Genomic DNA, 60,948 nt, shown 5'->3' on the forward strand with positions numbered 1-60,948 from the left:
TTCCAGCCTCCCCTGGAGAACAATCCACTCCTCATCTGTTTGTCTGGATGTGTGGTGTGCACCAGGCATGTTTATGTCCCCCTGTTAGCTGTTTACATGTGGCAGACCGGGCTGCTCACTTATGTTTATTCAAAAATGTGATTTGTGAAAATCTAAGAAGCAGGTTTGTATTTTGATCTGAAAGAAGCATGTGCAGAAACATCGGGTTGTTGTGGAGCTGCAGTGAGGAGTTCATCCACTCTGGCATGTGTTTGACCTCCGTCTGCTCACCTCCTGCTGGGGTGACCGTGCAGCTCTGAGCGCACATTCCTCCGTGTTAGTCAGTGTCTTTATTGTCACGCTGTGATCCAAAGTGACAACGCCATCACTGTCGATGATTTTCTCCGAACGCTGAGCCCAGAGGACAACTTCTCCGGACTTAAGCAGAGGGGCAGCAGGGAGGTGAATGCTTCTGTCTCCTCAGATTTCCCTCTGGGATCAGACTGTTGTGTCACATCGGAGTAACGATGATCAGAAACTAAAATAAATCAAGCGGCAACCACCAGTGACGTGCCAAAACTGCACGGCTGTACCTCTAACGTCCACCAGAGGCTCCCACACAGTCTGAGGATGCAGCTCGATCTCCAGGCTCGCCACCATTAGCTCTCATCCAAATATTGTCACTTCTGGCTCCAAAGGTTCAGAAATGTGCGGTCGAGAACAACACTGGATGACGTTGCTATTGCTACAGTCAGTCTTTCTGAATACCTCGTGCACCTGAGGCCAGGAGGTAGAACAGGTGGAGACACTGAACCCTGGGTTACATTTAGGCACAGAAATGAAAGCGCCTATGACTGTGTGTGACTGTAATAAAACACAATAGAAAAGTGCTATGTTAGGACTGCCTGACTGACCAAAACTTCTGACACGTGTGCTGGTTTGTGTGTCTCAGTGAGGAATGTGAAGCGGGGGCCTGAGAGTTCTGATAACATTTATAGTTCTCTGTTGTGACTAATTAAGATGAGATATATGTGCAGATAAAATGCTTTCGCTTTCATTTTGAGCTCCTGCATTCTTTCTGGTTAAATGTGCTCACCAAGTGACTTATTAAGGACTTCGAGGGCCACCGTTCGAGCTGAGGTTTACTCGAATAGTGAAAGTAGCAGTTGTTGATTCAGTTGCGACTCGTGGATGATGCGCCGCTGGTATAACGCTGGCACGGAGTGATAACCGCAGCATGTCAGGCACGACGCCAGCCAGGTGAGAGGGGAGGGAGCTGCTGACTAACCAGTTTGTGTTACTTGCATAAACAGAGGAGCTGCGATTACAACACTCAGGCTGAGGTCAGCTGTTCTCTGCAGGCTTGAGAAATGTTCATATTAAAACATTTGCATCACAGATGGCTTTCTTCCAGCTGTGTTATTTTACACTAAACTCAGCGTTTACACCAGACTGGCGTCATTTGTCATGTTATCAGATCCCCAAACACAAACCAGCACTGAATGCACAGAAACAAACTCTGATTCATCCTCTTCATCCTCCAAAAGCTCTTAACCGTTCGCATCCCCAGAGTCTGGTCCTGATATCCTAGCTGGTTCACTCTGAGTTGGGAAACTCTGGGGTTTTTTCCACAACAGTTGATCAGAATGGGTTCAGCGTGTCTGTTGGCGCTCTGACATGAACCCTGAGGCGTTTTCTATCACTTCCTGTTGTCTGTCAATGAGCTGCTTCTCACTTAACCAACACCTTTCTACATAGCAGCAAGTTTCACCCTTTTAAAGCTTTATCTCGGTTAATTCGCTGCCTATGCGGTCTTCAGGAGTGACTTGAAGGTTGCCGGTTTGAGCCCCAGTTCGGATACTGATATCGCTGAGATCAGATGGTGACTTCACTTACAGGTGTAAGGCGTCGCAAGCAGGAAGGGGAAAAAACACATCGGACTTTCACGTAATTGTGCAAATTACGCAAATCCGAGGGACCGGCCGGGAGCGCTCAACTCTCCTTGAACTCTGCCTTACATAAATAAAAACCTCAGCTTGTTGTTTTCTAACCTGTCAATCACGCCATGTCATTAAAATCTCTGATATAAAACCTGGAATTACCCGGCGTTCCTACAGAGGGGCGCATCCACTCAGGAAGCAGAGTGATTAAACATAATGACAGAAAACTATGTGAGTTTATTTCTTGGGTTTGTTTACCACACTGAGCATGACTGGAAACAACCTGATCTGAATACCAAAGCCTTTTGGGAAATGAAAACATGAAACATACAAGTCCACAAAAAAGCGCCCATAAAACCAAATATAAAACTTCCTCTTAAACCTGTGACTGTAACTGGTTTAAGAGGTTTAAACCAACTGTTTTCTGATTGGCTGTCCCTCACTAACAGCTTTCCTTCAGGTCTCTTAACAGGAAGAAACTTCCCTTGTTGGAGGTTTCTTCCTGTTAAAAGGGAGTTTTTCTTTCCTACCATTGCCAAGTGCTGCTCATAGGTTGTTACCGGGTTGTTGGGCTTTTCTCCGGAGGACTGCAGGGTCTTCACCTGGCAGTGTAAAGCACCTTTAGCTGACCTTTGATGTGATTTGGTGCTATAAGGAAAGAAAAACTGAATTGAACTGAATAAACAGATGGTTTCGGCAGAAGATGGGCGGTGCTTCGCCACCTGAGATAACCATATTACGAAGATCCCCTGTAAATGACCGGAGCAGGGAAACCAACTAAGCACCGCCCACTCTTTATTCCCAGTTTCTTCTGATTGGCCCGTTCCTGGAAGCATGCTGAGAAGTTGCCCCGAGTGCTTGTGAGCTGCTCCGTATGCTGGATGGAGATTACAGCAGTCCTGATCTTTGGCTCGCAGAGATTAATGTTGCCCCATCTTCACTTTCCCTCACTGACAGCTCACCCACATCAGTTAATGAAGGTCAGCTGGGCCATCAGGCTGTAAAAGCGAGCCCAGATGAACTTCCTTCCACTCCACCGTGACGTACTTTAGTCTTGGTTCTCAGTTTGGGTCATAATTGCCTCAGATAAACTGAGTCTGGCTGTTTTTCAGGAACACTTCAGATGGTTTTGGTATTCAGCACTGTAGCCAAGATTTTTTTGGGAGTGTCCAGCAGGCTGACAGAAATTTCACAGTCTCACTTTTTTCAAATTAAAGACTCCAGTTATTTAATGGATGTTATTACACTCTGTTCATTCTGTGAGACTTGGAAAATAAAAGCCCCTACTTACTTTAAAAAATGATCAAGATGCTCACGATGTCACTGACTGCCTCTTTGCTCATCGTTACACCATCATCACCCTTGTCTAAGAAGCTTGGAAAGAAAAGCTTCTGGACTTCTTTGAGTTTCTTGAGTTTCAGCTCTCATCTCAGAAGCTTCAGTTCTAAGAGTAACAGGCGAAGAGTCCCAGATTTTTTTAAGCCCTATTGGGAGTGTCCCCATTAGGGTCCTGGACAGGACAAGACTCGTCCATCTGCATCTAAGGGACAAAGGTCACTCTTTCAAGGATGTTCACATTTTGGACAGAGAAGACAGAAGGATTGAAAGAGAAGTGAAAGAAGCATCTATGTCCACTGTGAATGGCCATCTTTGATCAGAGGGCGGGGCTTATGACACCAACTGTCTGCCATCTATAATCCAGTTTTCAGAAGCTTTCCCAGCCTTAACGCCCACTCACATCCTGGGCCATCTGACCTCAGGAAATCACATGATAGGGTGGGGGCAGGTTTCACAATGAGCTCACCTGAAACCCTGGCTGATTGTCTCCAAACGTTGATTCTGTTCATCTGGACGTAGCTTTCCCTTTTCACGTAAATGGCCTCCTTGACTCCGCCCTCAAACCAGCGTTCCTCCCCGTCCAGGATGTGAACATCCTCATCACCTGGATGATTGAGCATGCATCAAGACCTTGGCTGATTGTGACCTACACCCGTTTTCACACCGGTTTCACGCTCATGTGATTAGGTTGAGGATCAATGGGGGTAGTGTTGGGGAGTAACGGAGTACATGTACCACCGTTACGTATTTAAAATACAAAATATGAGTAACTGTATTCCGTTACAGTTACCGTTTAAAAAGGTGGTATTCAGAATACAGTTACTTTGTTGAAATAAATGGATTACACTGCGGTACTTTCCTGTTTCATTTTGTCGCGGGTCAGGACTGTTTGGGTTTTGTTTGACAGCTACGTTCTGTTGTTCCAGGCGGCAGCGTTACGGTTGCCATGGTTACAGGGCGACGCTCTCTCTCTCTCTGCGACTGTGTGTTTCCTGGGTGAGAGAGCACCTTTTGTTGTTGTTGTTGTGCTAAGCTAACAGGCAGAATGCTACAAGCATAGCTCTAAAGAATGTAGCATCATGGGCAGTGTAGTCCGTGCTGCAGGGAGAATGGACTGCCATACACGTTATGGGTCTGTGAGCGAGGAGGGAGAAAAAGGGGAGTGGAAAGGTACGAGTTGTCATCGAGGAAAAACGGGAGCTGGAAGCATGTAAATATAATAATAACCACTGCAGCCAAGAAGAGTGCCTGACGAGCCCAGTTGTAAGTAAGCTATTAAGACTCGACTGTACACCGTGTTCGTGTTTTCCTCCGAAAACAATAAGTTCCGTTGGAGCAGCCTTTCAACGCCTCTCTCTGTCTCAAAGTTGACCCAGACAACAAAGTAAAGCTATTTTTCGGCTACGAGCCGACAGGGACCCCGCCGTATTAGTCAGAGGTCCCTTTACTACAGTTCGGAGTCGCGGACCTTCAGTAATAGTAATAAATCACACAGCAATAGTACATTCACGTTGTTGTAAAAAGCATGATAATATATTAAGTAATCCAAAGTATTCAGAATACGTTACTCTCATTGAGTAACGTAACGGAATACGTTACAGAATACATTTTGGGGCATGTATTCTGTATTCTGTAATGGAATACATTTTAAAAGTAACCTTCCCAACACTGATGGGGGGTCCATGACCCTCTTGGGGACACTCCCAGTTGGATTTAAAGTCTGAGACTCTCCACCAGTTACTCTTAGAACTGAAGAAGCTTCCAAATGGTTTCCTTTCCCAGCTCCTCAGACTACGATGACGGGGATGACTGAGAACTGTCACAGTCATGTCACCGCCCTTTAACCCTAAGTCTTACCTCTGAAACAACCATCTCATGTGGAGGTAACAGGAGTTCTTTTATAGGTGCTGATTTAGCTCAGCAGGCAAACACAATTGCACCAAAGACAGCAGCCCGGGTTGATTTGACTCAGCCCCTTTGCTGCGTGTCTTCTCCCGCTCTGCTTCACATGTTCCCTTCCCTTCTTCACTGACTTATTTAGTAAAGACAAGAAAAGAAATAATAAAATTATAAATGAAAGGTCATAAAATATGATCACTTCAATTGTCTGAAACTGAAACTAGTGTCCCCAAAACCACCTGAGAAGATCATTGGAGCCTCTCTTCCCTCCATCACAGACACCCATCGCACCCGCTGCATCCGGAAAGCCACCAGCATCGTGGAGGACCCCACACAACCCTCACACACACTCTTCACCCTGCTGCCTTCTGGAAAGACACCCGAGCATCCGGGCCCTCACCGCCAGACTGTGGAACAGTTTCTTCCCCCCCATCAGGCTCCTGAACACTCAGTGACTGGACTGACACACACACACACACACACACACACACACACACACACACACACACACACACACACACACACACACACATCTTCATACACCAAGTTACTTTTTGCACAATGCTCAGTCTTTCGTTTTGTTCTGTCTGGTGTTGCACTGTTTTTGCACACTTGCACTGTAGTCCTGTGTTTGTCTGTCATCTGTAGCACCGTGGTCTTGGAGGAACGTTGCCTCGTTTCACAGAGTACTGTACCGCTGCACGTGGTTGAAATGACAACCTGAACATTTTATTTTGTTTGATGTGCACGCTGACTTCAAATATCATCAGATTGTGGCCTCACAGTGGGACACAGAGATGCTGCAGGTGGGTATGAGAGATCATTTACAATAGAAACTTTTTAATATTGCTTATAATATATTTAAATACATCATTTTTAGAGTGGTGCATTCTGAACTTTTTTAATCCTACAGGATAAAGTTACAGGACGAGAGGCACCCGTAGACTGAAACTGATATGATAATCCTGAAAGTAAAAAAGGAGCTCTATAGGAAGAACTTTCAGACTTTCAGGTTTTGTAATTTAGTCTCATGAACTATATTATAAAAATAAGTTGAACTAATTGTTCCTATCGCCTCGTTAGTTGTAGAAATGTAATCTGGGAAGCAAGCAGTTGATGGAGATTTGCTTTCTATCAGTGAATCATCAGGATGTTAGTGGCAGGCTGAAAGCAAGAAGCAAAAACTGAACCATCTTCTTGTGTGATGATCAGAACTGTGATTAAAGCTTTTCTGAGCAGGCTGCAGAAAATTCAAACTGAGCCAGAAGGCCTGCAGTTTCCTTTAAACAATCACACGAGAAAACACAGTCAGTCACAAATCTGTGACATCTGTGAAGTATTACAGGCGTTATAAATAACTGACCACAGGGAGAAGTATACAGGACGGCCAAGCACAACAAAAGGCGGGAAATGAGGGGTGTGTGGAGGGGTTGTGGCTGCACGGTTGTTGCGTTTAAACCGTTCGCCCTGCAGAGGTGAGCGATGCTGCTGGTGCACCTGCTCCTCCCTCGTCACCTTGTTCTCTCGCAGGTGTGTAATGCACTCTCGCCACACGCTCTGAGCCAGTTTTCCTTTCACGCTGCTCTTCTTCTTTAGTTGTTTATGTTCATGTTTCCAGCTTATGCCGCCGCACCTGCCGGTCTGCAGGTCGACACGCAGATGGAAGAAAAAACTCGCCGGCTCTGATCAAACGACTCTCTCTATTTATTTCTCTGCTGTCCTCACGTCTGAGAACAAAGCACTTATGTGGCACGTTTGGGTTTTCGATATTCCCAGTGCCATGGGTGTTTTTTAAAGAACTTAATGTGCTCGGTCCCGTTTGTGTGTGTGTTTCAGAACACATGTGCACAAAACATTCGCGGTCTACGTGCTGCCAACCACCTGCTTCCTGAGCTCGCTTCTCTGCGTAATCAGTGCAGAAATCACGTTAAATCCCAAGAGGACACAAAGTTTTTCTTTCTTTCGTTTTCTTGATCACAGAAATGTTCATGAACACTTTCATCTTAAAACACTTTGATTAAATCAAACGTTTCCACAGTTAATAACGACCACATCGGTACAGTTCTCAGTATTTGTAACTTTAAAAGGCAGCTGAGATTTATTTGTTGCTTTGATGACGGACAGTTTATCTGATATCTGAGTGATGTTTTGACTTGTGACATCAGTACATTTGAATTTGTACCTTCATTTTCTTGCTCTTTTGAAAGAAACTCCCTTCAAAACAACAAACCCGGTTGTGTTTGTAATTATTTACAGGCAAACATGAGAATAATGGTTTAATTTGAATTCTGACTCATGGTACGTTATCGTTGTCGGTACGATTTGTGCTTGTGATTCAGTCCACTGGAGTCGCGCTCGCTCAGCTCTCTGTTTACTTTGGCAGCTGATCTAGTAATGCATCAGAGACGTGTTTGGGTTTTACCAAACTTTCTGTCACACGTTACGCAGTGAAGGATGACTCTGCTGTTTCACATCGGTGGCATTCACCTGGAGGCCTCCAGGACTCAAACAGGGCCTTTGTGTTCTTTGGTCGCAGGTTTGAAGTCACACGTCTGTCCTTCTTGTTGGATTTCCCCAGCTCGGAGAGTGATACAACCTCAGGAAGTGACTGCACTCGAATCTAAACACACATACTCGCTGTTACTCAACTTATCAGTGTGTAATCCGTGATCGGATAAACACCCTGAATCCCAGAGGAGCGTGCAGCATGCCTGACAGGAAGTCAACAGTCGATTTATTCCCCGATTGGTTCACCCACGACCCGACCAATCGAGCCGAGGGGAAAAGTGCAGTCAGTCCAATGTGATGTTGGATAAAGAGGTTTGACAGGGAAAACAGGCTTTACCAAAAATTATAAATGCCTTTCTGGGTCAGTGTGTGTGTGTGTGTGTGTGTGTGTGTGTGTGTGTGTGTGTGTGTGTGTGTGTGTGTGTGTGTGTGTGTGTGTGTGTGTGTGTGTTGGACAGAAGGTGTGTAAATATACTGCTCTAAGCTGTACTTGGACTTTTGACAAGTGACCTTTTAAAAATGAAGTCAACATTGGACTCCTTTGTTTTATTGATTTATATTCATTCGTGTTATTTTATGTGTAGTTGTTTTTTCCTGTGTAATAATGTTCAACATTGATCTCAATACATTTTTCAAAAAATGCTTTTCTGTGCAAAATGGGTTTAAAAACATAAACAACTGTGGGATACTGTTTGGCATTATTTGGAGAGCCCAGCGCTGCTCCCGACGCAGGGAAAACCAACCCTGCAGGGAGACCTACCTCGGCGCCTGTGCAGGTGAAGCCAAAGGGAAGACATGCTTCACCATATTTTCTAGTCTTTGGATCAGAATGAAGTTGGTTTGGAAACATGTTCAGCGATGCTTCTTCTCCTGCTTTGCATTTGAGTGGGCGCCCCGTCAAAAAACCTGTCCATGATGCTAGCAGTGTCCAAGCACTTTTTTTCATACGCCCCACCTAAGGGGCGGGCCCCACACTTTGGGAACCTCTGCTCTAAACCAATCACGGCTTCATCCACATCACTTACATCCACAGGGACACATTAGCTTCAGTGTTTTTATGGGTGAAGCTGGAGAGTCAGTGTGTGCTGGAGTAGTACACCCCAGTCTTAGACTGTAACCACAAATCCGCTTCAACCTTCAAACATTTAACTACATAACTGTGTTACACTGAATTTCAAACTGTTCCAGTTTAAGACATTTTGCTCTGCTCTGTTCAAAGTCTTCAACTTTCAGCGGTTTTCTTGTAACTGGAACATTTTTTCTGATGATGACGTCTGTTAATATCATAAAACTGTGTAAGGTAAGGCAAAAGGCACCCATCCACATTAAGGGGACGGCTGTGGAGCGTGTGAGCAGCTTCAAGTTCCTGGGAGTCCACATCTCCGAGGATCTCACCTGGACGACCAACTGCTCCAAGCTGGTCAAGAAGGCTCACCAGCGCCTCTTCTTCTTGAGGACTCTGAGGAAGAACCACCTGTCCTCAGACATCCTGGTGAACTTCTATCGCTGCACCATCGAGAGCATCCTGACCAACTGTATAACAGTCTGGTACGGGAACTGCTCTGCCTCGGACCGGAAGGCGTTGCAGAGGGTCGTGAAAACTGCCCAGCGCATCGCCGGAGCAGCACTTCCTGCCATGAAAGACATCTACAGGAAGCGGTGTCTGAAAAGGGCTGGGAAAATCATCAAAGACCCCAGTCACCCATCACATGGACTCTTCACCCTCCTGCCCTCTGGGAGGCGCCACAGGAGCCTCCGGACTAAGACCACCAGGTACCGGAACAGCTTCTTCCCCACAGCTGTCAGACTCCTGAACTCTGCCTCCTGACATCTGACCCACGTTAAACTCATGGACTGAACATACACACACACACACAATGGACAACTGTACCCTCAAACACAATAATAACATGGACTGAACCACCACTCACAACCACCAGCACTTTATATAGCCTCTGTAGAAACTATCTACACCCTCACTTATCTTAACTGCACTACTGTATAGCTCTGTGTAAATAATCATTCTGTACATACGATAATCTTTAATCCTACAACTGTTTACAACTTGCATAGTTCCCATTTCTGTATAGCTGTATATCCCAGATTCTGTAAAGTTATTTATTTCATATTCTGTATAGTTTTTCATATTTATATCCTGTACATAGCTTGTACTCACTACAGCCTGTACATACTTATAGTTATAGAATATTCACAACATACTTCATACCGTGTACATTATAACATACCATAATAGACCCATTTCTGTAATATACTCACATATCTATATTATTGCTAATATATATTGTAATATATCTATATCACTAAAGCACTTCTGGATGGATGCAAACTGCATTTCGTTGCCCTGTACCTGTGCATGTGCAATGACAATAAAGTTGAATTCTATTCTATTCTATTCTATTCTATTCTATTCTATTCTATTCTAAAAGAAATATTTTTAAATCTCTCTTTTTTTAAGTATCATCAAAAGAAATAGAATGAGCTGCTTGGTTAGTTAGAAATATTCTCTATTAATTCATAAGCTGAAGTTATTCGTGTCCAGTTATTTACAAATCAACAAGAGAAGATAATCTGCATTAGTCCCACACGTGGTAAATTTGTTGGGTCACAGCAGAAAATGGACAGTACAAAGTTAAGAGCAGCAAAAATTAAGAAAAACACCGGAATAGAATAAGATAAACTAGAATAACAAACTGTATACAGTAAAATAAAATACTATGTTGCATCAGAAAATTACACTTGTATTGTATTGCACATAAGGGAGAATCGGCGAAGGCTACCATGGTGTATTAGATGTATGTGTGGTCATCTGTAAAGTCCTTTTTGTGGAGTCTGACAGCAGTGGGGAGGAAAGACCTGCAAAATCTCTCCGTCCCACACCGTGGGTGCTGCAGCCACTGAAGGAGCTGCTCAGTGCTGTCAGAGTCTCCTGCATGAGGTGGGAGATGTTGTCCAACAGGGATGACAGCTGAGCCACCGTTCTCCTGTCACTCACCACCTCCACTGGGTCCAGAGGGCAGAACAGAGCTGGGCCTGTGGATCAGCCTGTTCAGTCTCTTCCTGTCCCCGGCAGAGATGCTGTCGCCCCAGCAGACCAGTGTTTGCCTTTATCTGATTTTGCATTAAAAACTGAATTTATCCAAAATACAATACTACGCAATTAAAAGTGAATCAAGCCCAGAGAGCAAGCTGCTTTTTGAGTGCTAATTCCTATGATTATAACACTGCTTTGTTACATTAATCCTGCTCAGATTTAGCTTTACTGTCACAAAGTGAGAAGTGGGTAACAACGTTTTGTTGCAGAGCTCCAGAGTAGCCGATCATAATAAAAAAGAAACATATTTTAGACATGAGCAAGCTAAAAACACAAAGGACTGCTACTAATTATTAGTATTGTTGGTGGTGTTATTGTTAGTATTAAAGTATTAATACATGGTATTGAATATTGACCACTTCTCTATAGAAAACCACAAACCACAAAAGAGGATCCAGCTCTACAAACTCATTCCTTCTACAGAGACTGACCTTCACCCGAAAACTCAGTTTATTTTTGTCATTATTCTCAGAGCCGTCTTCCATGCACGTGTCACCGATTTCTCTTGTCTAATAGATTTTTTTCTTTTGTTTTTCATCAGCAGATGTCAGAGCTCGCCACAACAGACGAGTTAATCTCCCCGTGTGCATGTTTGCTGTGAGAGCCGAAACCCACAGGAAAACTCCAGAGACCCTCTGCAGTCCACTTCCCCGTGGGCCCGAGGGGTTTCCCTCAATTCACTGTTTCTTTAAACACTGATTACACCGACGTCCAGCTGGCACATGGCTCACCGAGCACCGTCAAACCTCAGCAGAGACTGAGGAAGGAAGAAGAGAAAACCAGGAAGTTCCAGGTAGCTGCTGAATCGAAGCAGCAGCGTTTATTTTGAAGTAACCGTTTTCTAGTCGATGAAAACTTAGAGCACAAGCTTCATCAGAAAAACAGTGAAAAGCACCTTTTCCGTTAACAGCCAAAGAGGAAATGGTTGTACGGAGCCAAGAGTGCACAGCAGTAGATTACTACACTGATACTGACTTCCTTCTTCCTGACAGCAACCTTGATAGTTCCCTAAAGTTCTGTTCACACATAAATTTAGCCATCAGATAAGGAGTGGTTGGTGTTTGTTTTAAGGAACTCTGAAGTTTTTTGCTTCTGCTGATGGGAAACAACCTGGTGCTGTTGTAGAGGGCCAGCGTGCAGCTGAGACACTGATTCACGTAGCCTAATTTAATATGGGTAGCGCCACTGTGTGGTGAGACACTAGCAAAGAAACAATGTAAAATATTAGACGTATCATTAGTTAGTGACCCTGAACATTGCTGACATGTTTGATCGGAGATGCCTGTGTGTGTGCAGATCTGTGCAAACCGCTTTAACTCTTGGACGTTTCATTTATGCGCCATCTTTATCGTCCAATTTGGTTGCAATTCAAACGTGAATGGTGTTCAGGCAGCTGTGCCACCATAAGCTACGAAGTCTAAACAGTGTGTACCTGCGTGGTACACGCGGGTTTTTTTCCAGCCTACCCCAGCTGTCAGGGCCAACACGGCGAGACCCACAGAGTCACCAGCCCAGGACCTTGGTGTGGTGAGGCAGCAGTGCTAACCATTGCTCCATCATACAGCGTTCCAGGCTGCGAGGCCACAGTCCCTGAGAGCTGGACCGAGTTGACCCTGCAGAAGAAGATCTGGAGCTTAAACTTTTAAGTGACAGGAAACAAGATGTGAAGCTGGGTGTCCATTCCTCATCATGCTTGGACATTGCTTGTGGTGTTCCACAAGGCTCTGTATTGGGTCCAAAAATTATTTATTATTTATATAAATGATATTTGTAAGGCATCTGATATATTAAAATTAGTATTATTTGCAGATGACACAAATATTTTTTGTTCTGGGGGGGAAATAAGGAGCTGCTGGATACAATTACTTCAGAAATGTGCAAAATTAAAAAATGGTTTAACAGGAACAAACTATCGCTAAATCTAAGTAAAACTAAAATTATCTTATTTGGGAATTCCCTTAGAAATGCACAAGTGCAGATTCATGTAGATGGTGTGGAAATTGAAAGAGTACTTGAACATAAGTTTCTTGGTGTGATTATAGATGATAAATTAAACTGGAAGTCTCATATAAATCATATACATAACAAAATTTCAAGAAGTGTCTCAATCTTGAGTAAAACACATTCTGGACCACAAACACTCCACATTCTCTATTGTTCCCTGATTGCACCGTATTTGAATTACTGTGCAGAGGTTTGGGGCAATACTTACAAATGTTCGCTATCATCAATCTTTATATTACAAAAAAGGGCCATAAGGATAATCCATAAAACTGGTTACAGAGATCATACAAATCCACTATTCTTAAAATCAAAAATTCTAAAATTCACAGATCTGGTTCATTTTCTCACAGCACAAATTATATATAAAGCAATAAATAACCTGCTTCCTGACAATATTCTAAAAATGTTTTCTAAAAGGGAACGGGGATACAATTTGAGGGGGTAATTAAATTTAAAACATCCTCGTATCCGTACAACATTAAAAAGTTTTTGCATCTCTGTGTGTGGAGTGAAGCTGTGGAACAGACTAAGTAAAGATATGAAGCAATGTCCAAGCATGGCGCAGTTTAAAAAGCGGTTTAAGGATATGGTTTTTACAGGGTACAGGGAAAAGGTAGAGATTTGATAGGGTGTTCTTGTCTAATATTTTCATGTGTGTGCGCATGCACGGGTATGTTGGTGTGGGTATGTATGTATGTATATATTTGTAGGTTGTTTATCCTTGAGGTGTTAATGGGGTTATTGTAAATGTGTATATGTGCGTATGTGTGTATATACGTATGTATGGATAGATAGAAACATATACGTATAGACATAAAAAAAATACACATGACATATAATGTAATTGCAAGGAGGTATTTCTGTAGTCTATTGATACTAGATAGTGGGAAAGGGGTGGGATTAAATAAGCTTATGCTTCTTCCTGCTCCTTTTTGAACATGGACGTTATTTGGAGTTGTGGTTGCTCGTTTTCCTTTTGTTTTGCTTTGTTCATTTGTCTCTTTTAATTCTATTTTGTTGTACATTTTCAACATGTTCAAAATAAAGATTCAATCAATCAATCAATCAAAAAACTTCAGCATCATGTCCAACTGCTGGAAGGGATTTTCTCTTCGTTAAAGGTTATCTGCTTTTCCGTGCTTTCTGTAATGCGTTAGGCTTCAGGCTGAGACTGATGTCTCATAACTTTCTTCATTACAAAGACAAACAGACTCAATAGAAGTTTCTACCCACAGGCTGTGAAACACTCCCTACATTACACTTTATTTATAAACTGGATTTTTATTTATACCTCTTTAAGCTGTATTTATTATAGTAGCAACAACCACCATCACCCCACACACACACACTCAATGTGCAATATCACTGATCACACTGCACCTCACACTGCACCTGCTCCTCAGATGGCATGTATGTGTATGTATATATATGTAAGCGTTTACGTGGAAATATGTGTGTGTATGTATGCAGGTGTATGTATAACGTGTACATATCTTTGTTGTGTAAATGTAAATTTGTCTGTGTTATTGTGTAAATACTTACACTATTGTGTATTTCACACACATGGAGAGATGCCAAACAGCCTTTCACTGTTCTTGTAACAGTGCCAATAAAGAGCTATTCTATTCTATTCTATTCTATTCTATCAGTCAGGGAAAACTGAGCTTTTAACAATTTAAAAACAAAATATTCTGTTTTGGGTCTGAGAGGCGCTGCTGGAGGTCCAAATTAAAACTGGTTTGACTGAGCAGGGTCGCTGCAGGTCTGCTGTGGTCACGCCTTTCTAAATAACAAAGTGAAAGTGAATGCATCACATGGATTTCTGATTAAATCATTCATAATACAGGACAAAAAAAGGAGACTGACCTCAGCCCTGACATTATATTGAAACTGATTAACTCTGAAAGAATAACATAGATCACTTCCTGTTAGACTCTATTGTTTCTGTTATTTTGAATGAACACATTTGGTTGTGCAGAGTATCAGAGCTCTGTACTTCATGCTTGAACGGGTCCAGTCGTTGAATGCACATGTGTGCGTGTTTTGTGCAGATTCTGGTTTTATTCCTGCTTTTCAGTGTTTCCTGTCATGTCTTGTGTTCCTGTGGTGGATGTTCATGGTAAACATGGCCACAGTTATCCCAGTGATCCAAACTGCTCTAAACACGCCGTTTATCACAAGGTTTTTTTCACTTTTGGATCTGTATGATGTCATCTGTTTATGGTGTTCTCAGGGCCTCCACACACCTGCCGTTCAGATTATCTCATGCTTACAACGGAGCAGCGGGGTCTCATTTCTCATCCATTTCTATCCGGTCTTTAAGTCTGACGTCATTAGTCTGGGCCCAAACTCCGCTGCAGGTCCATAAGTCAAGCGATCACTGAGGCATCAATGAGAGTTGAAAAACTGTCTAAATTCTTTCATCTGTAATAAAATGATCAGCGTTGCTGCTTTACCAGGTGTAACAATTAAGTTTAACATCCAGACATCCATGAAAACAGAAATTATTACATTTAACAGAGTTAGAAGTTAGCAGGAAGTTAGCTCGCTAGCTTCCACCTAAACATGATATAGCATGTTTCTGAAATTCAAACGTACAGCTCTGCTATCACTTCCAACATAAATGAAGAAAGGAAACTAAACAGCAGTGACGTTTTTAGAGTTACTGAAGTTGGGCTAGCTGCTATATAATGATGTGCTACGTGATTGATCGCTAGCTACACAGCTATGTTAGCATAGCATAAACACAGTGAAGCTGGAGGATGAACACTAACTTTTTTCCACTCGATAAAAGTTAACGTGAGGGTTCCTGATGGTTAGGGACAAATGCAATCGCATGGCAGGATGCTGTAAAAGGACCAAACTTCAGTCGGGAGAACAACTGAGATAATCCATCCACAATACGAGGTTAGTCATTCATATACTGCTGCATGGGCTGGGCTGTAGCTACATCCTAAGGTTTAAAAACTGAGCTTTAAAATGAACAGAGAGGCCGACAGTGATCACTGACTGTTTTAGGGGCTTTTTGAGATTAAATAGAAAAAGATACAAAGCATTAAAACATGTTAAAAACACATCTCTGTAGAAATTTTCTCTGTTTACATGAGAACATGTAAGCTTTGGATTTCTCTTTTTCCTAAATCTTTTTCCACCTGAGGTTGTCTCCTGTGCTGGGAATTACAACACCTGAACTTTTAGCTAGCTGACATTTGTTGAGCTGATAGAAACATGACATTTGAAATTGCATGCCACGTCAGAAATGTTACTCCATTTGTGTTCGCTCCTCTTCTGCAGCTCTGTACACAATTACAACTGACTTATATCTGCACCAGAAACATCCGGATCATTCCCAGTGGTTCTGGTCCCCTTCAGCTCCTGAGTGTAGCCGCATAAACGATGCAGTGTTTAAAAAAGGGCCCCTCTTATCTGACTGTGCAAAAAGTGTTGGCTGTGCCGACAGAACTGTTTCATGGAATGTTGTTCCTGGTTTAATCCAGCTTATCTGAAGTGAGGCTTTGAAAACCGTTTGAAGGCGTGCAGTGATGTGACTCTTATGTCGTAAACGTAAATTAATGAACCTGTTTTGAAAATGTGACAAATGAAAATGTAGGAAGCAAAAGTGGTCAGAAAACTACAGATACATGAAGATTTTACTGAAGAACACTTTTCCACCTCTTCATCTACGCTCCGAGATTCAAAAGTTGTATTTAGTCAGGGTTATTTTGAATTCAAGATCAGTAAGCAACAAAAACTGAAAACTGTTTTCAAATAGAAAGTAAACGAGTTGGAGTGTTTAACTGAAACATTTCTGAATGACAGGAGCTGGCACTCGCCCTCCTTTGTAACTGCTTTTGTGCATTCTTAGCATTTTGTTGTGGGTGAAATCTTGAAACTCTGATCGCTTCACTGAAAACAAAACATCGATCGAGCATAAAAGCAAACAAACTTTCATTTTGATGCCGAGCTGATCTTTGCCATCTCCAGCTCCTCGGGGAGCAGTTTACAGTTTTATCTGAAGTGGGGCTGAGTGCTTTGAAAATGCGTCACGTTTTCGTGTAAACGCAGAGATATACAGAAAGCTGGGGACAAGAGATTTCCTGAACATTTCCTAATAAGCATCATTGTGTCTGCTGGAAAAAACTCAGTATGTTGATCTTCCGGCACATTCACTTGATTTAATGCCAGAGGGGCTTTTTTGCTGTCAGTTCAAGGCTAGCAGGAAATTTTCAGAAACAGTAGAGCATGTACGTAAAAATCACTCCAACAAAAACATTTCATGAAATGTTTCAGATGTTGGTTTATAGCCTGACTGAATTGAAACACAGACATTACCTGTCTGGAAAGTCCATGTTGCCGACTGGGACAGGATAGATCTAATTCCTGGCACACATAATCATGCACCGACATCTTTTTGAGCCATTCTTTCCTCCAAATGTCCACAATAGTGGTAACGAGTGTTCAGTTACAATGGGGCACAACAGCCACGTTCACGAAGAAAAGGCTTGTCTGAGATGAACAGGAAGCTAAAATTCTTTTAGTTATTTTTGTCCAAAACCTTGAAAACACAATTTTCAAACCCCAAATCTACATATTCTGTTGTTGTGGATCAGAAAGCAGGGTTGTCGATGACGGGGTTGACGTGGGTGAAATTGGGCTTTACAGAGTTACTGTATTTTTGGACCATAAGGCGCACTGTCTATGTTTGAGAAAATTTTAAGTGAAAATACGGTATTAAATAACGCAGTCAAAATGAAAACACGGGAATCAAGTGAAACAACACAAAAGCAGTGTTGGTCAAGTTACTTGAAAATAGTAATTAGTTACTAATTACTGAAAGTAATCCCGTTATTTTACTGATTACTTATTTTCAAAAGTAATTAGTTACTTAGTTACTTTTTAAAAACATGAACCTGAATACGTAATAAAGCAACAGACCTTTCAGCCCAATTCTATTTTTTCTGCATAACACATCATATAAAACTGAATCAAATGAAAAAGTCTCTTTTTAAAACTTCTGTTATCAGTTTTAATCTTTTAATTTTATGCACATTGAATCAAGCAAAAATTTAATTATATGCAACTACTCTGACTTGAAGAAATTTGTTTAACATGTAAACCTATTTCCTGCATATTCCAGCACATAAAATAAAATAATGTTTTGTGTTTACACTCTTTCAAATAGATGCAAGTAAAACACAGCAGAAATAAATAAAAGCAAAAACTCAGCAGCTCTGAGTCATGTCGCTCTTAAATCTATAGTAACCTGTAGGGATGGGTATTGATAAGATTTTCACGATTCCGATTCCATTTTCAATTCTGTTTAACGATTCGATTCTTTATCGATTCTCTTTAAAAAAGGAGAACACTAAGGTCGATTAGCTCAGAACTTTGTTTTATATCTTCTCTTTGAACAAGATAGAAATTTAGGAGTAACATGGCCTTACAAACCCAACACTGAGATCTTAAGAGATCCAGCCTACGGCTCTTCAATGGGGTGTCACAGGGTCCCCAGGAAAAAAAAAATTGTAAATGTAAAATAATAAAATAAATATTCTTCTGTAGCAATAACAAAGTATAACATAAATTATTCTGTAGCAATTACACAAGAATATCTAGTAATGTCCCTGCCTACAATTAAACACATTCACTTACTGAAAATCATCTGCTGTGGCAAACGGCTGCAAGCCTTTGACCACAAACTGAGTCACTGCTCGGTGACATTCGTCTATCCTGGCCTGAAAGGAGACGCTGCCGGTAGACTGCAGCGAGAACTGCCAGCATCTGAGGCAGACTGTCTCTCTCATCACGGTCACCTAAATGCACAGTAATGGCAGGTTTGTAATAAGGCAGGTCGCGCTAACATAATATGCACTGTTAGTTGATTATTTACCTGCCGCATTAACGGGAGAGGACGTGCAAACGTTACCGCTGCTGCTGGGTTGAGATTCACGAGTCCAGAATTAAAAACACGACATTCATTTAAGGTCATCACGTGTTTTGTGATCAAATGCTTTTGCATATTCGTAGTGTTTCCTCCCTTAAATGAAATATCTACTTTGCAAGTATTGCAAGTTGCCCTGTTGTCATCCGTTCTCGTAAAGTATAACCAAACTTTTGAGCGTTTGAGCCGCTCAGGCGCCGTGTTTCCTGCCAGGTAAATGACGCTCTGCAACGTGGTGACGTCATTCGGGGCGACTGGAATCGATAAGGGAATCGTTTGCAAAAATGGCAAACAATTCCAAGCAATTGAAACAGTGGGATCCGGTTCTCAACAAGAACCGGTTTTCGATACCCATCCCTAGTCACCTGTGTAGGAGGAGTGGGGCGGGTGGAGGTTCGCCCACAGTGGTCGTGTCAGTGGGGGGATCCGGGGGTTTCTCTGTGAGTGTCACGTTCCCGTGGCAGCGTGCTCGCTGTTCGCTCAGAGTTGAAGTTTAATTTTTCGCTGTAGAAAGAAGTTTTCTTCCCAAACAGAGTGAACTGCAGAATCTAATGTTTGTGTCACTTTTTACAGAATCAAATTTAAAGTAATGTGATTACTTCCACGCTTTAAACGCTGCATGGTCGTACTCTCTCCATCACTCCATGTTAGCCATTGTTGATCTGCACACGTCTGTTGCTGCTCGTACGTCGTTGTCATGAGTCCGCAGTAATGCAGTAACGCGGTAACACAGCGTGCTTATGGGAAAGTAACAGTGAAGTAAGGGATTACTTTTTGCAATAGTAATCCCTTACTTCACCCATTACTTGAAAAAAGTAGTTGGATTAGTACCTAGTCTACGACAGAGTATTATGGACACATTAAAAAAATCTATATATCATTTTGATCATTTTGAGAATAAAGTAGAAAATTTCAAGATTACTGGCAAAAATGTATTTTGCGAAATAAGTTCAGTGAGTTTGAAGACAAGCTGCCTCGTTTGCTTTGCCCTCCGAGTGAAACTAACTGGGAAAACCAGCAGTTTGTCTTGAAACTCTAACCTATTTATTTCTTAAAATACTGTTTCAACTGAGACTGAGAACCTTCACAGACTTATGACTTTAATCTCAAAACTTCAGCTTCATTCATAAAACGATTGTTGTGTTTTTTTCTTAATGTGGCCCTAATACTCCTCTGTATCTGTTTGAATTGATGGGTTTAAGCTGCTTTTTAAAGAGGGTGGTAAACTCTTCCACAACTCTTCCCGTCTCAGACGGGTAGCTGGAATCCCGAGAAGGCCTCTGTCAGCACACCTAAGCATCCGGTTTGGAGAACAGGAATAACGTTGACGTCAAACATAGAATCCAGAGTGATGTGTTGATTGTCTTTTCTAGCCGAAACAGAAATATAACAGCTGAGTTCAGTTGTTTGTGATTGTCGGGGGTTTCTCGTCCCTCCGGTGGGCCAGCTTCATGAACACTCTGGTTCAAAGGCCGGTGAGTCATTTCCAGGCCAGCTTTTTTAAGAGAAAGGGAGGAAATCTGATTAGTTGGCAAGAAACCCAAATTCTTTATCGGGGCTTTTACTCTGTATGTTCTTACAGTAAATCAAACAAACCTGTTTTAGGGATCGGTGAAACTGGAAACTCCTGGTTAAGGGAGTGGTATACGTGAGGTTGGCGGAGTCTTTGGGGTTTTCAGGTAAGAAAGTAAAGCCAGATCACAAGTACGATATTCTAAGAGATGATTATCTGGTTTGGATGGACAGTATGTGCACTGGATGACTGGGAAACAGTCATGCAGGAAGAAGGCTTATGTTGCAGGAAACATGACTAAAATAACACAGCTATGTCAAAGGGATCTCTGATCTATCTCGAGATTTCTCTCTCTGCAGCGTTACACATCTCTTTATCGTCTTTCAGCACTTTGTGTCAGTTTAGTGGTGAAGACGTAACAGCGTTGTGTTGTAGTGGCTCCACGTCTTTTCAGTCCCATTTAACAACCGTTCTTCTCGTCGTGCAGCAGGTGGTCTCACGTATGCAGACGATACCATCGTGTTTATTTCTGGCAGGAGTGTTTTTACCTTGTTGCTACATCATTTACAGTCAACAGCAGCTTTCTGCATTTATTCTACCGAGCTTCAGTTCTCAAGAGATGCAACACAGCCTCATGTTAGAGGGCAAATTTTCCTCAGTGTGTTACGGTGCAGTGTTTACTTCACAATACACACTGAGAAAAATGTTTTTCTGATTTGGTGTAACGGTGAAGCGCCAAGGAGCGGAGGCATTGAAGGTGTATGACCAAAGTAACAGACAGGCAGGGTGGAGTGGGTGGAGACGAGGCGGCAGAAGGATGGCAGCAGCAGGTTTAAAAGATGGTAGTGAAACCTGCTGTGATGTGTGGTTAGGAGACGTGGTGCTGACACAAAGACAGGTATAAGGATTTTCATTGGGAATGAGCAGCTCAGTTTGGAGTGAGAGAATCAGGATGAGACGTGCAGAGGTCAAAGGATGCTGAATCTGATAAATATCCAGCATCCTTTTTTCGTGTATCCTGCTCCTTTTGGAGCATAAACATTGTGTGGACATAGAGATAATCATGAAAAGTTGATGTTTTTAAGTTATTATTAATCCTTTATTTATCAAGATTAAAAATCCAATTTTCAACCTGGCATCATGGCAGCAAAAGTCAAAAACACAGGCACCACACGTTTTCTTTCATCTTGTGATTTTAGTTCTAGTTACATGTTCCAAATAAACTATTCTGTCTATATCTAAGCAGAGGGTTGGTGTGATGAGAGCATGATAAGGAGAGTAGATGATCTGCTCTACAAAACTTCCAAAGATAGCAGCCAGAAGAAGAAGCAGCGAAAGACACAATTGGCTGCAAAACTGGTTTAAAGTGCTTAAATTTAAGTCAAAAACATGTTCAAAATTCAAACTAAAAAGTAAAAGTGCAAAACACTAGAGTTCAAAGAGCGTGTGAGCCACTTTGTACCTGCAGCTTATTGTCTAAATGCTCCATCATGAGCAGCTTCTGCAGCAATCAAAACTCTTATCGGGATATAACATCAATAAGACTAATAGGGTGACTACAGGAGGCTGTTCTTTAAACAGCGTATAACCAGGTCCATCTGATGCTCTGACCTGCTGCTTCCTCTCACTCTCTAAACTTCAGTGTTCGTGAGGTGACTTTTTACCTTGTTTGGACTGTTTCCTTCTGGTGTGAGTCACTGAGAGCTGTTTACCTACAAACCTCCAGCTGAATCTGGACTCAGATCAGTCTGAACTGAAACAATGCACAGCAATCAGTCATGTAGTGGTGAATGATCCGCTTTCTCTTTGTTCACGATCCTTTCATTGCTTTGTTGTTTTACATGAATTGTGATTAATGGACGACAATCAAGAAGAAGTAGAAAAACACTTTAATTACTTGATGTTCAGCTTTCCTGTTTATACCTCAGGCCTGCAAACTAATAGAATGGACACATTTTACACATTGTCTTCAAGGACCATGTCTTCCCTGACCCTGCGCTTCATCCAGAGGAAAGTCAGAAGGTTGGGTTGCTAAACACAAACACAAGGTGCTTTCAGACTCCAGGAACTTTTTCATAATTCTTTGAAGTACTGGAGAAAGTACCGTGTCCACCCTGCAGGAACTAGGAACTTGTGTTTTTTCTTTTCAAGCAATGTTTGAGGGTAGGTACTCCACATCACAGGAGGAACCTCGAGGTGAGATGAGGCAAACCTTTGAGTAAAGATAAACTTTGTTGTTTGAGTAATGCACGGCTGTTATGAAACGGCTGTGTGTAGGCAGGAATGGTGGAGACAGTCAGAGACAAAAGGTGAACTTAAACACAGCTTCAATGCTGAACTCAAAAACAGTAACAAAACTGAGACTCCAAATAAACTCTGGCAAGCAGACAGAACCCACAGCACAGAAAACAGTAGATCACAACGCAGACAAACTGAAACACAGGGCTTAAATACACAGAGGAGCAATCAGGGAATGAGTAACAGGAGGGAAACACAGCTGGGGCAAATCAGGCCTAACAAGACAAAGGAAGCAAAACCAGATACATTAACATCAGACATGGACCTTCAAAATAAAACAGGAAGCAACACAGACTGAACTAAAGAGACTCACATGCAGGCACTGCAACAGAGGGAACCGAGACGTGAACCATAAGACAGAACACAGACAAAGAAACCAAAGACTAGAAATGATAAATAATATAATAAACTCAAACCTCTGGGTCATCCTAACAACGACAAAGCAACCACAAGTGCACCACTGCTGGGATTAGCAGGGTATTCCAGACTTCCTTTTCCCCCAGGTCCTCAGTTCCTCTTGGGCTATTCTGGGACACTCCCCGTCCTGATGATCATGTGGCGAGACGAGGTAGAAATAAAGTAAATACTCTTTGCAGTTTTAAAAAGACAACGCCACCCTGGGAATTTCACCCAGAGAATACTGAAAGTAACACTAAATCACCAGAAAGGCACTTAGGTTCACTATACTCAATCCAGAGACGAGGTTCAATGATCAACAAATTAACAATTTATTAACAATTATTTAAAACACCATATAAAAGCACAATCATAAATATTCAAGTACAAATATGCTTAAAAAGGTATTCAGAGCTGAGGCTTACCAGTGGAGGGGCAGGGATGCCACACACAACTAAAGAAAGAAAACACACCAACACACAGGTGCAACACACTATCACACTAATAAACTAAACAAGGCGGGTGTGTACACTCAAAGGATCCCACCACCAAGGCACCCTAGTCTCCTCCACGTCGGCACTCCGCATCTGAATAAAAGAAACAAAGAAAATTTTAATATATTACAACAAACTAATGTGTAGCACCGGGGGATAACCCAACTGCAAGACCACACTGGTGATCTACAGCTAGAAAAAGGGCCTCCCACCAGTGGTGTAACAAAAATCCAAACTACAAATCAAAAGCAATAAAACAACATACAATCTGGATAAAACTCTAAAATCTGGAGCAAACGGAATCGCCGTACTGCTCCAACTTGCCGTCACACGACGACAAGTTAACAGTCAATCAATATGCACGCCAGCTGACTCCGATAACCGGCATGCATATGGCCGTTGTCCACGTCGACGTCCACTGTAAAAGCTGACAGCAGCAGGGAAAGAAATCTCACAACGGGAACAGACGGTAAAAGCACAGCAAGGCAAAACAGCAGCACTTCAGTTCGCGTAGCTTGGCGCAAAACTAAGGTCCACACTTCCTGCGAAACATAATAAATAATTACTATGAAAGAACAATAGAAGGCAGAGAGCGTAACAAAAGTTGATTACGTACCAAGTAAGCCGGGTCACAGAACGTAAGCAAAATAGCTCAGAGGAGGCTTCTATAGCTACGACCAGCCGCGATGGAGGCTTCAGAGGAGTAACCCACAAATGATCTCTACCACACCAAGAGGAAGTCAGGTGACCAAAAAGGAGATCACAGGCAAGCGACCCAGAGACACTCAAATGGCCACTATTTATACCAGCGCCCCCTAATGGGCCAGGCTGAAAGTGGGTTGGACCAAGGGATAACATTCATCCTGCCACAATCAGATACAGGAACCACTTCACCTCCCTCCAGATGTCGAGCTCCTCACTCTACCTCTTAGCCGGAGCCCAGACATCCTGCAGAGGTCAGTAGCTTAGTAAAGGTCAGACTGCGTGTCTGCAGTCTGATGCTGTCCAGGCCTCCTGAGCATAGTGAGGGTTAGAGTCCTGTGAATATGCAACAGGTGATTCACCAAAATGTGAAAACAATCAGTCAGTATGCAAAACATACACTCGTGCCAACTGCAGCACCCCTGAAACTCTGCAGGGAGACAAAAACTTCTGTACATATGTAGAAATGTGCCATAGTTCATGCAGCAGGATGAAGGCCGTGACACAGAGATCTACTTTCCCCCTCAGCTGTACCTGCCTTCAGAGCTGGAGGTAAATGTCAGACACATTCCAGCCTGACAGCTGAAAGCACGACACTCAGAAAACAGGCTTTGGCTCTGCTGGTGTTTTGGGACTCTCGTCTTTCCTGCATGCCTCACTTCACGGGACTGTGTTCCCTCTGCAGGTAGCCTTATACCTGCACAACCTAACCGCTGTACCTGCCACGTACCACCTCGTGAAAATCTGCCCTTTCACTCCAGAAACATCAAACAGCGGGGAAATCCTTAATCCTGGGATTAGTAACCCGTGATACTGCCTCGTTGGTTCTTCTGCTTCTTAAAGATCGTGGCGGTTACTCACTGGCAGAAATGTCAGTTCAATGAGGAGAGATTATTAGAAGGAATTGAACACGACTTATTGATATACAGAATTCAGTTAAGATGTTTGGCAATCGGAATGCCAGCAGGGAGAGGGATTAGGGCAGGACCCCCTGGTGGTGGAGGCGGAGATGAAGATGGACGCTTGGATGGAGCCTCAGTGACACTGGGGGGAGGTGGTTTAAACAAATCAGAGTCTGAAAGGGAAAATGATGGAGAGCGCTGATTTAAACCACATAAAGTGGAGGCTGATTGGCCTGAAGTAGAGCAGTGATGCTGCAATGAGAGCGTGGGAAAGTGGAAGAGATGTAGATCTTAGATTAAGCACCAAACACCTGGAAAGCAGACAGATGTGAGACTGCAGATCTTCCTTATTCAACTTGCACATGAGCTTGAATAAACCGCCAGAGGTCCTCCAGCATCACTGGCGAAAGATGTCCACAGCACGGCCTGCAGAGACCAGGGCAAAGAAAAGCATGACTTCAGAGATCTGTACACCATCAGCGACCTGACACTGCCGGCGTTCCTGATTTGCATTTGCCCTGCGGGGCCAAAGATCACACACCTCCAACACCGTTTGTTGCCCACAGATTTCTCCAGATTTCTGAATCTTTTGATGCTTTTATGTGCTGCAGATGATCACATATTCAGTCCTCACAATTTTATGTTGAGCAACATTATTCCAGGTTGAACCTCTTGAGAAACTCATCTCCCTGATCTGCTGTTAATTAAACTCGTCAGTTACCAAATGTTCCTCCAGATCTTTATTTTTCCAGCGTTTTGTTGTTTCAATCCCACCTTTTATGAGATGTGTTGTCATCAAATTCAGTGACGCATTTTCTCATTGGATACATTTATGTGCTATTGGGAATAAAATCTAGTTTATGAGACTGGGAAATCACTGCCTTCACTTATTTTTTACATTTATAATTTTACACAGCATCGCAAATATCTGAAATTTTGGACAACACGCGAGTGTCAAATCCAAAATGTATTTTGATATTAAGATGTTCAATTCGACAGAAGTCAGATCGGCGTCTCTTTTTTAGCTCAGCCTCGCAGACCAGAAACCGAGGCTGAGGTCACGCCGTTTACAGGATTTCAGTCAGTTCAGATCAGACGTTCCAAATGTGAAACTGAACGTTCATCAGTTGAATATCAGGTTAAATCACTGCTAATACGTCTAATACAGCGAAGGGCTTTACCAGAAACAGCTCTTACATAACTGGCAGGTGTGTATGAGTACACAGGTGACACGGGGAATGCCTGATGCCAGCCGCTGCACAGGAAGTGAATGGGCGGAGCTCCGTGTGAGTCACAAATCTGATTGTTTTCTTGTGTAAACATAAAGTCAGTTCAGTGCAGCGGCTTCCTGTGCAGAGACGAAAACAGGCGGCGGGGAAATACCGCACTCTCACTCCGGCCTCACTCTGATTGTGATACCACCGTTACCACACACACACACACACACACACACACACACACACACACACACACTACTGTACATGACCCATACACCAACCCTCATGCTGCTGATGTACGATCAGAGTCTCATCCCAAACCTCATCGTCACGGAGAGTACCAGCTTCAGCTGTATCACTGTTCGGTCCCACCAAACGAGCAAACACAGGTTATTGGATCAGACTGCAGGACTGGTTGTACTGGTCAGCTCCCAGTGTGACTGCTGGAGCTGAAAATATTCTCCTTAAAACGTTCATTTCTTTTCCTTGCAGAAAAGTATGCGAGGAATGTAATTATATAACTGTGCCCTTGTTTCTGCAGACAAATGAGAGGATACGCTCAGCGGTCCAGCTTCTACCAGGAGACAGACAGACGGAGAGGAGGAGGAGGAAGATCCCACTGAGCCCACGCCGGCCTGTAATGAGACCCAACATCCTGCCTGTTGCACCGATTCCTTTACAAACTTTAACCTGCACGAGCACATCAGCGGACCTGAAAACAGCTCGCTGAGAACAAGAAGACCATCAGTGCAAAATATTCATGCATTTGTAAAGCAGGAAATCACATTCCTGCTCCCCAGAGGATCCAACATTTAGACTTTAATGACCCCGTAAGACTCCACGAATAGTTTTTATGCTCGGTTTCATTTGTTTGGTGAGGACATGGATGGTTTTAGGCCTCGGGTTTGTGTTTTGACCCTACCATGCTGGTCTTTGGAACTTGCATAGAAACCTTCATATAAAAGATTTACTGGCTAAGTTTGAACATGGAGGTCTGTGGGGACTGACTCGCTGGAGCCTCCAACAGTGTGGCTCCTGCTGCTGTGCGAGGTTACACCTGTTTAATACCTGAGGCTAAAGCACACCTCAGGTGTGTGAGGTAATGAGCAACAGCCGTCTGCAGAGTGTCATTAAATCTGCTTCTATTTTAATATTCACTGGATTTTTACCTCTTTTGGCTTCTCGGCAGCTTCTGTGCACTAACTGGCGGTGGGCAGTCGAGGGAGTTAAACAGGGTCAAAGTTCACTCAACCAGGAAAACTTCATTCATTTCCTGCTGGAATTCTGCCAACACACACACACACGCTGACATGCTTTCAGTTTCATTGTTTGTGACAGTCGGGACAAAAGCCCAGCGAGGCACAGCAGAGCAGAGCCGTGGCTCTGTTGGCCTGTTCCTCTCACATCCATCCACACCTGTCAGTCAGTGCACCTGTCAGTCAGCCGGAGTGGGCGGGGTCAGATGAGCTGTAGTTTGTCTACCTTTGAACCACTGCTCCTGTTATAATCAAAAGTCGAGGTCTCTGATTGGCCCGTCGTACACTCACAAATCCTCGCTGTGATTTTGCTCAAAGAGCCACAGACGTCGTGTTTGATCAGGAGCAGCTAGAGCGTGCAGCCTTTCACAGCACGCATCCTGCACGACAGGAGGGGGAAAAGCCAGCGTCGTGCTGGTGATGCATGCTGACGGTTGATGCAAACGTTAAAAAAATCCTAATCAAATTTCACCTGCTAAGACAAACCTTAGTTACTGTTTCTGAAAGCTCAGGCAGCTTTCATCTCAAACAACCGTTATGTCAGACGGATCATCAATCACACTCTGCAGGTTTTCTAGGTTGGGTCAAATATTTTCCACCGTTGGTTGTGTTGCAACCACATAGACTGTATGTAAAAGATGGATGTAGCCACCTGTTGGCATGAGGATGTTTAAAAGCCTTGCTGCTGGACCGCCGTGTTGGTTTTTTGAAGTGACCGTATTTGACCAGCAGGAACGATGAAACTTCCTGCATCCATGAACTTTACAGGTAACGACATGCACCTGTCAGTCAAAGCAGCCACGCCCCTTAACTAAAATCCAGATAGAGCTGACACGAAGGACTAAACCGTCCACGGGCCAAACAGTTTCTGTATCAGGCGTTAAACATGTAAAACTTTAACATGGGAGTCTACGGGGCCTCTGCTGGACATCAGAGGAACTGCAGTTTTCACACTTACCTAAACTATCACCTCGATTTCATAAGCACAAAGGTTTGTGTGGTTTTGAGTGATTTTCTGCTGGTTTTGCTTTGTTTTTGGGAATTTAGTCTCCTTTTGTGTCTTTGTAGCTTTGTGTGATTGTGTGACTCGTGACAGAGTTTATTGACTTGTTGTTTTAGGCTTTTTCGTGCCTCTTGGTCTTTGTGCATCACTTTTTAGTGTTTTCATGTCTCTTTTTGTTCATTTTGTGTCCCTGAGATATTTAGTCCCACATATTCATTTGTGGCTTTTTAAAACCCTTTTTGTGGTTTTGAATCCACGTTAGTGGTTTTTATGTCATCTTGAGTCATTTCCTGGTGATGTTTCTCTATTAGTGTTGTCCAGTTTTGTGTGGTTTTAGTAACTGTTTGTGATTTTTGAGTCATTTTGTGGAGGTTTTCTGCTTCTTTGTGATTTTGTTAGTCATTGTTTTGTTGCTTTTCCTGTAACTGTGTTGGCAGGTGAAAAAGTGGTGAAATGACACCTACGAGTTCCCTGTGACTGTTGCGGCATGCGGCCTATTGTTTAGTCTGTCATCCAAGTACTCGCCCACGTGTCGCTTGTCACCGCATACCCAACATACCTGTGCTTTCATTTCCCAGCCTGGAAAAAACCAAATCTCAGAGAGCAACAGACGAAGAAAGGGCGAGGATTATGGGAAATGGAGATCGTTGGCTGGCTCGATGCCCCAATGAAACCATTTTTATTTCAATGGCACGCGTCTCAGAAAGCACATCCTGTAAATAACAGAATGAAAATTTGCTAGCTTTTTGTTCTTGTAAGGTAATGCTGGAGTTGGACAGGCTCAGGATGGATGTAAAATATATATTACAGAGTGAGTCGGTACTATAAGTACATGATAAATCTATAAATCTACAACATAAGCATGTAAGAGTGGAAACGATGACACACAGTCATCAGCCAGAAAGCATCTAATGAATATTCATCCTTTCCGACTTTAACGGGACTGTGATGAAGGAGCTGACGCTTTCCCACAAACTTCTATCCTCCCGAGAACCGAGGAAAAAAACTGTATTAGAGGTGAACTGTTGTTGTGGTTTCCTTCCTCTTTGGAGCTAACAGAGGCCCAGGATGTTAGCAGGGCAGCTCAAATAAGTCAACAGATATACCAAAAACAAATGTCCATCACAGAGGACATGGATGAACAGGCCGGGTCTCAGGAGGCTGTGCAACCATGAGTGTTTTTGCACCCAGACGAGTCGCCCCCTGCTGGCCATTTAATTGCATCATTATTCTACAAGTGGAGGAAATGGTCTGAGCTAAATACACAGAGGGAAAAGGACTGGATCTGCATGGATCTATGCAGTGATGGTATGCATGTTCTATCAGGCATATGTCTATGTTTTATATGGATTGTTTTAAGTTCTTGCAGTCCCTGTTTAGAAAGTAATGACTGGCTGAGAGTGACGTGAAAACGCTGCACACAGTGCAGTTGTGCCGCAGGTGCAATAAACCCAGCCGTAGAGCTGAGTGGGCACCAGTGCAGGACCGATGCGCTTTCTGAATTTGCTGGGAGCCGAGGAAGGCTTTGACACATCGCTCCGACGATGGAGGAAGCACTGAAGCAGAAGTGTGATTACTGAGTCTGTTGGGCGAGTACGTCACTGGTTACCTTACTGAAGGATAAAGCCTTGGACTGTGTTTCATCCTTAATATGATCACGTCGGGGTTTTATTCCCGAACCTGGCTGCAGTGCTCCTGAGTGACACCGGGCGGTTTTAGTGAGAACGTCTCTGCCAAGACAAGTTTAACCAAACCGACGCATCGGGCATGTGACGGGACAGGATTTATGGTTCGTGCATATCCTGCAGTTCACACATTTTGACAGACAGAAAGCAACAACTGATAAACAGAACTGATAAGTCAATTTAAGTGTTGGCAGGAAAGACTGAAAACTCTCTGATAACCGGCCAAAGAAGACTTAACTGTGTCCAAGTCCGGAGGGAGAAGCTGAATTACTTCTGATAAACCATCAGAGCGCTGCACTGCTGGTAATAGCATCTAAATGCGCCACAAACAAACACACTTAAAGCTGCTTTGGGGCCACTAGGGGCAGCAGGACCCTCTGTGAAGCTCCACGTGTTATCGATTTATCTTTGATAAGCTTTTTACCCACTTGCTCAGATGCACTCCTTCAGGTCTGTCTGCTGTTCTAATATGTTCCGAGGAAAACCCCACACCCTCACACGTCTGATTACTGTACTTTCCCTGCAATCGCTTCAGCTGACAGTTGAAACTCGGCTCTCTTTCATTTTGAACACGACTGATTCGGTCACTTTTCCTGTGAGTGCACCGCCAGGTCTTCTAAGAATATTGCTGCCCGTGTCTCTCTGGTGAGCCTTTCACTTCTCCTTCACGACTTGAATTCGGATGTTAAAAGCTCAACAAACAGGAGAAAAAGATCTGTCTGAAAGTCAGAACTCGCACAGAGGACGAGTTTAAACTCAAAGATCACCTGTGGCAGCAACCGCCCCGCGGCTTCTCCTCAGTAACGTATCAGCACCATCTTCACTCCTCACGTCCTCTAATCATCAAGCTCAAAATCAAGTTAGAGTTTTCAATCAGGGGAGATGCACAGGGTCAGGTGAGGTCAGGTGAGGTCAGGTGAGGTCATGACGGGGCGTCTGCAGTGGCAGCGATTTTTTAAGTTCTGTTTCGACTTTCAGACACTTTTCTTTGACTTTTGTGTCATTTTGGAAGATAAACAGTGAAAAAAAGATTAAATATCTAAAGTTAAAATTCTAAATATTACATGAAATTCAAATCTGATTACAGTTACATTACAGGGTGTCATAAAATGTATGTAATACTTCTCACACAGTGTCAGCGTGCACTCTAAAGACACCTGAATCTGCAGACTCATGACCTGCATGAGCAGAAAGTCCAACCACTGTGAGCGCTCTTGCTGTGCACATATATGTGGAAACTGCTCCATCTAGTGTTCATTAATGGACCGACGTGTTTATTCGGTTTGAAGATCAGAGCAGCCGTTTCCCTCAAAGCTCTGAAGCAGCTGTCACAGTTAGTTTGGATCGGTGTGTAGGGCCGGACCGACTCCTTCCTGCAGACTCAGCCTCACAGTCTTTCTCTCCGTCACACTTTACAGACTTGCTTCTATTTGATTTCATGACACAAAAATGCCTCTCTAAGCACATCTGAGCAGCAGCTGTTACTCGTCACCATTTGTACTCATTGTCTTCAGGGTCCTGGTTAGGACAGAAGTCTTTGTCTGGAGGTGGTTTCCCAGATTATGTTTTTGTGACAGCCAAACAAAAGCCTACGAGATAACTGTTTCTTCTTGCTGTACATATCAGTGCTTTGTGTGCAACCCCACTTCAGGAAATACTTGTAAACGGCTTACTCAAACAGAGTTCAGGGGGGTCTGTGCGGATGTGGGAGGGGAGGTGTGGGTCAAGCCGTCACATATCTTTGAAATAATCCTCAATCGTTCAAACTGAATTTGCTCTTTATCTCCTGCAGCAGTTATCTCTCAGAGCACAGACGTACGGTGGATGTGTTTATGGACCTCCCACTGATCAGAGTGTGGTTCTTGGCGAGCGGTGATTGGCTGGTCTGTATGTCAGCAGTGGGCGCGAGCGTACACCTCGGTCAGAGCGCAGAGATAAATTCATCGGGCTTGAACTGCAGCAACTGAAAGTCTGGGTTTACGCAGCGACACCGGCAGCAGGATGGGCTCCAGCAGCTCCAGCAGGAACAAAATCCCCAACGCCCAGGAGCTCATGCGCCAAACCGGATGTGAGTATTTCCTGCTTTGAAGCATCTGAAGCAAGTTTGAGGAAAACTAGAGAGGAGAGAACAGACGAGCCTGGGATAAAGTTTACAGCAGTTAAAGGTCTTTAATATCTCAGGTTTTTACAACATGTATGTACAAGCACACATCGACAGGCAGCTGGGAGACATTAAACACAGCTGACCGAGGCAGGTTTCCAGCTGTGATCAGCCTGTAATTACAAGCACAGAATCTTATAGACTCAGATTTTATTCATAACTGAACATAAAAACATAACAAATGTTGAAACTGTGAACATGAACCATGGTGATAAAAATATGAGCTCCTTGTGAACATGATGCAGCGACACGTCTGTAAAAGTAGGACAGGTCCATGTTTGCTCTCTAACACCAGTCTGATGGAGGATTCCAGCTGCTCAGCAGTCCTGGCTCTGCTTCGTCCTCTTGCTGCTTTCATGATGCTCCAGATGTTGTCAGCTGGTCAGAGGTCTGGACTGCAGGCTCCTCTGCTCCTCTGAAGCCGTGAGGCTGTTATAGAAGCAGTCTGCAGTTCATCCGGCTCAAACACAAAGGCCTTCCTGAGAAACATCTGCATGGAGCAGATGTTGCTCTGACAACACTTTACACCTTTCAGCGCTCCAGATGTGCCAGCTGACGCCCACGTACCTGAGTCCTGTCGCTGTCCTCGTCCATGCCTTTGTGTACCATCTTCTGAGCAGGATAATGCACCATGTCATAAATTCAAATCATCTCAAACTTGAACATCACGCTGAAGTACCAGCGAGGTGTACCCCTAACAACGAGCTGAACTTCAGGATGTGAACATTTTTCTTCTTTTAACCGTAAATTTAAGAAGACAATCGTTTCAGAGGCTCTAAAGGTGCTGATGGTAAAATCTGCAGCTTCATTAAAAGCTCAGCGGGGTTACGATTCACCTGCCCAGTTTAAGCTCTCTCCAAAGTGCTGAATTCAGACCAATATTTACTGTAATGTTAAATGTGTGAGCATGTGTGCCATACACCTCATACATATATTACACACTTAAATGTCTCTACACAGTCTGTTTGTTTGAACCACAAAATCAGTCATTAAATGTCAGAGTTTGGCTTAATGTCAATGCTGGGTGTGTGCGTGTACTCGTATTTCTCCCATCGTGGGGTCTTGATCTCTTTATTGGGAAAACCCCAAAACAGTTATTGTCAATAGGAAATGTGTGTGTGTGTGGGGGGACTCAACATCACTTTCAGCTTTCATGTGAGACTGTAACGGCGACGGTGTGAGTTGTTGCTGTTTCCCGTGTGTGAGCTCATCGTCGGCTGTTTGTGTGCGTTTCCGTGGCAACACCCTGAACTGTCCTCGCTGATAAGGACACTGTGGGCAGATAAACACGACTGTGCTCGATGGCTGATTAAGCCCAGATGAAACATTAGTTTTTCGTAATAAGAAATATAATTACATATAATTATTATTTCTTTTACTTTGGGACCATAAGCTAATCGTTTTTGATCTTTTCTTTTTGGTTTCCTTTATTTGAATTTCTTCTCCTTTAATTTTGATGTCACAGGATTTCTGCTCAAACCTGTTCGACCCATTTGAGCGATTACATAATATATTTAATATATGCACACCCTGGATACTGCAAACAAACCTCTGGTGTATTTGAGGTATCGACATACAAGTTACTGTTGAAGACAGTCATACTTCTTCCCTCAGCAAGTATTTGCAAAGACTGACTGAGCTGTTAAAGTTTACTCTGAGTAAAGAACAAATCGTGTCTGTTTCAGTCTCGTCTGCTCATCTCCTCCGTCTGCACGACAGGTTTGAGAGTCTGGACAGAGACAACAGAGGATACCTCAGGTGTGTGGACGCACTGCTCACAATCATCATCCAGCTTAATAACAATAATGTTTTTATAGGGTTTGTTTGTTTCCCCAAAAAACATCCCAGAATGAAATAAGCCTGAAGATGAGTTTATTTAGTTTATTTAGTTTTATCCGTCTGCGTCAGAAATATGTAACACTGCTGCAGCAGCGCTCCCCCCAATCTCACAGTCACGGGAAAACATGAAGAAACAGTCATTCAAGATACTTCAAACACTTAACTCGAAACAACACAAAACAAAACAACTTTGCAAAGTTCCCAAAGATGTTTCTAGACAACCTGCCGAAACGCTGTGTGACCTGGTCAAAGACCAGACATAAACTTCATCAAGTCACTCTGAGAAACAGGAAGCTGGAGGACTAGACTCTGATCCAAACCAGTTCAACACCTTCATCTTCAGGATCTCTTTCCCTGATGTGTCCAAACATCAGCGGCCACACAAAGTGTCAACAGGATGAATTCAGAGTCACTGTTGTGACTGTGTCAGGTAACTCTTTAATGTCTGCTGGCTCCAAAGCCCGAACGCCAACCCATTTGAGAGGAAGACAGAGAGCTATACTTTCATTTCATTTTGGCTTTTTGTTTAGCTTCAGGTTTTTCCAGAGCAGTTTTTTTCCTTTCAGTTTAGATTTCATTGTTTCAAAATGTTTACTTTTAGTTTTTAGTGTTATTAATGTTAGTTTTAGTCTTTTTAAGTAATAATGTAATGAGGGCATACGTGAGAGGCATGATTGAGGAAAATCGGTCCAGAAAATATAAAACTATACAACCTTTGGAAAGCAGCGACTCACAGTCCTGAGGACATTCAGCGTCCGTCAAAGTCTCATCACACAAACAGTGATAACATTTAATCAAAGTCTAAAACTTCTTCTCTATCAGAAGTTTAGTTTCTAAGTTCATGAAATCCTTTCAGGAAGTTTGTTTACGTCTAGTTTAAAATGTTTTTTCACATCTAGTTTTGATCTTTAGTTAAGTTTGAGTTAACTATAATAACCCTGCTTTAATATGACCGCTCTTAAACATCATGCAGGCTGAAAGTGAAACCTTTGCAGAAAAACAAACAGGTCGTGTTTCTTTATAAAAATCTAAAGATTTAAAACAAAGCCTGTGAGACTCTGAGGGACGTCAGTGTCCCAGAGCCTCTGACTGTCTGTCTCCTTCTGTATCGCAGCCCTGACGACTTTGAAGCGCTCGGAGGTTTGGCCATGAACCCCATCGGAGGCAGAATCATAGAAGCCTTTTTCTCCTCGGGGTACGACAGCCTGCTGTTATCACAGGAATCACTTGTTTCTGCACTGACAGAGCAAGGACTGTCACATCAACTCATTTGAGTTGCAGAGGTCTAGACTCAGGCACTGGTCAGGTGACACTGTGAAGGGTAAACAGGAAGTATTTCTCTCCAGACAGGATACCGTGGACTTTTCCTCCTTTGTCCGGATTCTGGCTCATTTCCGTCCAACTGACAGAAACCGAAACAAAGAAGGAACACAGCAAGAGCTCCCCAGCAGCAGGACCAGGAAGCTCAAATGTGAGTCCAGGTCACTTTGTTCTGTCTTTTATTTTATCTTTGCGTACAATAAAGAAAATAATGTAGAAGCTGCTCAGTTGCCTTTCAGCTGTACGATCTGGACCGAGATGGGAAGATTTCCAGAGAGGAGCTTCTTCAGGTCTGTGTCCACTTATTTGAGAGTTTTCATTTCTTCTCCTCATCGCTGACAAGTTCATAGTTCCTTCCCATGCACAGAGACTCTCCTGTGCAGTCTGTCTTTGGTGTGTGGGGCTGTCAGTCAGGTCTTCATTGTTTGCACAAATTACACACCTGCAACCAGGATGCAGGAGCTCATACTCACATTTGGCTAAGATCAGGGGTTTTTGCATGGCTGCAGAATGGAGGGAAGTGAGAGAAGAATTTTTATTTAGCTGAAAGAAAACATTACCGAGCCCCTCCTACAGTATAAAGCTAGCCCACTGGGGTGATTATTATTTTAGAAAAGAAGAAGTAGCAGGTACTTTGGCTGATCCCTTATTTCCGAAGTGTTTCCCACAGCAGATGGAGCTGCTGTGGACTTGCACTAGAGGAAAACAGTTGCTTGGCCCAGCTTGCCCTCAAAGAAATCCTCTGTGGCGTTAAGCTAGTTTTAGTTTTCTAGAATCAGAAAAATAATCGTGTGTCATCTGCATAGAAGGGTCCACCACTCGCATGTTCTTTAGTTCTGCAGAAAAACGGGTCTCGGAGAGGATTTCGATCAGCATCGTTGGTACATTATTAATACTTGTGTCCTGCGTCCTTCAGGTTCTGCGGGCGATGCTGGGGCTGCAGGTGACCGAGGAGCAGCTGCAGAGCATAGCTGAGCGAGCCATTCAGGAGGCCGACCTCGACAAAGATGATGCCATCTCCTTTGACGAGTTCAAAAAGGTGAGACTCTTACCTGCTTCATGCTGCATCTGATCAAAAATCTGGGCTCTCACACAAATACAATAATAAATGTATAAAATATACTGTGTGTGGTGGTTCAAACACCTCTCAAAGCTCACACATGATTTAGGACCAGCATTTATTTCTGTCTGAGAAACAGAAGAAGAAGAAGAAGAAGAAGAAGAAGGAGGAGGAGGAGGAGGAGGAGGAGGAGGGACTTTCTTCAAATCAAATTTATTTAAAAAATTATTGTTGTGTTCATTTGTTTTTCAGTCACTGGAGAAAATGGACATTGATACCAAGATGAGCGTCAGCTTCCTGAAATAAAGACACAACCTGCTAAGAATTGACATCAGCACAAAGATCCCAGCAGGAAACATCTGCAGGTTGAGATCAGCTCTCAAACCAAACTGGAGATCTGGTGGATAGACTGATGTTACTGCTGTGCACGCTGGGCTGCAGCTGGATTTGTAGTGTTCATCAGCGTTCCCGTGAGCCAGCACGCACACAAGCAGCACAGTGCAGTCACGCACCTGAACACACCTGCGACATGTAAACAGTCTTAAAAAGGGAAATAATAAAATTTTATTCAAACCTTTTAATGGATCGTTTTATTTAACGTTTAATTAATGTCTGTTCATCAGTGATGTCATGAATCTAAAGGCTGAATTTGTCAGTAGGTTTCTAGCTTTGTGTGCATTAATAAACATCTTTATTCTCTCAGTTTCATTTCACCACACGTGTTTCTTTCTCTGCAACGTCACATTTGGAAACTGCACACAGATCTGTCAGCATGATTAGTTAGATGATAGCCTTTCCTCTCTTTAATATCCTAAAAAAGGTAAACTGAAGTTAACTATAGAAAATTAATAATGTGAAATTAATTCAAACATACAGGTAAATGTGATTAATAAAAGTCAAATGTAAATGAACCACAAAGTGTTTTCAATTGAAACAGCAAAACCTAATAAATAAATTGATCTGTTGTGAAGTTCTGAGAGCGATTCCCTGTGGCGCCCTCTCTTGGACACACTTGGTACTGCTTGGCCACACAGCTTCAGGAGACCTTTTATTTGCAGTGTGATTCTGAGGCGATTCCATGTTTCAGAAAACAGCACGAGCCTAACAAAGGACGGTGGAGGTCGGTCGGTTCAGACGTAAGCCTTGGAGCCGCTGGCGTCTGAGGCCGGAGCTGCTCTGTAGATGCTCCGACCTTGGCCGGTGGTGGAGTAGTAAGAAAACTGCCTGCAGGGGAGCAGATGAAGGTTAGAGGGCGGAGCAACAGCGATGTACATGAAACAGATTCGCTCACCAACTTTTTAAACTATATACATACTTTATATAATCAGATTTGTGGTCGTCAGCTCGTCTGTTACCTGAAGTGCTCTCACCTGCACAAAAGCTTCACTAATATGCAAAACCGTCAGTTACTCAACACTCTTTGCAGCGTTTCATTTTCTTTCTTTTTCGTTCTTCTTTATGATAACATCTGTACAATGAATCCTGCAGTTCCTCTAACGTCCACCAGAGGCTTCAGCAGGGAGTCCCATAGACTCCCGTGTTAAAATGACCAACTTTACTTTAGAAATGAGCATCTTTACAGCCTGACACAAACTTAGAAGTCATTACTGAGCATTAAATAAGGAGACGATGATGGGTGTGTATGTTTACCGAGCAGGTGGGCTGGAGGGAGTAGTCTTACTGGAGCAGCAAAGCATAGATCCTCCCAGTATGGCCAGACCAGCGGCTGCCCAGCCCAGATACAGACCAGTACCCAGCTCGAACCTGCAGCACAAACTCTAAAGATTCAGCAGCAGGAACACACACACACACACACACACACACACACACACACACACACACTGCTGCTCACCGGACTCCTCCGTAGAGCGGGTCGTAGAAGTCGTTGATGACTCTGGCAGCGTACCAGGACACGGCGATCAGAGTGAAGAGACCTGAAGAAAAACACAGAAGCTCAGGATTCAGTTTCCAGCTGCTCGAGCTCCGGTGTCTCCACAGATCCCAGAACTTTGCAAAAGCCTCGTTTTAATCTGAATATTTTTTAGATGTTTGTTTTCAGTTAAATGAGGAATAAAGATGATTCCATCCTGAATACTGATGTGCACATGCAGCGATATCTGTTCTCTAAATAGCACCATTTCTTCTTCCACAAAGAAACACTCCCCGTGAAGTTCTGATCATAGCACAAACACAGACTGTATGTCGTCATTTACATGTTCTGTCTACGTCGACATTTCCTGTACGACAGCCATAATTTGAAACAAGTGAAATTGCAGCTTCCAGTTTGTGCAGGTTGAACTGCAGGAAGGAGAAACAAAACGAAAACGCTGCTTTTTTACAGGTTTGGGGTTTGTTTCTGCTCCAGTCCCGAAGCCTCGTACCCGACAGGATGAAGAGGATCCCTCCGCTCAGGACGATCTTGGCTTTGACCTGCTCGGGCGTTCTGCCGAGTTTGGTGCATTTGAGTCCCAGCACGGAGACGATGATGGAGGTCAGACCGCAGAGCAGGGACAGGATCATCAGAGCCCTGCAGGTCTGCAGGTGAGCTGCAAAGCATCATTACAGGTAAATGAACATCTTCCTCGTCGCACAGCTTTACAGTTTTTGCAGATGTCTTTTCCCTTTTTATAAACCCAGTTTATCTTGTGGGAACAAGCCATCATCTAGTTCCCACAACATTAAGCAACATTGTCCTCATGGGACTCATTAAAGTTCATGAACAAGCTGTTACTTTGTTTGGGCAGCAAAAGATAAGAACTCGCTATAAATAAGATATATGACCTCTCTTATTTCTGTCTCAGCTCTCAGGCAGAAACAGAGATGAGTTTTTTTCCAAAACTAATGCTCTCATCAATGAATGAAAAATAATTGTCCTTGCTGTGGACCTTTTCCTGAGCCATCATCATAACTCCATAATAGCTGCTGATGATTACGAAGCAGCTGTTCTCACCCGACAGTCCCAGCACCGTCTTGAACTTGCTGCACTGGATGGACCCCAACGAGGTGGCAGCACAGCTCATCCACAGGCCCTCGAACTGCCACTGGCTGGTGGTAACCGACTCCGACTGACTCCTCATCTTCCACACCTGGTTGGAGGTACAGCTGGACTGCAGACACCAGGACACCACACCCAGAAACAGACCCACAATCTGCAGGCCCACCGCCATTCTGCTCAGCGTCTCCGCACACACCTGGAACACCTGGAACACCTGGAAACAGATGATTTTGAAGAAGGAGGAGGCACGAGCTGTGGAGTTTGTGGAGTTCCTCAGGGCTCTGCTCTCGGGCCGTGTGACATCTGACACCTCCATGAAGTATCAGTGACTGAAATTAAGCTGAAATTAAGCTCACCAATCAACGTAGTATTAAATGTTGTGTTTAATATTATTTTTTACTTCTTCAAGAACTCAGATAATATTCGGAGCTGATACTAAAGATATATGTGTATTTTTTCTATTTTCGTTAACAGAACATAACACAGGAAAACAGCACTCGGATCAGTGACGTGGACCAAAGTCCAAAGAGCAGCTTTGACTTCTGTGTTCACAGAGTTTACTCTGAGCTGCCTGCAGCACAGAGAGTAAATCACCGCTGATGGACGTGGTGCACGAGCTCACTGTGGGAAGATCCGAGCCAGTTTGTAAAACACAAACTCAAATGCAGGCGGTCGACTCAAAGTCAACTACGATTTCCCGTCTCGGTGTGACTCCAAACACGTGTAACAGGATTTCATCAGTGATTATAGTAAAAGTATCACTGTTGGGACACTGTGTGATTTACACTCGCTGGCCACTTTATTATGTACACCCTGCTAGTACAGGTCGGACACATTTTTCCTTCAGAACTGTTCTCGTTCTTCGTGTCTCAGATTCAACGAGGTGCTGGAAACATTCCTCGGGGATTTTACATCCACGATGTGAATCTCCCATTTCCCACACCCCAAAGGTGCTCTGCTGGATTGGGATGTGGTGACTGTAGAGGCCATTTGAGCTAAAGAAACGAATTTCAGGGAGATGAACAAAGAGGACGTATCCGTCCCAGCAGAGTGTGCATCCCCACTATCGTGTTTCATTTGAAAATAGGAACTATCTGCCGCAGAGGAGACGTGGAGCTCAGTTTCACCCGTACAGACCTGTCGAAACGCACACGTCACCTGAGCCAGTTGTTAAAGGCTAAAGTGCAGCTAAAGGTTTGACGGCTGGAGTCTGATGGATCGGTTCTTACCGTCGGCACAGGTTTGGAGGTTGCAGAAAGGCCTTCTCCAGGGTTTGTGTCTCTGCAGGCGTCGCTCAGGTTGTGTCTGCGATGTGAAGCGCGGCGGTTTGAAGCGGGTCTGATCTTCTGAGGTCTGCTGCTGTTCAGGGTCGATGAACTCTGGGAAAGGCCAAACCGTCTCTAAACACACATCAGTATCGACATTCAGGAATCCCAGTTTCACCTCCCACCGTTTGTGATGAGCTGGTTTCAGCCGTCAAAGATAAAACCCTGCTTCTATGCAGGAGTGGGACAAAATATACCAAAAGAAGGAAACCTGTGGTTTAAAAGTCCTTCAGAGCCTTTTTGATAAACTGAAAACAGCAGGTTTCCTATCCTGCTGCAGCAGCTCTTCTCTCTGTAAGGCTTTGACATACAAGAGGACCAACAACAGGTGATCTTTTATCTGGGAAGTCCGTCCTTGCTTTAGTAAGACGACTGAAAACAAGCTGCGGTGATTTTAACGGCAAATGTTCCCTCAGGAACCAGAGGGTTCGCACACCTCGCACCTCCTTCGTCAAGTGTTTGGTTTGAAAAGCTCCAGATGTTTTCAGCTGCTGACAGATGTGGAGTTTAATACTCCGATTCTCTGGATGTGGGAATATGTTGTTTGTATGAAATAAGAACCTCTGTGCTGCTCTAAATCCCTCACAGATCATTCAGCATCACCGAGGTCTCACAGATGTGCACACTCATGTCTGATCTCAGTTGTGAATCAGGTAAAAGGTTTGAATGAGTGCATTTTATTAAAGAGACATTAAAAAAGTGCGAGTCTGAGCGAGGGTCGGCCTTTTCTTCAGTTTGAGGTGTTCAGTGTTCATCTCTGTCTCGTTCATCGATTTCAAAAACCAAAATAATGTGTCACAAGCTCTGGTGTGCTGCGCTTCAGCTGCTCTCCTCTCTGCGTGCTGTTGGTTTGTAACAAAGAATGAGTGTGAAGCTCTGCCGTCATTATCAGACCACTGCTACACGACTGTGGGAACAGGTCCCTACAGCTGAACAAAGACTGCATCAAGACAACGGCTATAAAGGAGCTGTTAGTATTTTGTTTACTTGTTGATGTTGGTGCTGCATTGTTTTTGGTCCCTTTGTTTTAAACTTTGAATAAATCTCAGAAAATCAGGTTTTGATCAGTTTATTTTTCCACAACACAAATATCATCGAGTCTATTTTAAGAAAGTTAAACCCACGAGCATCACAGGGCTTTATTAAAGCTGTGAGCCAATCGCAGCAGGCGTATGACGCTCTCCGTGACGACCCTTCAGATCGCGCTCTGACACCATCAGTCTGATCTGTTGGTGGACTTCAGCCTGTTTGGCAAACACGGTGTTTGTTCAGTCGTCCGGTTCGTTCTGCAGCAGCAGCCAGACTCTAGTTTCAGACACGGCGTCCTGATGGGGTTTGAAGTTTCACCTGAGGTAGGTGGAGCTCTTTAAGAATCCCTCAGCTGTCTTTTTAAGTCTTTTACAGATTTTTGAGGCAAAAAGTCCCTCTGACTGGTTCTGTCTGGGCTGTTTGTCACACGATCAGCCGACAGGTCGTTGCTGTAAACCTCTGTGCCGCGTTTGTCTTTGTCTCTGATCAAACTGTAAACAAAAGCAGGCGAGGAGACAACAATGGAATCGTTCATGTTTTATAAATACAAGTACGAGTCTTTACTTCGACTCCGGCCTGTGCCCGGGCTCCGTGATTCTCTCTGTACATTTTATACATCTTTACATGTTACGTTAGCATTTTATTTCCTTCATTCTCTGCGTTTCAGCGTCCTAAATGGCACCTCCTCGGTCCCCTCCGCCGCCGCCTTCTCCTCCTCCCGGTCCCCTTCGAGTTCTGAAGTCGTGCCAAAGTTTGACGAAAGGTTCTCGGTTCTTCCAGATCAACTCGTGGCCGAACAGAACGTACCAGCTGAGGAGAGAAGAACAAGTCTGATTAAAAACACGTCACTGCAACGTCGTCACAAAACAGAATAAATCAGTTTTCCAAATATCTCAACGTCCAAAACACGTCAGCGAGGAGGCCCTGGTCCCGCTGCACCTCCTCGGCGGGCTCCCTTTCTACAGCTCGTGTCTACAGTCTCGCTCTTTTCTTCACTCAGGAACACAAACAGGAAATCGACAGCTTTGCCTTCACACTTCCGCTTCTACCTATTAACCATCTGATCCAGAGAGGTCAAACATAAGTCCCAGGGACCAGAATCGGCCCGGAAAAGACTGCAGTCTGGCTCTGGAAAATGTCAAGGAAGCCATCAATTTTGTACTTTTAACTGTATTTCCACATTTTACAGCTGTTCCTATGGATACAGACGTCGCCCACGGCCACTCACACTAAACCAACGTGATTAAGTAATTAAGTTAAACAATTAAGTGACAGAAAAGCTGTTTTTTTCCCACCATCTAATATAGAAAATTACTGTAAGAAGGTAAAAAAAAAAAAAACTTCTCTGTGAATTAACAAAGAAAATTAAAAATGAACCTTTATAAATAAAAAAATCGACTAACTTGCTAACTTACATTCCAAACATGGCTCCTCCTAAATGAGCAGCATGGTCGAAAAACCTCCATCCAAGCACCAGGCCTGCGGTATCCATGGCAACGATGGCCTTGAGAGCCTGCAGACAGACACGGAAACAGAGCGCGAGTTCAGTCAGGTCAAAGCCAGCAGCAGGAGCTGAAGCTCAGGTGGGTTTCAAAGCAGCTTGCAGATGTGCAGCAGCTGCAGGTGGGCTGATGCAGAAGATGAAAAAGAGATCTCTGTCCAGGTAGACTGGGCGAGGAGAGGGGTGGGCGGGGTCTTACGTTGCCAGCGGTGAAGGTGAACATGGGGAGGAAGATGATGGCCAGTTTGGCTTCAGGTATTTTGGTACAAACAGCAGCGAGGACGGTCATGATGGCGCCAGACTGAAAACAGAAACAGGAACTTCAGGCTGTTTATTTATTGAGAACATTTACAGACGTCCACCAAAGAAAATCGCTCAAAAGAATCACATCAGTGTGTTCGCACTGACCTCCTAAAATCTACACGTCCTCTAAAATAAAACCATAAAACAGACGTGACTCTGAGCGAGGTACAGTTTGACCTGTGAAGCAGTCACTCACCGCTCCGAGAGATGGGCCGAACCTCCCCGTGGCCATCTTGCACACATAACTGACAAACGTAGAAATAACACCTGAAAACGGAAGAAATAAAATCAACGTCACACTCATAAACAAACACAGATAATCTCAGAGATTACACCACAGTGAAAAGCACCTGCCGACAGGTACACGGCCATGAACTGCTCTCGGCCCAGCATGGAGACGGCGCTGGTGGAGAAGCTCCAGAGGACGTACATGTTGGCCGCCATGTGGAAGAACGAGAAGTGACTGAAGGCGGAGAGAATCATGGGAGAGCACAGAGTCCCTGCGGGGCAACAACAAACAGCCACAGTTACAGAGGCTCAATCGGAGACCCTGAACGAATCGTGGCGGCGGTGGCGAGACTCACTGGAGGCCGGATTGGCGGTGAAGTATCTGATCATGAAGCGCTGCAGAGACGGCACTCTCCAGCAGCAGAACACGATGGCGTTAGCAGCAATGATCCCTGGGAAAAAAGAAATTCAATCCAGCAACCCCCATGTGAAAGTTCAGCGCTTTGCTCGTAAGCACTGACTCACCTGTTACCGTCCTCTGGCCCTCGCTCAGGCTGTTCCACCATTGGTTGATCTAAAACACAGACAGCCAATTAAGACTCAGATCAAAGTGTGGGTGGAGCCTGGTTACAGGTGATGACGTCGAACCCTCACCTCTTTGCGGATGTCTCCTCGTTTCTGAGGTCGCACCTTCTCCAGCCAATCGGCTCGCAGCTCGTCAAAGTAGCTCTGCACTCGAGACTTGAGGGACTCGTACTGCCAGATGGCCGCCGAGCCGAAGGAGCAGCCTGTAAACTGACATGGAGTCAACACCTGTCCGTGACATCATCAGCGGCGTCATCGCCACCGAAACAACATCACCTACCCCGATGGTAAAGACGAGCGGCCTGACGAGCCGGCCGAAGGCGCGTGGGGGACTGGGTGGAGCTTGATGGTCCCAGTGAGGAGCGGGGGTCCGGCGCTGTGCCGCGGCTTCAGAGGATTCGCTGTGGGCGGGGCCTAACTCCTCTTCCACCTTCTTGGACTCGGGTTTCCTTGCAGCTTTCCTGAAGCCGCATCTCTGCTGGAAGCTTTGAGGCCACCTGGTGGACAGACGAGGAATCACAACTGTGAGAAAAAAGTTCTCTTTAATGAAGCGCCAGCATCCTCCTGCCACAACCACAGACAGGAAGCACAACAAAAAATGTTGTTTCCTGTCAAAAGGCAAAAATAATTAAATGAAAAAATCATTAATAAATAACCAAAGGAACAAAGTTGTATCGAAGAATCTACATTTATTACTGACGCTCCACACACACAGGAAAGGCGATGGTAATTTCTGGAGATTTGATTGGTCAGTAGGTGGTGAGCAGGTTGTGTTCACAGCACAAGTTACCATGGTGAACTCCTGCTTCACAGTACAGACTTCTGCCAAGGACCCGACTCAATTCATCTTCGTGATTAGATAAAACCTTCCCGCTGAGAGTGGGTGCACTTTCTTTTTATCATGACTGTAAATGCACCAGTGTGTCAGAGTATAAACATCCTGCCAACCTTTTAATTATCTAAGGATTAGCTGCTGTCTCCTTTTACCAGCCGGCCTCAGACTGAGCAACAATCCCAAAAACATTTTTACCACAAACGTCTGGTTTTATGTCACTGAATCCATTTAGTAACTTTTGGTCATTGGAAGGGTCCGAGTGGACTGCTTGTGGATTATAAATAAAGCCACCTAAAGCAGCACAGGTCAGCTGGCCACAGGAGATTAACCCCTGGGTTTTAGGGCACCGACGGAAGCAGCGTCCCTCTGCACTGAGCCGGAGGGAGGACCTGAAAGAGCTTCGGAAGAACTGCATGTAATGGGCATGTATGTAAGGGGGCACACTGGGGTGTTTAAATAGGACAAACAGCTTTACATCACCGGATAATTAGATAAACACACAAACACACCCAGGCAGCTCCCCGCTTGTTAGCAGCGGCTAACGTTAACCTGCTAACAGCCCGTTGATTCTAAACTGTCCTTGAAGCTAACGGAGCTAACTCCGGCAGCAAGGATCTGTCTGTTTGTAACCCGGGACGGGCTGCTCGCCCCCGCCTGTGGGGACTGACCTGCCACCCCTCACGGAGCTCCGTAAGCCTTCATCTCCGGTCAGTCTGAGCAGGACGGAGCAGCTCCTCCACGCCATATTGGATCCCGGTGACCCCGACAGGTCGGCCGAAGGGCCGCCTAGCAGTTGTTCATTTCCGGGTCACCAAGGAGCTCCGGCACCGTCAGCGACGCCCGCAGGACAGAGGCGGATACTGCACACAATTGAATCAACAAAACAAAATCCTCAACACGAAGCACAACATCCGCCTGTGACCTTCAAGGTAAAACGCTGCCAAAGTCAATACAACGAAATTTGATATTTATTTTCAGAGTGAAACACAAAAAATGCAAATGAGTGTCAGAGGAATAATACAAAAGTGTTCTGGTACTAATTTTTAAGAACAAGGTATGAAGCTAAAGATATGAGAAAGAGTGGTTGAGAAGAAGAGAAATGGCGATCACTGAGGAGCAGTGTACTTTAAGAGTGTTGATGGAGAAGTATAGAGAAGGTCAGAAGGTGATGAACTGTGGATCTTTGTGGTCTTTGTGGATCTACAGAGAGTATGTGATGAGAGTATGGTATAGGTGGATGAGACTGTAGAAGAGAAGAAGAATGAAAGTAAATAGAAGCAATGAGCAGGAGAAAGGTGGAAAGGTGAAGAGAAGTATGGAAGATAGATACCCGGGAGTCAACCACCCAAAGGAAGGGTCAGTGCACAGGAGAGGTGGTAGAAGTAGAGGTTGCAGGCGGGGTGGAGTGAAAGGAGACAAGTGTCTGATATGACCGATACTTACGACAGAAAAATAGCACCAAGAGTGAAAGAGAAGGTTCAAAAGATGATAGCGAGACCTGCTGTGATGCATGGTTTGGAGATGGATGTTGAAGGTGGAGCTGCCAGAAGGAAAACAGAAAAACCTCTGAGGTGATCCATGAATACAGTGGAAGACATGGGGTTGGTGTGACAGAGGAGGGTGCTGGGATAGGTGGGTGGGTGAGATGGAAGCAGATGGTGAACGCTGATAATAATATAATATAATATAATATAATATAATATAATATAATATAATATAATATAATATAATATAAGATAATATAAGATAATATAATTTAATTAGGGGGCATTTATTTTGAAAGCGCTGAGTGGCGGAAGCGGGGCAGGTTTCCGGTGCTTGTGTTCACTGTGGAGTGGCTCGCCTTGGCTCGGTTCGGTTCGGTCCGCGACAGAGGAGCAGCTGCAGCGTGGGCAGTGCAGAACCAGCGTGTGACCGCGGAGGAACCATGGCGGCCCCTGCTCTCTCCGGCCGGGCTGGCTCGTCGGGCAGCCTCGGGAACAGCCCCACCATGGCCGCCGGGAGGCTGCCGCACGGCGGCGGGCCCGAGCTGGACTTCAGGTCGGCGGCCCGCATGGAGGATCTGAACCGGCTCATCCAGGAGTTCAGCAAGCACGACCAGCGGGAGTACGACGACCAGCGGGCTCTGGAGATCCACACGGCCAAGGACTTCATCTTCTCCATGCTGGGTGAGGACAGGCACGCACACACACACGCACACACCAGGCTGCGGTAAACATCCTCGGACTCCACCTGATTATTTCAGCTGGTGTGAGCGCGGAGCTGCAGGGGTGATCCAGATGTGCAGAGGCTCAGGTGATGCACATCTGCTCCACCTGGACCGCATTAGGGATCGCATGCATCCTCTTAGCCTCTCTTCTTCTCGTTTCTTGGTTTAAAACGAACATAAAAGTGTAGCTGAGCTTCTCCAGGTGCTGCACAAATACGGAAATACTAAACACAGACGACACTAACACCACCCTCAGTGCAAGGTGAAGCCCACTACAATCCCAGCCTCATCCACACCTTCAAATATATTAAAAACAAACAAATCTTCACTAATATTAAACTTCCAGCTGTGAGGACTCCGACCAGCAGGTGTTTTTTCCGCACATAGCGCATCAGTGAGGAACAAATGTGCTCAAATATATTTAAAATTGTCAGATTAAATTCTGCCAAATTAGTTGTCCGAATTTCTTTTACAGCGAGAAATAAATCATCCGTTTTTTCCCCAAACATCACCCCGTGGGGCAAATGAAAAGATTCCAGTTCCTCTGACGTCCAGCAGAGGCAGCAGTGAGTCAGTCCCCCATAGACTCCCATGTTAAAACTGTACAGCAGAAATAAACATGATTGCAGCCTGATACACAAACTGTTTGTCTCTGTGGATAATGTCCTCCTTCGTAACACCTGTACAGTAGAAGAAAGTTTTTAGGGTTCACCTGGTTAAACTGTAATAAGGCTTAAAGTTTATATGATTAGGGGCGTGGCCTCTTTGACTGATGGGTGGATGATGACACAGGTGGCTGTAGCTGCTAGCTGACTGCTCAGCTTCACCTGAACTGGACCTCTGGACCGTGTTTGTGCTGTTGGAGCCTTTTGGAACATTTTCAATGTGTCACGTGACCAATAACATGGCTGCTGTGAGGTTACTGTAGTAACAGCTCATCCACGAAGGCGGAGCTCCGGTCCTGCTAGGGGAAATTCTTGGATTTTAGCATGTAGGATTTCTGCGGCACAACCAGGAAACTGATTTGTTGTGTGCACATGTGTGGAAATTATTTTATTTTATTCCCAATATTGGTGCAGGATTTGGAAAAATTAACTGTGTGAGGGGACGACGCATCTGTTGACCTTTGTGTTGAGCACTCTCTTTGATTGGTTGGTGATTTCAGTGCATGTGTACAAGCTGGCGCACCGCGCTGAGCTGATGTCAGATGATTTGCGTCAGCGTCCTCCGTCTCATTTTTCTGGCCTTCGTGCTTTGATTATCCTGCAGTTTGCTGTGTGTTTGCAGGTGGCTGAATAATTTAGTTGTGTTGCTTTGTGGTGCAGACGCACAACACTCCTTGTGAATGCGTGTTTAGTTCACATCACTCGTGCTAAATCTGACTCTCTTAGAGGAGCTCTTCAGCTTCTGCCGTGCTGAATATTGTCTCGATGGCCTGTATGAGGTCACTGCGGTCAGGTGCAGGGAGGAGCTGTGATTGGCTCATGCAGGTGCGTGCTCAGTGCTCATTTAAGGAGCTCTTGATTCTGATGGTGGAGCGTGCACTTTCTGTATCGCTCGATGATGTTCGTTAGAACACGGGCACGAAAATCCAGATTAAAATCCAATGAATCGCTCCGCACAGTGTTTGTTTTTGTTTATTTATTCAAGAGTTTGTTTACAAACAGTTGACAGAGTTTGAAAATAAAGAAAATTATTTTCATTAGATATTTCTGTATACTCTGTTTGTATTAACATTTACTTTTTTTTTATTAAATGATGATCTAATGTTTGACTTTGTTTCTCTGTAACATTTGAAGCGTTTGATCAGAAATAACATTTTAGTTTATTACGTTGACCTTTGAATTTATTTGAATTGCTCTACAGCACATTTGTTGTGTTTAGCATTTTGAAGATATGCCAAGATATAAATGGTAAATATGTCTTCACATTTCACTTAGGAGAAAAAATGAACCTCACACAGCTTTAATATCTGACATAAATCAGGAATTACAAGGTTATAATTAAAATTTTGAAGGTGGTGGGGCCCTAACCTTTCAAAATAAAAGGCCACAAATCTGCTGAGAGGACTCAGCTCATCATAACTGAACCTGAGAGGAAGTGCGGAGGATGGAGTGCAGGAATGCGAGTTTGATAATGACGCTGGAGCGCCTCCAAGATCTGGATGTAAAAAGACTCTCTCTCACACACACACACACACACACACACACACACACACGACAAAGACAGAATCACACACACACACACACACACACACACGACAAAGACAGAATCACACACACACACACACACACACACACACGACAAAGACAGAATCACACACACACACACACACACACACACACGACAAAGACAGAATCACACACACACACACACACACACACACGACAAAGATAGAATCACACACAGAAACTGCAGAAATGTCCATCTGACAGAGCCACACACTCACATTAGTGTTCATTTTCTCAGATGTACTGACAGTCTGCCAGCTCGCACACGGCGCCTCCTCACAGAAATAACAAGCGTTCCAAAATGTCCCAACAGGAAGCGGCGCTCCATCCTGTCTTCACAGCTCGCTCACTGTTTGCAGCTCACAGACAGACCAAAAGAAAAGCGATGAGGCGGTTTTATGCTCCAGATTTAATCAATCCAATCAATAAAAAAGGAAAATCAGTCAGGAATTATAAAGTGAGTGTGAGACGTTCATTCAAAGACAGTGTGTATTTGCAGGATCGTCTCTGTACCGAGGTAACGAGCAGCCCCCGAGCTGAGTTCATCTGATTTATTTGAAACTGTTTCTGAGAGACGGACTGCGTGCGTCCAAACAACCGCAGCGCAGGAATGCAGTCGACAGCCAGGAAGTGTGTGCGCCTCTTCTTTAAACTCAGCAGAGCGGAAAACTCGTCCAGGCCGGCCCGGCCTGACCGATGGGGCTGAACGCAGTGACCCGTCGGGGCTCACGCGGTCCGCTTCCAAACACAGCGAGCTTCAAAAATAGACCTGACATGAAAGGAACTGGAAAACAGGAGGGCCAAACTGGACCCGATCCAGACTGAGCTGGACACAAACGAAGCAGACTTCGTTAAAAGCTCACCTTAACATCAGCCTCGTCTGTGAAAGCAAAAACCAGACTGGACGAATCGGCAGAGCCGCCGGTCAACGTTAAAGAATTTAATTACAGCAGGGGGAAGCTTTTAAATCGATGTTAGTCGAACTTTATCCAGATACGAATGAGGTGCTTCTGACGTCAGTCTATCTTGTAAGCAGACGTGCCCGGACCTGCCCTCCTCGGCCACGACCTGCAGCTCATCTGGAGGAACGTTGCGTCGTTCCGCCAATCAGTCAAGAGATTGGATCTCTGCAGTGCATCCTGGGGGTTCCTCGGGGTCTCCTCCCAGGTCCACATTCCTGAGGTCAGCCACAGCCATCCTGGTCAGATACTGAACCCGCTCAGCTGGCTGTAAGACGAGTATCTCGAGGCCTAAATCCTGACCCCCGGTTACACTTGTGTGCGTGGTGCTCGTTTTTACACATAATCTTTATCTGATCCTTTTTGTCGTCCTCTGTTTCAGGAATGGTCCAGAAGTTGGACCAGAAGCTCCCCGTGGCCAACGAGTACCTCCTCCTGTCAGGAGGCGTTCGGGAGGGCGTGGTGGACATGGACCTGGACGAGCTGAGCGTCTACGCCCGCGGCACAGACTACGACATGGACTTCACCCTGCTGGTCCCTGCGCTCAAACTCCACGACCGCAACCAGCCGGTGACCCTGGACATGAGACACTCGGCGCTGGGCCACTCCTGGCTCAGCCTCCGCCTCTTCGACGAAGGAACCATCAACAAGTGGAAGGACTGCTGCACCATCGTCGACCACATCAACGGCACCACCAACTACTTCTTCTCCCCAACACTGGTGGCTGACTGGTTCTACCAGTCCATCTCCTTGGTGCTGCTGGAGGTGCAGAAGAAGCCGCAGAGAGGAATGCCAAGGGTGGAGAAGGTGGAGCGGAACGGCACCATCATCTCCGTCATCCTGGGCGTCGGGAGCAGCCGGATGCTCTACGACATCGTCCCCGTGGTGTCGTTTAAAGGGTGGCCGGCTGTCGCCCAGAGCTGGCTGATGGAGAATCACTTCTGGGATGGGAAGATCACCGAGGAGGAGGTGATCAGCGGCTTCTACCTCGTCCCCGCCTGCTCCCACAAAGGCCGCAAGGAGAACGAGTGGCGCCTGTCGTTCGCCCGCAGCGAGGTGCAGCTGAAGAAGTGCATCTCGTCCAGCCTGATGCAGGCGTACCAGGCCTGCAAAGCCATCATCATCAAGCTCTTGTCCCGCCCCAAAGCCATCAGCCCCTACCACCTCCGCAGCATCATGCTGTGGGCCTGCGACCGCCTCCCCGCCAACTACCTGGCGCAAGACGACTTCTCCGCCCACTTCCTCCTGGGCCTGATCGACGACCTGCAGCACTGCCTCGTCAACAAGATGTGCCCCAACTATTTCATCCCTCAGTGCAACATGCTGGAGCACCTGTCGGACGAGACGGCCATGCTGCACGCCCGCAAACTCTCCTCCGTGCGCTCCGACCCAGCCGAGCACCTGCGCACCACCATCGAGCACGCCAAGGCCGCCAACAGGCTGACGGTGGAACTGCAGTGGCGGGGCAGCACCAACAACCTGCCATCGCCGCAGTCCGACGCCGGCGGAGAGAACCAGCCCGACGACCGGCTGGCCAAGAAGCTTCAGCAGCTCGTCACGGAGAATCCGGGCAAATCCATCTCAGTCTTCATCAACCCGGACGACGTCACGCGGCCGCACTTCCGCATCGATGACAAGTTCTTCTGAGACTGACTTCCTCCTCCCTCTCAGCCTTTCTCCTCCTCGCCTTGTCCCCACCTCCTCTGAAACTTTGTTTTTTTAATTTTTTTATGTTTCTCTGCCACAGAGTGAAGTGAGGTGATCGTCTTGTCGTGTCTGCCACAATTTTTTTATTTTTTATTTTTCTATTCCCGTCCCCACCTCCTCCTCTTTCACTGTGTGCCCTGTGGTTTTTACCTGCTGAATGCCTTTTACACACAGCTGCACAGCAGCAGGTTGTTTTACAAATGAAGGAAGAGATGGAAGTCCACCTTCGGCCGGCTCTGCTGCTCCAGTGTTCGTAGTTTGTAGTTCAATATAATTATCAGGGATCCTGGAAATGAGACGAGTCCACCAACTCCTGAAATCGTGACGTGTGTCTCACGCCAGACTCGCTGTCGTTTAAATTTGGCGCTGAAGCTCTGACGGCAGAAACGATGTGAAAGCGAGGAGCCGGGCTAAAATCAGCTGCTTTGATACGAATGTGGGAATTTCAGTGCTGGCGTGGCCAAAGCCTCAGTTTTTATTTCATTTTTACTTTTCTGTGATATAGTGAAGAACAATCAAAGCATAAATAAATAAATCCTATTTCTGCAAAGACTCAGCATTTCCACTGTTCACCCGTGCTCTTCAGGCCTTCTGCAGTTCTCATGTTGGACACCAGCCGAATTCTGATCGATGGAGATCTGATCCTGAGCTTTTCAGTTTGTGGACTTCAGCTGTTCCACCTGCTCCTTAAAGACCAGACAAACTAAAACTCCTCAAAGACGAATTTCTCCCAACGATTTAGGAAGAATTCGGTGACAATCTGTTTGTTTTCCAGCACGATGAAGCTCCAAGTTACACGCCTCAGGTGATTACTGAGGCTCAGAGATCATCACATTCATATTTGGATCCGTGCATGGATCATTGATGAGGCAGGACTGCATTTGTCCAGCAGAGAACTGCAGGAGTCATGAAGGTCGGTCTAAATGCTGACCAGTGCAGAAAAACTGAAGCGAGCGTCAGCTGCTCTTCACCTCCACGCGCTCGTTCCTCGTGATGACACGAGTACGAGGTTTTCATAATTATGAGCAAGTTACTCAAAATATCTAATGACTCGTTTTCCAAACCAAACAGCAAGTTTTCGCAGCAGCTCGGCGTCGAGCATTTCAGAGCTCGCTGATCGGACGGCGGACGCTTTCAGGAGCTGCGGACAGCCTGAAGTCTCACATCGAGGAGCAAAAGCAGCAGAGCTCGGACGAAGATGGATTTTGTCCCTCTGAGGAATGTCTTAGTCCCACCGCGGGACGACGATGATGGTACTAACGTCTTAGAAACTAACTGTAAAAAGGAACAAAGTGACTGAACTCTGACATGTGTGGGCAGAAGGAGGAACAGACTGACGATGGTTTGTCGACTACTTTTCGTCTGATTTTGCACAGAATGTAAAAAAAACAAACACCGCCGTGTTTCCTCTCGATGGCGGACGCCGTGTCCTCCTCACTGTCGAATGACGGTATATCATATCAGTTGATGGTGACACTTTACCGACGCGTGGTCGCAGTGCACGCTGTAGATGTTCTCATTAACCGGCAGAGCTGCAGTGATTGTGATTGGTCCAAAGACGCAGCTTCCCCTGATGGAGTCGGCTGAGCTGCCGGTTGGTGTTGCATCTCGTTCGCGCTCGCAGGCTCACGTTCTGACAGACGCCCTGGATCCCGTGTAGTTTGCAATGTTTTCCCAGTTTTCCTCATTTCAGTTTGTTTTGATGAGCTTGAGCGTAGTCCAGAATCCTTCCAGACATTCCAGGGTCCAGATCCAGACGGATGGCGTAGCTCGTGGTCCTGATGGGGGCGTGGTGGGTTTTGGGCCTGTGCGTGTGAGCGAGGCGTAACAGTTTGGGACTTGAAGCTCACAGCAGCGTTTCTGTTTACTGCTCAGGTTAATCTGCTGCACGGCGACCGCAGTCAGTAACGTGTCACTTCCGGCTCGATATCACCGGCCTCGCTCGCCACTTCCTCTTTCTCCATCTTGTTTGTTTTGATCACTATTTAATAAGCTTCACTGTAACTTAGTTTATTATTTCTAACCTGACCGATGTTTACTCTGCAGCTGCTTCTTAGTGTTTGGATGTCGAGGGTTCGACTCCCCTTCAGCGCCGCCAGCTCGCCACGTGATCGTCGGCCTTTCAGGTCGCTCACAAAACATTGGGACCAAATCCCGATTGGGACTTTTTACACTCCAACTGTAGGTGGAGGTTTGGTGTGATGGAGCTCCAGGCTGGTTTCTGGCACAGTTACTGTGCAGTAAGCGAACGCTGTTTGGCTCCAGAAACCACCGATTATGTGGCGAGCCTCAGTTTGGAGCTCAGGCAGCTTGGCTGCGGGATGTGTCTAATGAGATGGTGCTGTGATGTCATTACCACCACCTCTACAAGGGTTTTTTTGAGGGGCACAAATCATCACAGATTTAGCCACATGACCATCAGACACTGTGGTGTCGTGTTTATATACAAGGAAAAGAAAAATGTGCTTCATCTCAGCTTCAGCCTCGGTGAAACCTAAATATTGATTACAGAGTCAGAGCCTGTGCTCAGCTCTGATTGGACAGCTGAAGCGCGACTGCAGTCAGCACTAATGCGAGCAGCTCACTACAGCTTAAAAACACTAAAGCAGATATTTTTGATCTCCTGACGTAAACGAGCATCGGCGACATCTGCCGCCTTCAGGATGCGACTGCGCGCCGGCGTGTTTGAGCCGCAGCTGGTTGTGCCGAAGGTGAGTCGTCCCAGGTTTGTTCTGTTTTTTTGTCAAAGTCTGAAACATTTCCAGGAAAATGCAAAAAACCAGAAAAAGAATCTGCAGACGTCTGCAGACAATGCGATCTCCATATCCTCATCCTCAAGTGCAATTAGTGAACACAGAACAAGTACACACTTATACAAACGCACATATACGTCATGTAGCATTAAGACACTGAAGTAAGTTAAAGCTGAACGGTACACTGCTCTGCCGACCCCACAGACCCGCACTGACACTCCCACTCAGAGGTTTTTCACACCATCAAAGTGCCGCACCACGCTCTCCTGCTCGGTGGAAATGTAATCAGTGTGTTCTTCTGAGCTCCGTGACTTTTGACCTTACTGCTTTCTCTATTTGTTGAGAACCTTTTGACTGTGAGTTTTTATTTTTCTGTACCTCGCTGCTCTGCTTTGTTATGACGATGGATTTCTTTATGCAACGTAGACGTGGGTGGGTGTATCCCTTCAGATGGCAGCTCCTCCCCATCTGTGAAGGCTCTTCGCTGGATTTCACTATAAAGTCTTTTAAGCTGAATTTCTCTCTACATCCTCAGTGAGTCTTTCTCAAATTTACATCTAAAGTTCTCAATAAAATGAAACCTTAGTTTACATTTCATGAAAGGAAAAACAGTTAATGAAGTTCTGCATCAACTTCAGTTCTTAATAAGTGTAACTGACATCTCGGTGTCATCAGAAAAGTAAATTAAACTGCAGAATATGAGCATCAAACCCTGGAAAGTCTCGCCTCCACAGAGTAAATCAGGCTGTCATCTGCAGAGCGATCGATTCTGTTGAAGAGTGGCTGAGAAGAAAAACACTCCAGAAGTGAATCTGGGGCGGCGCCACTCAGATTACGATTGTCTGCAGTTTTAGGGAACAACAAGAAAATTCAAGATTTGGTCAACAAGGCCTCACGATTGAACCCTGGATTGTGCCACTTCAGTTGACTCATTAGCTCATGTGATTTGTTTTACAAAATTTGCATTGCACAGATTTATTTATCTTAATTATACTACAGTTAGAGACCAGAATAAAGACGGGAGGCCTCAGGATCAAACATCGAACCTGCTATTGGATTTGTGGTTGACATTTAAGTTAAACAGGGAGCTGTTTATTTATTAGTAAAGTTTGTTGGACCATAGAAGAAGAAGGAAATGTCTTTATCATCTGCGTAGTTCTCAGATATGAGAGCCCAGAACTAATTCTTAGGCTACGTCCACACGTACCCGGGTATTTTTGAAAGATTTTTCTATGCGTTTGCACCTTTCGTCCACACGTAAACGCCGTTTTCGGTCACTGAAAATGGAGATTTCTAAAAACTCCGGCCAGCGTGGAGATTTTCGAAAACTCAGTTTTTGCGCTTACGCGTGGACGAGAAAAACGGAGAAAACGCAGCGTCAAAGGTGTGCGCCTTTTTTGACGTCACACTGTGCGCCACGTTATTGTTTCGGTGAAATGAATTTCTACAATACTGTTACTGTTAATTCTACTCTCTGCAGTGTTTAAATGCTTACATATACACACAGTTACTGTCCCTCCACACATACGACTCGGTTCTGCTTCTATGCCGCAGCTTTGTTTACTTTTTCCCACCGAGGCTTCTAGACTTCTGATTGGCCAACATTTCTGCACGGTTAGGAATCTAGCGCCACCTGCTGCTTTGGCATGTTCATAGCAGCGTTTTCCTTCATTTCTGCCTTTATGTGTGGACGGGATTATTTTTTAAAACGAAAACGGAAAATCTCCGTTTTCAAAAATACCCGTGTACGTGTGGACGTAGCCTCAGAGTAAATTGAAAACACTAAAAGCTTTGCTGCATTCAAATAACTAAAGTTACGTAGAGGACAGATCATCATCTGCATAGAACTGAGTAAGAATCTGACATCTTATTGAATATCTGAAAGTCCATAATTTAATCCTGTCAACAGATATTAATGATATAGTTTTTGATCTATTAATAAATAGATCAAATAGGCCGTATGATACTCTGAGAGGAGTACATCTGTAAATAACGGGCCCATAATAGAGCCTTGACGTACTCCACCTTAATCGACTTTGCTCCATTTATTTAAACACCAACACTGTGGGACGAGAGCAGGTTCATGATCTCGCGTCGTACTGCAGAATTGGGCTCAGGAACAGGTTGAATCGAACCCTGGGGAACATCCCTGAGTAAGACCTTCAGAAAGAAGCCTCAGGTCTGCACATTATGTCACATTTATTACACACAGCATGTGTGTGTGTGATCGGTTTCCAGTACTGTCAGGTCACAACATGAACATCTGCTATCGTGTGCCCAATTTTTTCCCATGTATGGATAAAAAAACCTTCCTGCTGACCAAAGTTTAAAATGTTGAGCGTAGAAATGGGGATTTAGTATAATCATGGTCTTTAATTCTTCTATATAAAGGTGATAATTTCTGGATACAGAATAAGGAGATGCAGTCTTGTTTGCAGATGATGGCACACATAAGGTAACGTGTGCGCTACATTAAAGATGCTCAATCTTCTGAGAATATGACGTCATGCACGTGGTTGGTGCCGCAGGCCGTTGAAATAATGTTAAAATGACATCATAAGTCACATGGCCTGTGTGACACTTTAGACTCAGACACATTTAAAAACCATCCAGACTAAAGGTTTCAATCGGACACTCAAACACTTCGTCTAATTAACCCTCAGGCAGGGTGAGCTGGTGGATTCCTTCACTACATCCTTTAAGCAGCTTCCTCTCTCGACCACCGGGGGGAGCAGTGAGAGGAAGCAGCTCGCTCTGTGTGAGCGGGTATGATGGAGGGAGCTGTCATGTGAACGGAGGCTGTTTGTGCACACAGTGACTTTATCTCCTGTAATGTGGAACTACTGTTGTAAATAGCACTTGATAAAATAACTCCTGTCTGACTCTTCGTCTGCGTCCGCTTCATTCAGCCGCCCGGCGCCACACAGCTCATCTCAAACGCCTCATTTTGCTTCCTCCTAACCTTTCTCTTCTCTCCTGCTTCCTGGTGCCTCAGCACCTGTCTCCTCCACCTGCTCTCCTCTCTCCATCTCGCCTCCTGCTGGGTTTGGATCGCGCTCAGCTCTTTCTGGCCGCCGTCAGAGCGCTCGCCGTTCCAAGAGGAAACTATCCATCACTGTCCAAATATAACCACAGCATGTAAACACGCTGCAGGCTTTACTGCTGATGCTCAGCCTCGCTAAAATCCCCGATTTACAGAAAACACGAGTTATTTACTGATGATCAGCGACGGGGGAACCTGAAACCTCTGTGGGGTCATGTGACTGTGTCAAAACGCCTACAAAATAAAACTTTATTTAAAATCAGTTAACAACAGCTTTAAGCCCAGAAACTGTCCTGCAGTTTATCAGCGGAGAGCTAACCCTCTGTGGACCTGATGGGGAACAATGATGATTCCAGGATGTTCACTTTTTACAGCACTGCAGTCACTTTACACACTCACTTTGACTTGACATCACCTGTGATTTACTTCCAGGTGGTCCCGCCCTAACCTGCTGATGTCGTTAACTCCAACTTTGGTTCAACAGATTTGTTGAGCTGTGCAGGTAAGCTTTAGGCAATTTAAACTGCCTCCATATATGTAGCAATGCTAAATATACTCCTGATAATAAGAAGGAAAAGCAACCCAAACAGCTCATTACACCTGAGCGGCGCACCTTTACCTCGCACAGCTGAATCTGTGGGTGGGCGTTGGTGCTGGTCTATAAATAACCCCTTCTTAACAACAATGTTTTCATAGCTCACCTGTTTAAATGGCATTATTAGGGGTGTGGTCTCTGACTGACAGGTGGATGGTGACACAGGAGTATCCAAGTGGTCTGAGCTCCAGCTTTGGTGAAATTCTCTGATTATATTTGGATGTCACGGAGCTCTGATTGGCAGGTATGGTACTGTGTGATGCTAACACACAGTCTGGGGTTGCTAACTGGCATTAGCTGATAACATAGCCTTCCATCCTCCGGTCCAAACATGGTCACATGTACTTCAGAAACCAGTGAGTCGAGCTATAGTAGCTAACGCCATCGTTCTTATACAGTCTGTCTGCTAACAGTAACAGCTGTTAGAGGAGAAATGTTTACATGCCCAATTACTCCAAACCAAATGCCACCGTAGTACCACCAGTGACCCAGGAGGTGAGCCTCTCAGAGCCTGAACCACGGCGTTGTTAACTGATGTCTATTCTTATTAATGTACAGAATTCACCTGCTTGCTGCTACTACTGCACATTCACCCAATGTATATACTACATATATGTTCTTCCTCTACAGCCAGCCCCCCCCCCCATTTTTGCACATGTCGAGGAGCGTGTCAGGCTACATTTCACTGTGTGTTATACTTGTATAACTATGCATGTGACAAATAAAGAACCTTGAACCTTGAACGTTAGGTAAGAAAGTCCAAAAAAAGCCCACTCTGAGTGGATTTCTGTCTGCAGGGGAGGAGTGCTGCTTTTAATGTGACTCATCTTTCACCTTCTCTTCAACAGTAATTGCAGCTGAAACAACCTGATGTGTCTCACTGAACTGGCTGCTACCTGTAAATCCATCTTCTTTGTGAAAACCGAGCATGTTCCCTCCTTCTGATGGGAACTAAAGTAGTTTGGGAACACGCACGACAATAAAGGTGTCAGGCAGCCTTTATGTGCTGCTGTGATGTTGACTCCAGGCCGTCTTTGAGCTCCATTTGTAGCCTGAGTTTATTCCTGTTTAATCAGCGGTGCTGTTAACAGCAGCAGAGAGACCCAGCAGCAGCTGCTCTCTGCAGCGTGTCATGGATGTAGAACAGTTTAACAGTATGCATGGATTCTCAGGCAGGTTCTGGACTGTGGCTTTCTCTGATTAATGAGCAGATTTGTGAAGCTTTATTTGTGTTTAGCTGCTTCCTAAAACTGGGTTTCTACCTCAGAGTCGCGTCCTGTCCTTTGGGGCTAGCATGCTGTTCCTGCTTCATGTCATTGCTGGGTTATGGTGATGTTATTTATATGCACGAGGCTTACACAGCATCTATGACAGAGTACTGAGATTCATCACAAACCTCAGCTACCCACAGACTCAGGAACTCAGATGTAGATGCATCTACATCTGAGTTCCTGAGCTTCATCAATCACAGAACTGTGGCCTTCAGTCCACAGACTCATCTCTTTCCAATTCAGTGCAGCTTTATTGATATAGCACCAAATCACAACAACAGTCCTCTTCATATTCTAAAGCAGTGGTTCCCAAACTTTTTTTGCTGGGCCCCCCTTTGTTTTACAAGAAAAATGTTCGCCCCCCCCCCCCCCCCCTTCTCGCGCGTGCACGCGCACACATGCACAAACATATCCTCTGCACACGCCCATATTTTGCTCCATTGCGGTTTATTTCACACCTCAAACATTTAGTAAACAATTAAGCAAATACAAGTAAACTGCAATAAATTACAGGTAGTAAGAAAATAAACTTCTAACTCTTTCACGCTGCGTCCGCACCTACACGGGTATTTTTGAACACGCAGCTGTTTCATCCATGTAAACGACGTTTCGAATCATTGAAAACTGCGATTTTTTTAAAACTCCTTTTTTGTGTTTACGTGTGGACGAGGAATACAGAGTTTGTCACGCAACGTCAAAGGTATGTGCCTTTATTCACGTCACGCTGTGCGCACGTTATTGTTTACATGAGATGAATTGCAGAATGATAGAGACGAAATACTGTTAATCTGACTGTCTGCAGGTTTACACGC

General features: G+C 44.7%; 4 protein-coding genes across 5 annotated transcripts; 2 read left to right on the top strand and 2 right to left on the bottom strand.

Annotated features, from left to right (window-relative positions):
* Nucleotides 1–32,035: 32,035 nt before the first annotated feature.
* Nucleotides 32,036–37,148, top strand: chp2 (calcineurin-like EF-hand protein 2). 2 transcript variants are annotated; one of them, XM_085380285.1, is made up of 7 exons: nt 32,064–32,255; nt 34,034–34,106; nt 35,302–35,382; nt 35,534–35,658; nt 35,736–35,797; nt 36,424–36,546; nt 36,820–37,148. In XM_085380285.1, the coding sequence occupies exons 1-7, from the start codon at nt 32,189–32,191 to the stop codon at nt 36,871–36,873; spliced, it is 585 nt and encodes a 194-aa protein (XP_085236411.1). In that variant the 5' UTR covers nt 32,064–32,188; the 3' UTR covers nt 36,874–37,148. The 2 variants fall into 2 exon arrangements, with proteins under 2 accessions (XP_085236412.1, XP_085236411.1); XM_085380286.1 differs by lacking the exon at nt 35,302–35,382 and having other exon boundaries at nt 32,036–32,255.
* A 138-nt stretch (nt 37,149–37,286) lies between these two features.
* Nucleotides 37,287–41,079, bottom strand: LOC146654751 (claudin-1-like). Its single transcript, XM_085380284.1, has 6 exons — nt 40,792–41,079; nt 39,518–39,776; nt 38,949–39,113; nt 38,420–38,501; nt 38,218–38,331; nt 37,287–37,791 (listed from the first exon to the last, which is right to left on the bottom strand). Exons 2-6 carry the CDS (start codon nt 39,732–39,734, stop codon nt 37,698–37,700), a joined length of 672 nt encoding a protein of 223 aa, XP_085236410.1. The 5' UTR covers nt 39,735–39,776; nt 40,792–41,079; the 3' UTR covers nt 37,287–37,697.
* An 867-nt stretch (nt 41,080–41,946) lies between these two features.
* Nucleotides 41,947–46,183, bottom strand: parlb (presenilin associated, rhomboid-like b). The gene is made up of 10 exons (XM_085380713.1): nt 46,037–46,183; nt 44,814–45,030; nt 44,603–44,743; nt 44,474–44,522; nt 44,305–44,400; nt 44,071–44,220; nt 43,917–43,987; nt 43,617–43,718; nt 43,332–43,429; nt 41,947–42,726 (listed from the first exon to the last, which is right to left on the bottom strand). Exons 1-10 carry the CDS (start codon nt 46,111–46,113, stop codon nt 42,588–42,590), a joined length of 1,140 nt encoding a protein of 379 aa, XP_085236839.1. The 5' UTR covers nt 46,114–46,183; the 3' UTR covers nt 41,947–42,587.
* A 959-nt stretch (nt 46,184–47,142) lies between these two features.
* On the top strand, nt 47,143–58,109 carry LOC146654753 (nucleotidyltransferase MB21D2). The gene is made up of 2 exons (XM_085379876.1): nt 47,143–47,536; nt 51,150–58,109. The coding sequence occupies exons 1-2, from the start codon at nt 47,296–47,298 to the stop codon at nt 52,412–52,414; spliced, it is 1,506 nt and encodes a 501-aa protein (XP_085236002.1). The 5' UTR covers nt 47,143–47,295; the 3' UTR covers nt 52,415–58,109.
* Nucleotides 58,110–60,948: the final 2,839 nt, after the last annotated feature.

Source organism: Rhamphochromis longiceps, linkage group LG14 (genome assembly GCF_057381845.1).
Source record: "Rhamphochromis longiceps isolate RC_006_pf linkage group LG14, R_longiceps_female_GT1.1, whole genome shotgun sequence".
NCBI classification, from domain to species: Eukaryota; Metazoa; Chordata; class Actinopteri; order Cichliformes; family Cichlidae; genus Rhamphochromis; species Rhamphochromis longiceps.

Coding starts and splice junctions, on each gene's coding strand:
- chp2 (XM_085380285.1), top strand. CDS start 32,189: ATGGGCTCCAGCAGCTCCAGCAGGAACAAAATCCCCAACGCCCAGGAG. Junction 35,383..35,533: donor GAAGCCTTTTTCTCCTCGGG/GTACGACAGCCT, acceptor ATTTCTCTCCAG/ACAGGATACCGTGGACTTTT. Junction 35,659..35,735: donor CAGGACCAGGAAGCTCAAAT/GTGAGTCCAGGT, acceptor GAAGCTGCTCAG/TTGCCTTTCAGCTGTACGAT.
- LOC146654751 (XM_085380284.1), bottom strand. CDS start 39,734: ATGGCGGTGGGCCTGCAGATTGTGGGTCTGTTTCTGGGTGTGGTGTCC. Junction 38,332..38,419: donor CCGCTCTACGGAGGAGTCCG/GTGAGCAGCAGT, acceptor TTTGTGCTGCAG/GTTCGAGCTGGGTACTGGTC. Junction 37,792..38,217: donor CCCTCCAGCCCACCTGCTCG/GTAAACATACAC, acceptor GCTCCCCTGCAG/GCAGTTTTCTTACTACTCCA.
- parlb (XM_085380713.1), bottom strand. CDS start 46,113: ATGGCGTGGAGGAGCTGCTCCGTCCTGCTCAGACTGACCGGAGATGAA. Junction 44,523..44,602: donor GAGGAGACATCCGCAAAGAG/GTGAGGGTTCGA, acceptor TCTGTGTTTTAG/ATCAACCAATGGTGGAACAG. Junction 44,221..44,304: donor CACCGCCAATCCGGCCTCCA/GTGAGTCTCGCC, acceptor GTTGCCCCGCAG/GGACTCTGTGCTCTCCCATG.
- LOC146654753 (XM_085379876.1), top strand. CDS start 47,296: ATGGCGGCCCCTGCTCTCTCCGGCCGGGCTGGCTCGTCGGGCAGCCTC. Junction 47,537..51,149: donor CTTCATCTTCTCCATGCTGG/GTGAGGACAGGC, acceptor CCTCTGTTTCAG/GAATGGTCCAGAAGTTGGAC.